Source organism: Panthera leo, chromosome B3 (genome assembly GCF_018350215.1).
Source record: "Panthera leo isolate Ple1 chromosome B3, P.leo_Ple1_pat1.1, whole genome shotgun sequence".
In the NCBI taxonomy this organism is placed as follows: Eukaryota; Metazoa; Chordata; class Mammalia; order Carnivora; family Felidae; genus Panthera; species Panthera leo.
This window is the reverse complement of record NC_056684.1, coordinates 101,330,597-101,402,685: the sequence shown is the minus strand read 5'-3', so window position 1 is coordinate 101,402,685 and position 72,089 is coordinate 101,330,597. Positions and strand designations below refer to the sequence as shown.

At 42.1% G+C, this 72,089-nt stretch overlaps 1 long non-coding RNA gene across 1 annotated transcript; it reads left to right on the top strand.

Moving 5' to 3' along the window:
• The first annotated feature begins 21,963 nt into the window (after positions 1-21,963).
• On the top strand, positions 21,964-50,030 carry LOC122222722. Its single transcript, XR_006203819.1, has 3 exons — positions 21,964-22,034; positions 23,763-23,801; positions 49,558-50,030. It is a non-coding gene; the product is annotated as an uncharacterized LOC122222722 (long non-coding RNA).
• Positions 50,031-72,089: the final 22,059 nt, after the last annotated feature.

The window sequence follows — 72,089 nt, the reverse complement described above, 5'->3', positions numbered from 1 at the left end:
TGGTCAAAACAATGTGGAATATTTATCCAAACTAGCAGTGGGAAAAGTGTTAACACGTGTTCACAGACAGATGAGTATTTTGAGAGATGCTCAAAGAGAAACGAAACATGGTTGCTATCAGTAGTTGCACTTGGATGTACGTTCTACAACTAGATCCATATTTTAAAAATATTTTAATATTAATACTAATGGATATGACCTGTGTGTTAGGGAAAGAACACTGGAACCTTAGAGTTGAATGCAACTTGAGGGAACATACTTCCTTATTCTTGACATACCAAGTTTAAGAATTTCTCTTATGGTGGTGACCATCAGATACAGCATATGACACGACAGTAAGCATATGTTGTTTCCCCATTGCTTTTCCCTTTGGAGAGTTGCCCCTTTTTCATTTCATGTGATCTTGTTAAGCATGTGATGGGACTGACTCATAAGTGTTCCCTGTTCTTTTGGTCACAGTTATTGGTCCAGGGAAGACAAATAATACAAACTGGAGCATCCTTTCTTGTTTTGTGTGCTTTGGTTGCTGGTGCTCTTCTTTCCTTTCTTTTTTAATGTTTATTTATTTTTGAGAGAAAGTGCGGGTGCGGGAGGGGCATTCAGAGAGGAGGAGAGACGATTTATATCCAAGTTAGTTAGCATATAGTGCAACAATGATTTCAGGGGCAGATTCCTTAATGCCTCTTACCCATTTAGCCCATCCCCCCTCCCACAAACCCTCCAGTAACCCTCTGTTTGTTCCCATATTTAAGAGATGTTTTGTCCCCCTCCCTGTTTTTATATTGTTTTTGCTTCCCTTCCCTTGTGTTCATCTGTTCTGTGTCTTAAAGTCCTTGTATAAGTGAAGTCATAAGATATTTGTCTTGCTCTGACACTAATTTTGCTTAGCATAATACCCTCTAGTTCCATCCACATAGTTGCTAATGGCAATATTTCATTCTTTTTGATTGCCGAGTAATACTCCATTGTATATATATACAATATCTTCTCTATCCATTCATCCATCGATGGACATTTGGGCTCTTTCCATACTTTGGCTATTGCAGATAGTGCTGCTATAAACATGGGGGTCCATGTGTCCCTTCGAAACAGCACACCTGTGTCCCTTGGATAAATGCCTAGTAGTGCAATTGCTGGGTCGTAGGGTAGTTCTAGTTTTCGTTTTTTGAGGAACCTCCATACTGTTTTCCAGAGTGGCTGCACCAGCTTGCATTCCCACCAGCAGTGCAAAAGAGATCCTCTTTCTCCGCATCCTCACCAGCATCTGTTGCTGCCTGAGTTGTTAATGTTAGCCATTCTGACAGGTGTGAGGTGGTATCTCATTGTGCTTTTGATTTGTATTTCCCTGATGATGAGTGATATTGAGCATTTTTTTCATGTGTCGTTTGGCCATCTGGATGGTAAAGACAATTTATTTATCCAATCCACTGTTGATAGACATTGGGTAGTTTCCAGGGCTGGACTGTTAAAAAAATGCTGCTATAAACATTCTTGTCCATGTCTTTTGGTAAACATATGTATACATTTTTGTTGGGCATATACTAGGAGTGGAAGTGCACTTGTTCATTCCTAGTCTATTGCCAAACAGTTTTCCAAAGAGGTTATACCTATTCCCACTCCCATTGATGCTGTGTCAGAATTCTAGCTCAATATCTTTGCCAGCATTTGGTATTGTCTGTCTTTTTCATTTTAGCCACTGTGTGAGTGAGTACTTTTATTTTAAAGCAGCATCTAATTTCAAATTGTCGAAAGGCTAACACTAATCAGTTGGATAACAGAATCAGTAGATGCCGTTCTTTAAGAGGTAGCAAAAGTTCCTAATTTTTAGGACTTTTAAGAAATTTTTTTCTGTATTATATGTTAATTACTATGTACATGTATTTTTCTGTATTATTTTAGAAATGTATGTATCATTGCAACATATATATTTTGAGGGTTTATGCCTGCTTTAGATCGTGGAGCTACTGATATGAACTGAGTGGCTCCAAATTAAGAAGGTTCTCAAATTGAGATAACATCGATGAGCACCTCACACTATGATGGAAGAAATAATAATTAAGTTCCCAAGGCATCGCCAGCTTGAGGCTAAAATGAAAGTCCCAGGAATCATCTTTTATGAAATAATATTCCTCTGGTTCTTCCTTTATCCACTATGTGAAACTGCAGCCTCTCTGTATTCCTCATGGTAGTTCAGTGAGTCCTCATGGATGGCCTTCCATATGGTCTGGGATACAAGAGCAAGGCACAGCCTTTGGCTGTCCTGCTCTCGCTCGCTGGGGTAATGTGTCTGGTCACTGCTCAAGCCTGGAGCAGCAGCCATGCTGACATCCACCAAAGGTGCTGTGACTATCCACTGCCGTCCCACCCATTTGTAGTGCCAATTGTACCTTCTCTGTCACTGATGAAATTCCTGGCACGGGATTTCGCTAACCCATGCACCTTCATGCCCTATGGAAATTTTAATGAAACAGCTCTTTTTAACTTCACTGGCTTTTTAAAGCTCTGGTCACAGGACGTTGGGTGTGGCCAACACTGGGCACAACTGGGAATCATCCCTCCCCTCTGGCCCTGTCTTGATGTCTTGGAGCCTAATTTGTGTGCTTTGATCTTCTTTTCCGTTTGGATGAGTTACTTCCAGGAGTTCTCTGGCCTCTCCTGTAAACAGTCCTGGCAAGATTATGTCACCCTCTGCCGGCTGTGCCCAGGCATGTCTGAGTTCTGAGTGCTTGGTCTCAAGCTGGGGTGACTGTACGTCTGGGTCGGCCTGGGTTAGTCCTGGTTTATGACTATTGCACTGGCATAGTTATTAACAGCTCTCTCTTTTACTTTCAAAAGTTTCTGCGTTTGGGTGTAAGTTAGTCACCCTCTCTAAACATCTTTAGGGAAGTCTTTCAGAGGTAAAGCAGAATCAACAGTACCTTTTAGAGCAGTCATGAAATAGAATATGTAGAAGAGGATTTTGAACTCTGAAGGCTGGTGTTGACGGTGCACTGACCTGCCTCCTGTTTTGCCCCTGTTCTTCCTGTTGGGCCTCCAGCTGGTAGCCGCTTGGCTCCACCTACAGGCTCCTCTCTGTTCTGATCCGGCTTCTTTCACGGAGCTGGAGTGGAGTGCTTGAAACTCAGTTGGAGGTTAATACTTGGAGTAGTGGGCCCACCTAGCACGCCCTTGTGCCCAGATTTCCTAATCTGGCTTCTGCTGTGTTCCCAAGAGTTCCTCCTTTTTCTGTACTTTAGTTCTGAATGGGGCCCTAATGATCTCTCGCCATTTACCCCATCCTGTGGCATGCCCTGGAACTGGACTCTGCCTCCTGACCCTCAGTCATATGGGTTCTGCGGTCCACTGCCAGGTTTTCCCACACAGCCTGTCCTACTCTGTGCCAGCCCTGATCCCTCAGTCAGTGCACTCTGCTCTCTGGAAGTTTTGTAACCTCTTATCACACTTGCATGCTAGGTTCCCACCAGGAAGGCAAGGTGCTCTAGAAGAAAGGGCAAGGCTGCTGAAGTCCAAAGACCTGGATGCAAGTCTTAGTTCTGTCACTAGCTGTGTGACCTTGGCAAACTGATTACCCAGTCACCTAACCTGATTTACCATCTCCTCATGTGTAGCATATGAAATGAAATTGCTACTTGAAAAGTGTACCTCTGGGCTCAGAGAATTTCCCAGAGAATTTGGTTTTTTTTGTATAAATCAGTTATGGGGTTGGGTCAATGTTTGGAAAAATCAGATTTGTGAACTTGAGGAATCAAGGCTCTACATAAAAAGAAGCTGGGGAAGAGAACCTGGTACGGCCAACTTGATATGCCATCTTCACATTAGGAGAAAGGTTAGCCAGCTGAGCTATTCACCTATCCCCAAATTGCTTCGAATCCAGAAAGGCCTTGAATGAGATGGCTTCTCACAGGCCAGTGCAACTAGAACCTTTCCCCCCATCCCATGTCATTGGTTTTGGAGAAACTACTTTGTGAAATTTGTCAGGAATGGAGAAGAGTCTGAGACTCTCAAATCTCTGCCTTTCAGTCACACTTAGGTTCATTTTCAATACAATCTAAAATAAGGAGAAAGCATTCTTTTCATCCCTTTATGCTGAAGTGAATTCGGAATGAGCTGGAAACATGTATGTTATAAGCATCCATATTAATGACCTAAAATATAAAACAGAGATTGGCAAGGCCAACCAGATAATAGTTCTGTTCTTCCTGGAATGGGAGATGGCAGTGGAGAAAAGTAGTTTCAGTAAACATCTCTCTCCTGTGCAGAAATCCCCAGTGTAGGACTGAGATCTGATTAAATGAGTCAGGCTTACATTTATTACGGTATATTACAAACATTTTTCAGCATTCAGAAGTGACTGGTGTCTCCGTGGATTTGGCCAGTTCCTGGCAATTATGCACTTGGCTGCTAGTATAAAGCAGCATGCCAAATGCCTGGAATGATGATCCATGTCTGAGCGGCTTTCAGTCTGGGAAGGATGTTGTTCAAACACCACGTTCCTTCCCAAGGTGGCCAAATCCTGGTTAAGTTCTGTCCTTTAAATCTATTTATCCTGAAACTTGACCAGAAAGGATATGGCCACATCCCTTGCCCCTTTCAGCTTCCGCAGCAAACACCTGGGGGAGCCTGCATGAGCTTTACAGCGTCTGTCTGCTGCTTATCCAGAAGTAGTTTCATGCCTCGTGCCTGAATCAGAAAATCACATTCAGAACATAATGTGTCAGATGGGTTATTAGAAAACACTAATTCTTTCAGAGACTGTTAAATCTGGAGGCCTGGCCGAATTCCAAACTAAGTAATGGCAATTCTTTTTTGAAATGTCCTTCCGGTTTTATTTGAATGAGTATTAACCCACCTGTCCTCAACTGTACCCGATTAACAGTTGTTCTTTGTGCTTCAGCCCTTTAGTAGAAAGAGAGGCTGTTGCTTGGCATTTCTGTATAGTAGTGGAAATTGGTGGAAGAAACCAAACGCTTTTCAGGGATGTGAGCAAGGACTATCCTGGCATGTTTGGAGAGGACTGGGATATGTGTTCTATGAGTCAGGAATTTTGTCTTTTTTGTTAATGACTGTTAATGCTTTCTTGATCCGCACCTGGCTCATAATAGGCACTCAGTAAATATTTGTTGAGAGAATAATGACTGAATAGATAATTATAAGCCCAACCTCTTAATTGCACAATAAATATCATCTTTTGTTTGGGCCTCCTTCTCTCTATTCCTTCCCCACAGACCAGACCCCACAGATCCCCACTGCCACAGATCAGACCTTATCAGTTCTCACCTGGACTATTGGAAGGGTTTCCCACCTGCCTGCTTCCTTCTGCTCCTATATTTCTTCAGTGCATTTTCCACATAAATCTTTTGATGATGTCAGAAGGATCATTTTAAGAGGCAAATCTGATCATGTTACTTCCCTATTGAATACCGTTTACTAGTTCTCCACTAGTAAATGAGGATGTAGTTCAAACCTTGAGCATCACATAAAATATTGTTTGTTAATTGCTCACCCACCCCCCACATAAACTATGCATGTTAGCTTTCTGGTTGGGGGGCTCAGATTCAAACGCCTACAGTGGAGGGAACGGTGGGGAACAGATGGGGGTGTTGTGAATTGGAGAGTTTATGACCCCATCTAAACGGGACATTCTGTGGCTCCAGCCTGTTGTTGCTTGGTGGGAATTTGGGCCCAGTGCAGCCAAATTAAAGATTTTTTTTTTCCATAAGAAGCTGGATTTTTATGTTACACTTTCTATTTATTAAATGTTGGAAACTAATTTTAAAAATTAAAAAACATTATGCGGTAGTTCATTATGAAAGTGAAAAAGGAAAACACATGATCTGTGGACTAAATGAAACACATCTGTGCAAGATTGTGCGAGATTGATGCCTGTGTCTAGAACTCCCCCTGAATTCTGCATCGTAGCCACATGGAACTGCTTCCAGTGCCCTAAGCATGTGGCGTGCCTCCTCACCTTTGTTTTTGCTGGCTTGCTCTGTTTGGAATGCCTTCCTTCCTTCTCACCCTCCTCCCACCCCACCCACCCTTCTCCCACATAAATGCTAAGGAATTTGGAGTTTATCCTAATTTGTCAAGTCCCTCCTCCTGAGTCCCTTCTCTCTGAAGCATTTCTTGACATTCCTTCACTCCACTTTATGGAGAACCAAGTCATTTTCCTTTGTCCTCCAACAGTTTCTGTGGAACTTCTTTTGTTTCTGTTCTTTATTTGTGTCCATAATGCGGTCTCTAGACTATAAGTTGCAAGGGGACAGTTTCCATGACAAGTTTATCCACATATCCGTAAGGCCTAGCACTGTGATTAGCACATAGTAGGCGCTTAATAAATATCTGTTGAATGAATAAACTAGATGTGCACTTTCTAAAACTGACACTCACTTTACTTTTTATCAAGAAATGCCAAAATGTTAGGGGTGCCTGGGTGGCTCAGTCAGTTAAGCGTCCAACTCTTGATCTCGGCTCAGGTCGTGATCTCACGGTTTGTGAGTTTTGAGCCCTGCTCTGTGCTGATGGTGCAGAGCTTGCTTGGGATTCTGTCTCTCCTACTCTCTGCCCTTCCTCTGCTTGTGCACACACGTGCTCTCTCTCTCTCTCTCTCTCTCTCTCTCAAAATAAATAAATAGACTTTAAGAAATAATAATAAAAAAGAAACACCAAAAATGTTATTTTATAGTTGAAAACCTAATATCATTCCAAAATCTTCATAACTGATACTATGATATTGTTGCCTCTTTGGGAAGCCAGTCCCAAAGGTGGCCACCCGTGAACATGCCTCCCAGTATTCATACCCTTGTGTAGTTCCCTCCCCTTGTATCTGGGCTGGCTCTGTGACTTGCTTTTTGACCAATAGAGTAAGGTGGAAGAGACACTGTATGACTTCCAAGGCTGGGTCAGAAGAGGTCTTACTGCTTCCATCTGAGTTTTTTAGAATGCTTGCTATTTTTCAGTCTCTCTGGTAACCCAGCTGCTCTGCTGTGTGGAGAGGCATGAAGAGGACACATGTAGGCCAGATATAGACTCCTTTGAAGCCTCAAGCCAATAGCTGGCATCCACTGCCAGCACGGAAATGGGGCATATTGGTCATCTAGCCCAACTGAGCCTTCATATTGAAGCCATAGCCAACTTTGCACTGTTAACTACCTGATGCCCCTCTGCAAGTGGGATCTGCCCAGCTGAGCCCATTCAACCCACAAAACTATGTGATAATGATAAAATTACATTTGAAGCCAATTAAGTTTTGGAGTGGTTTGTTAATACAGGGATGGATAGCCAGAACACCTTAGAAGCAAATAAAATGTGCTTGAAATTACTATGTCAAGAATAGTTTAGGGGCGCCTGGGTGGCTCAGTCAGTTAAGCATCCAATTTCGGCTCAGGTCATGATCTCACAGTCCGTGAGTTCGAGTGCCGCATCGGGCTCTGTGCTGACAGCTTGGAGCCTGGAGCCTGGAGCCTGCTTCAGATTCTGTGTCTCCCTCTCTCTCTGACCCTCCCCCGTTCATGCTCTGTCTTTCTCTGTCTCAAAAATAAATAAACATTAAAAAAAATTAAAAAAAAAAAAAGAATAGTTTAACCCGTTGTGTTACAATTGACCTTGGAGTTCTGTGCTACATTATTTCACAAATAACCTACTTGACTTCATGCTTCAGTGAGGTTTTTTAAAAAAAATTTTTTTCTGAAGTTTATGTATTTCAAGAGAGATAGAGTCAGAGTAGGGGCAGAGAGAGAGAGGGGAGAGAGAATCCCAAGCAGGCTCTGCACTGTCAGCACAGAGCCCAATGTGGGGCTTGAATTCATGAACTGTGAGATCATGATCTGAGCTGAGATCAAGAGTTGGATGCTAAACCGACTGATCCATCCAGGTGCCCCTTGGTAAGAGCTTTTAAATGTGCTGTTTCCTTCACTAAATTATGTACTACTGATACATTTATATATTCATCAAAAAATCTTAGTTTTCTAACAGGTTCATATCCACCAAATTCTCCCACAGTGACTGATGTGATGATGAGAAGTTGCCAGTATAAATTCCATCCTCTAGTAGCAAGTGTATTTTTCGTTTCATGACATGGAATTGTAGAAAGTATGGTCCTTTCTATGGAGCATTCTCTAGCAAAATTATCTATGACAGATTTTAGCCAACACATTTATTTATTTTCTAGATGTTGGAGAACTCTCTTTCCCCATTTTAAAATTAAGGTAATTTACATACAGTGATGCACACCCTTTCAGTACACAGCTCTGCACGCCTTGACAAATGTAGACAGCTGTGTGACCACCACAGGCTCAAGGTACAAGAACAGTTTGGTTGCCTCCTGAAATATCCCTGTGCCCCTTTGTAGTCAGGCCTCCCCCTTGACCACTGATCTTTTATTGTTTGTTTGTTTTTAAACCATTTATTGAGGTGAGATACACATAAAGTGGTATTAACTATTTTAATTCACTGGCACTTTACTATTCATAACATAGTGCAGCCACTACCTCTGTCTAGTTCCAAAACATTTCTATTACTCCAAAGCAAGACTCCTTACAGTTTTCTCTCCCATTCTCTTCCACCCCCAGCCCCTGGCACCCACCACTCTACATTATGTTTCTATGGATTCATCTATTCTGGATACTTAATATAAATGGAATCATACAACATATGACCTTTTGTGTCTGGCTTCTTTCAATTAGCATAATATTTTGGCTGTTCATGCTGTTCATAGCACATATCAATACTTCCTTTCTTTTTGTGGTCAAATAATATTCCATTTTATGGTTATGATTGTTTCTTTGTCTTTCTAGTTTTGCTTTTGCAAGGATGTCGTATAAATAAAATCATAACCTGTAGCCTTTCTAGTTCAATGAGATGTTTTGATCTTTGTTTTAGAGGGCATGGATGCCTTCCAAAGTCTCTATCGCTTGTTAAGCTTTTCTCCCAGTGGTTCTATGGGGGCATGGTATCTTGGGGTCATAACTTGTGTGCACCTTCCTCCCCTATGCTTCATTGAACTTCCTCATTTTTATATGGAGGCCCTGCCCAGAGCCAGGGGCATGCAACATTATTCACCATCACTTTAGAGAAAGGTTGTTGGTGTGAAAGTAGAGAACACAAGTGTCTGACCTTCACTGTAAATTAAACATTTTATGGTTATAAGTAAGATTTGTGAAGAGTACTTAAAGAGCTAGTTTTTTTTCCCACAAGCCACAGATGTGAAAAACTATGGCCTGGAGGGGGAGATAGAGGCAGAAGTAAAGGTATAGGATGCTGCTATGTTCCTGGGGAAAGGAACTCTGCTGTCCCCCACCCCCTCCTTGGAGAGCATGTGTTGGGGGAGGGGCAGCATAGCAGGACATTCAGCTGTGTAAGGGGATAGGAGGACAGAGGGACTGTGATTATGTTCAGAGTGGGCTCTGGGAAAGCAAGGCGGACTCCGGAGCTTCCCTACTGAACTGGTGAGATGTCCCCGAAGAAGTGTAGATAAGGCAGCGGAATGTGTCAACACAGACAGGGCCTCAATGGCCCGCCATGTTTCCTGGCGGAATGAGCTATGGGAGAGCAGGCACAGTTTCACATTGAAAAGGACTTGGAAGCTAGCCAAGAGCAGGTGGGCCTGAAGGGGTCTCTTGGTAGGGAGACCAGCCGTGGTGAGAATATACGTATTGTGTGGCTGGAGACCAGATGGGAATTCAGCCCCCTCAGCAAATGTGGGCCTGGAGGGTCATCCATCAGAGCCAAGGGCAGAACAGAGCTGAGCATCTCAGCAGAAGCCGGTGCAGGACAGATGATGGCAATGAGTGGCGAGAGGCCTTCTCCAGGTGTCGTGATGCTGCACGGGCCCCAGGAGCTTGGAGACCACTCAGGGTGAAAGGAAGGGGAGGAGGAACTCCAGAACTGATTTTAAACTTGAAATGGCCAGAAGTGTAATTTCTGCCAGCACCTGGAATGGGGGATCGAGATAGAGAATGTGAGTCTCTCTGTGCCTGTCTTTCCCTCTGGCAAAGAGAGGGGCAACCATGCCACCTCCTTCATGGGGCCTAATTTGAGGGTGTGTGCAGCATTTAGGATGGTGTCTGGCACCCGGCAAACAATAAATGTTCGTTCTCGTTATCTGCGAAATACATATGTACATACTACCACAAGGAAACAAATCGAGAAGCAGAGAGTGATAAGAAAATAAAGACATGGCGTGAAAACCATACCTGTTGTAGTTCTGTGCTGTTGTATGAGCGAGTGAGTAGGCCAGGGAGTCAGAGTTTCTGCCCTTTGAAGCTTTCGATTTAAGGCATCCTGAAACTTCCGTCAGTCCCTACAGTGGTGGCTGGAGCTGAATTATCCATACATGTTGACTGTGTGCTAAGTGAATTAAGATGACAACAATGGTTGTTTCAGGCATGACTTTTAGGGTCTTTGCATCTGGGGAGTCTCTTGGATCTTGCTCCCAAGTTTATGCCATTTACCCACAGTGTGTAGTTTTCCATGATGCTTCGTCTCTGTTTCTCTCTCTATATTACATGTAAAAATATTTTCTGTTTAAAAGGTGCATTGGTCATATTATAATAGAATACTATTATTATTATTATTAGTGTTATTGCTAGGAATCAGCAGCCAAAATATAATATCTGATGTAGTTTTCCTCGTGGCTCTCCTGCTCATTCTCACTTTGCCCATCCTAACATTTTTAGCATTGTTAACCATATTATTGCTTTCATTCCTCACAGTTCTGTCGTGATGGTTCAGAAACAGCTTCAAACGATTTCCAGGCAGCCTCTGTCCCCTTATTTTGTGTTCATTATGTGAAAGTTCAACACTTAGTCCCGTGAAAAGAGTGGAGTGCCTAGTCTGATTTTCCAGCGCCAAAACTAAGTCAGCAATTAACACAGAAAGTCCATTTAAAACAAAACAAAACAAAACAAAACAAAACAAAACAAAACAAAACATTACATTGGGGGAAAGCTTTTTCTTTGACATCAAGTCTTCTCCAGAAAATCACTAGGCCTGAGGGTCCTACAGAGCTCGTGTTCAATAATTAAGGTAGTATTTCATGGATTTGGGTAGTACCTTCAAGAGTTCAGAGGCCGCTTCTTTCTGTTTTAAGATGGGGGGAAGGATTGCCTTTTCTTCCAAACACTTATGTTTTTCTAACATTTGAAAATTCATTCATGACTAAATTGTTACTGTGAAGCACTTGGAAACCTTTTGACTCTGGAGAGTTCTGGGTACCAGCACATCCTATAGCGTGCATTGATACCAGGCTCCGAGGGAGAAGGATGAGCTGGGTAATGACCCAAACAGTGGGACTCTGGCAGGCTCTTTCAGCTCAGGCAGAAGCCAAAGCAAGGACACAAAAGGAGCCTTCCAAAGACCACAGCAGGTTGCTCTCTGGACAGGAGAATCAGTGATTTATTTTTAAGCAATCTATTAACCAGCCTCTATTGGATAGCCGTCTTTTCTTCCCCCTCCCCAGCTTTACTGAGATATATTTGTGCTTTCTCTTCGAAGCTATTTCTGAACCCCTCACCACTGTGCACTTGAAGTGTGGGCTGCAAACAATCCAGCCTCATAAGAAAGTGTATGTGAGACCCAGCGAGGAGAAATTAATGTGCTTTTTTAGTGCTTTTTCTCTCTTGGCTTCCCAAATTGCCTTCACTGAGGCGGGAGAGTCAGTGTGAGCAAGGTCCCTCCCATGGCTTGCTGGGCTGTGGAGTTCAAGGCCACGAATGCCTGAGCTGTGAACACACGGCGCTGTGCCGTCCGGCTGATGGGAAGCCCTGAACAGCTTGCTGAATTATTACTTCATTCTCTGCCGAAGCAGCAGGAGGCGAGATGATGAGTGAGTGAAAGAGCCCGTGGACTTCAATGTGGGCTGAGGGAACCAAAACAAACACAGAGAAGACAGGCCAATATTTAAATCTGTTTAAAGGATGGAGCACGCAGGAATGTTTGACTATATTTTGTCTAGTGAACAGATTTCATTTTTTAATGGCTGTGTTAGTCAGTGCAAAGCAGAGTTGCAGAATGGAATCTGTTTTTCTACCCCCTCCCCTGTGCCTCTTGTGGCTTTCAGGGACATTTCCCTATTCTTGGTACTTAAGGTGGCCTGGAAGTTTTAGAGGGAGACCAGGTCTGAACTCACATGCGGTGCCCAGATGCCTGGTACATCTCCCCTTCCCCAGTAGCCTTGCCTAAGAATACTGGGCACGAAGAGTCAACCATGCAGGCAGCAACAAGAGTACTTCACAAATTGTGCTTTCCCATTTTCCGAGCTGCTCAGCTCTGGTTGAAGAGCATCAACCCCCAGACATCCAGCTTTTCCTTATCCCCTTTCCCGCTGCTGCACTGGGTACCTCTATACGGATATTCTTCTTTTTTTTTGTTTTTGTTTTTGTTTTGTTTTTTTTAATCATCTCACACCAGATTTTCATATTTGCATGTATTTTTCTGCTTTTTCACTCAGGGCCACCCTTCTGGGTGTCCATTGCATTTTCAAACACGTCTGTACCATTGTTCAGCTGCTTGATTACAGTTCTTCCCCTGGCCTCCTGTCCCTGTCCAGGGAAAGCCAGCCCCTTACCTCGTTGCTCTATTGTTTTATGGCAAATAGTTTTCATTGACTTGAAACCAAGTATTTTGATGAACAAAGGAAGATCATTTAGACACACACACACACACACACACACACACACACACACTCCTTCCTTTTGGTCTATGGAGGGAGAACACATTACCCAAAAGAGCAGACAGATGAATCTGGGTTTACATTATAATTGCCCAAGAAAATTGCCGATTTCACTTCTTTTTTTATATTCGTCTCTAGTTTTCAGGACAGTGTTGGAGGATCTAGCTTGCCATGGGTGACATGGGCTTGGGGGAAGGTAATCTTTCAGTCACACGAGTTAAAAAAATGCCTTTTTCCGGGATTAGTTGTTTAGCAGTAAGGAGCAATCTAGGCTCATAGCTGTAGAGGGCGCGCGTGTCTTAATAATAGCACTGCCATCAGCAGTAGAAAAAGAAGCCAGGTTGTAGGGAGAGAATATCCTTTTATTGCTAGATATTTTATGGGGAAGGAAATAAGGTGCATTTTGGAATAGACACTAAATTGTCTATTTCTTGTGAATAAACTTATCTTCTAGTTTGCATCTTTTGATGATGGTTTTGTAAGAAGTGTGTAAGCCCTACCCAGTGAGAATGAGCCTTTTTAATGTTTTATACCTTGCGGCGGTCCTGCCCCTTGGTAACTGGTGCTGTGTGTGCAGGGAGATGTAACTCGTCTTTCAAAAATGGCAGTTGGAACAGGGCACCCCTCTGCATAAAAGCCTTCAGTGGTTTCTGATCTCATTTACAACAAACCCCACTTCTTACTGTGCCCACCAATGCCTTTTGTATAGAGCCTCTCCCCACCATCAACATTCTGTCTCTCCCTCACCTCCCTCCCTGCCTTCCAGGCTAAATCTGAAACAGTATGCCTAGCTGGTCCAAACTCAGTGCCCTCTGCATCTTCTCCTGCGTCTGCTCAGTGAGCCTGTCCACACGTCTTTCTGTGGCCAGCCCCTTCCCATTTCTCAGTCCCTTGCTTCATATCAATTCCTCAGAGAGGCTTTCTTCTTTGTGAGCCCTAGCTAAAATAGGCCTCTGCACATCTAGTTTTTTTAATTAGAAAAATTTAAGTTGTGTTATGATTCACATAACAATGTTTTACATAGCATAGAAGTCACCATTTTAAAGTGTACAATTCAGTAGGTTTTAGTATATTCAGAAGATTGTACAATTAATTATCACCACGATGTAACCTCAGAGCATTTCCATTACCCTTAAAAGAACCCCCACCATTATGAAGTCTCTCCCCACTCCCATTTCTCACAGTGCCTGGCATTCACTAATCTACCTCCTGTCTTTGGGGATTTGTCTATTCTGAATAATTCATACCCTCCTCTTTTGAACCATTAAAGCACCCTGTTTGTTTTCTTCCTGGCACATGTGCATTTGTTTGTTTACTTGCTTATTGTTTATTCTCATAGTCCATGACTAACTTGTAGAGTTTCTTTCCAATTCAGTCGGACTGGCCCTGAAGTGGGCTCAGCCTCGTATGGTGGGAGTGAATCAACGAGGGTTCTGCGTTGCTGGGCAGGATGACCTCTAAGAGCTGTTCCAATTCAAAGCTTCCACGTTTCTGTGCAACATCTTCCTATCCATTATATTTCCAGTAACAGTTCTTTGGTCTCCAGATCTTCCCCAAGTATTTTCTGTCCTTTACTTGCAACCCACAGTTGTGACTGATTTAATCCCATTCAACCAAGTGCTATGTTGGGCTTCTAGAAAACTCTTCAAGGGCTAGGATCATACCATGGCAATAATAATAGTAACATCCAGGGAACATGTGCCAAGCGTGGGGATGTGTGTGCTACTTACATCTTTTTCACTTATTACAACGGTCTTCTTACAACCTTGTGAGATAGGCACTACTATTATCATCCCATTTTGAAGACGGGAACAGTGAGGCTTAGGGAATGGACACATATTACTCAGCTGGTTTATGAGGGAGCAGAGACTCAAATCCTGGCAGTCAGCCTTTAGGGCTCACTTTCTTAACCAATTCTATTCAGCTTCTTAGGTGTCAGCCATGTGTTTGTTCAAGGTACTGGTGTCATGTTGGCATGTGATACATGAATTCATATTGTTGCGCTGTTAAGATTCTTCACAACGATGACATCATAAATAAAGATTTCTGCGGTTCTTAGCAGAGCACTAGAGCAGCAGTCTTTCTTATGGGATTCTCCGCTGTCCGTCCTTTGGGCTAGGGAAGTGACCAGCTAGTGTCCTTTGGCACCCCTAGGGGCTATGTAAGCACTGGTACATGGAAGGAGGGAAGAATTCCTGTCAGTGACAGCAGCTTGTGCTTCCACAGCAGCTGGCACTTGGAAGAGAGTGTTTTACTGCAGGAAGTTTGATCCCCAGGAGAAATGCCTCTAACAGCTTAGGTGGTGTATTAGGGTTCTCCAGAGAAACAGGACCAATAGGACACACAGACACACAGACACACAGACACACAGACACACACACACCCCATATATATATATGACAAGTTTTTTTTTTTTTTTTTAATAGAATCTGCAGGGTGGGTTGGAAGGCTGGAGATGCAGGCATGAGCCAATTCTGCAGTTCAAGTTTGAAAGCTATCTGTTGAAAAGTTCCCTCTTGCTCAGGGGAGGTAGGTCTTTTGGTCCAGTCAGGCCTTTGACTGATTGGATAAGGCCCACCCACATTAGGGAGGGAAATCTGCTTGGCTCAAAGTCCACCAGTTTAAATGTTAATCCCATCCCAAAACACCCTCCTAGAAAATCCAGAATAATGTTTGAGTCCAGCCAAGTTGGGTTTATAAGATTAACCATCAAAACTGGGTATTTGGTGCTTGGGTTCAACCTGCTCAGGGCCTGGGCTGGAATGCAGGGGGTGGGGGCAGTATTTGTGAACGTTCCATCTCCCACATAGTGAGGGGAATATAGCTCCTACGTGGTAAGGTATTACTATGGGTGGTCGTGATGGGTAAGGATATGTCTCAGCATTGTGAGATTTACCCAGAGAACCAGTACTTGCTTGAGACCCATCTTTGGGTTAGAGGGTCCATGAGCAGGTGGTTCCTACACTTTCTACCGGGTGGGCCTCCGGGACCTACTGATCACTCACCCAGAGAGAGCCTACTTGGTATTGACTTGAGCCACCTCTGGATCTTTTTTTTTTTAAATTGAAGTATAATTAACATACAGTGTTATGTTAATGGTTCAACAATTCTATACATTACTCAGTGAATGCCAATCACAATAAATGTACTCTTAATTCCCCTCTTCTACTTCACCCATCCTCCCACACACCTTTCCGCTGGCAACTACTAGTTTGTTCTCTATATTTAAGAGTCTATTGTTTTGTTTCTTTTTTTCTTTGTTCATTTATTTTGTTTCCAATGTTCCACATATGAGTGAGATTATCCGGTATCTGTCTTTGTCTGACTTACTTAACTTTATACCCTCTAGGTTTATCCACTGTGGTCACAAATGGCAATATCTCATTCTTTTTTATGGTTGAATAATATTCCATCGTGTGTGTACATGTGTGTAAATATATACATCTTTATATATATATTATGTATATACATTTATATTTAAATATAGAAATATATTTATTTATATATATACACGTAAATGTATACATACATATATACATTGTGTACATGTATATATATAAATAAAAATAAGGGACACCTGAGTGGCTCAGTTGGTTAAGTGTCTGACTTCAGCTCAGGTCATGATCTCCCGGTTAGTGGGTTCAAGCCCTGAGTTGGGCTTTGTGCTGACAGCTCAGAGCTTGGAGCCTGCTTTAGCTTTTGTGTCTCCCTCTCTCACTGCCCCTCCCCTGCTTGCTCTCTGTCTCTCTCTGTCTCTCAAAAACGAATAAACATTTAAAAAATTAAAAAATAAATAAAAATAATATGTAATATAGTATATATAAATAAAAAATATATAAATAGAAATATATAAAAAGATGTGATAGATGGATATCGCACATCTTTCTTTTCTTTTTTTTTTTTTTTTTTGTGACCACATCTTAATTCACTCATCTGTCAGTGGACATTTGGGTTGCTTCCATATCTTGGTTGTTGTAAATAATGCTGCAATAAACATAGGGGTGCATGTATCTTTTCAAATTAGTGTTCTCATTTTCTTTGGGTAAATGCCCAGTAGTGGAATTACTGGATCATATGGTAATTCTATTAAAAAATGTTTTTTAATGTTTATTTATTTTTGAGAGAGAGACAGAGGGCGAGTGGTGGAGGGGGCAGAGTGAGAGGGAGACACAGAATCCGAAGCAGGCTCCAGGCTCTGAGCTGTCAGCACAAAGCCCATTGTGGGCCTTGAACTCACAAACTGCGAGACCATGACCTGAGCTGAAGTCAGACGTGTAACCAACTGAGCCACCCAGGCACCCCTCTATTTTTTTTTTTAATTTTTTTTAACGTTTATTTATTTTTGAGACAGAGAGAGACAGAGCATGAACAGGGAGGGTCAGAGAGAGGGAGACACAGAACCTGACACAGGCTCCAGGCTCCGAGCTGTCAGCACAGAGCCCGACGTGGGGCTCGAACTCACAGACCGCGAGATCGTGACCTGAGCCGAAGTCGGCCACTCAACCGACTGAGCCACCCAGGCGCCCCTTTATTTTTAAGTTTCTGAAGAACCTCCGTACTGTTTTCCACAGTGGCTGTACCAGTTTGCATTCCCACCAAAAATGCATGAGGGTTCCTTTTTCTCCACATCCTCATCAACACTTGTTATTTCTTGTCTTTTTGATTCCAGCCATTCTGACAGGTGTAAGGTGATATCTCATTGTGGTTTTGATTTGCATTTCCCTGATGATTACTGATGAGTATCTTTTCATGTGTCTGTTAGCCAACTGTGTGTCTTCTTTGGGGAAATGTCTATTCAGGTCCTCTGACTATTTTTTAGTTAAGTTGTTTGGGTTTTTTGGTGTTCAGTTGTATAAGTTTGGATATTAACCCTTTGTTGGATATATCATTTGCAAGTATCTTCTCCCATTTCAGTAGGTTGCCTTCTCATTTTGTTGATGGTTTCCTTCACTGTCAAAGGAATTTTATCTTGATGTAGTCCCAATAGTTTAATTGTGCTTTTGTTTCCTTTGCCTCAGGAGACATCCCTAGGAAAAAATGTTTCTATGGCTGATGTCAGAGGAATTACTACCTATGTTCTCTTCCAGGAGTTTGATGGTTTCACATCTCACATTTAGGTCTTTTTTTTTTTTTGGATTTGAGGTACACAAATGTGTTGTCTTTTTTTTTATGATTTTTTAAATTTCTTGTTTTATTTTTTATTTTTTAAAAATTTACATCCAAATTAGTTAGCATATAGTGAAGCAATGATTTCAGGAGTAGATTCCTTAGTGCCCCTTACCCATTTAGCCCATCCCTCCTCCCACAACCCCTCCAGCAACCCTCAGTTTGTTCTCCATATTTATGGGTCTCTTCTGTTTTGTCTCCCTCCCTGTTTTTATATTATTTTTGTTTCTCTTCCATTATGTTCATCTGTTTTGTCTCTTAAAGTCCTCATATGAGTGAAGTCATATGATTTTTGTCCTTCTCTGACTGGCTAATTTCACTTAGCATAATACCCTCCAGTTCCATCCACATAGTTGCAAATGGCAAGATTTCATTCTTTTTGATTGCAGAGTAATACTTCATTGTGTGTGTGTGTGTGTGTGTGTGTGTGTGTGTATATATATATATATATATATATATATATGTGTATATATATATATACATGTATACATATATATGTATATGTATATGTGTGTATATATATATATATATATATATATACACACACACACACACACACACACACACCACATCTTCTTTATCCATTCATTCATCGATGGACATTTAGGCTCTTTGCATACTTTGGCTATTGTTGATAGTGTTGCTATAAACATGGGGGTGCATGTGTCCCTTCAAAACAGCATACCTGTATCCCTTGGATAAATGCCTTAGTAGTGCAATTGCTGTGTCGTAGGGCAGTTCTATTTTTAGTTTTTTGAGGAACCTCCAGACTGTTTTCCAGAGTGGCTGGACCAGCTTGCATTCCCATCACATTTAGGTCTTTAAACCATTTGGAATTTATTTTTGTGTATGGTGTGAGAAAGTGGTTCAGTTTCATTCTTTGTGCATGTAGCTGTCCAGTTTTCCCAGCACCATTTCTTGAAGAAACTGTCTTTTCCTTATTGTATATTCTTGCCTCCTTTGTTGTAGATTTAAAAAAAAAAAATTAAATGTTTATTAAATTTTTAAAAAGTGTTTGTTTTTGAGAGAGAGAGACAGAGACAGAGCATGAGCAGGGGAGGGGCAGAGAGAGAGGGAGACACAGAATTTGAAGCAGGTTCCAGGCACTGTCAGCACAGAGCCTAATGCGGGACTCGAACTCACTAACCGTGATATCATGACCTGAGCTGAAGTCAGTGCACCCAGGCGCCCCAAATGTTTATTTATTTTTGAGAGAGAGAGAGAGGGCGGAGAGAGAGGGAGATATAGAATATGAAGCAGGCTCCAGGTTCTGAGTGTCTGCACAGAGCCTGATGCAGGCCTCAAACCCACGAACTGTGGAGATGAGGACCTGAGCTGAAGTCACACGCTTAACTAACTGAGCCACCCAGTTGCCCCTCCTTTGTTGTAGATTAATTGACCATATAAGCATGAGTTTATTTCTGGACTCTCTATTCTGTTCCATTGATCTATGTGACTTCTGGATCCATTCATTCATTTAACAAACATTTGTTGAATGTCTATTATGTGCCAAGTTCTTTTCAACAACTGAGCATACAGTGGTGAATAAACACAGACAAAAATCGCTTTTCTCAAGAAATTTGCATTCTGGGAAGTGAAGAGAGACTGATAGTTAAAGAAAATAAGTAAAAAAATGTCAGATGGTGTAAGTGCCATGGAGAAAAATAAAGGCAAGAAGGGAAATAGGGAATACTGTGGTTGGCAGAGCAGGGGGGGTGGTGCTGGTGGTTTACATTATGAACTGGAGTGGCAAAGGAATGTCTCACTGGAAGAAACAGTGCTTTTTGAGTAAAGACATAGATTATATATATAGATCATATCCTATAGATAACAGGAGGAAGGAATTCTGGGCACAGGGGACAGCAAGTGCAAAGGCCCAGAGGAAGGAGTGTGCCTGGAATGAAGCGAGAGAGGGAGAGTGATGGGAGGTGCAATTAGAGAAGTAACAGTAGGCCAGAGGGATGGGGGCCTTGAAGACCACCGTGAGGGCTGCAGGTTCTACTCTGAGAGGGCTGGAAGCCACCATAGGGTTTGTGTAAAGGAGTGACATGATCTGGCTGCTCTCTTGAGAAAAGACTATAGGGTGTGTGTGTGCCTGGGTGTGGGGGACTGTCTTAGTCCATTTGGGCTAACAGAACAAAATACCATAGACTGGGTTGGCTGAGAAATTTCTGAGTTTTGGAGGCTGGGAAATCCAAGATCAAGGCGCTGGCAGATTTGGTGTCTGGTGAGGAGTGCTTTCTGGTTCATAGATGGCTGACTTCTTGCTGTGTTTTCACATAGTAGAAGGGGTGAAGGAACTCTCTGGAGTCTTTTTTACAAAGGCATTAATCCCTTCCTGAGGGCTCTGCTTTCATGACCTAACTACCTTCCAGAGAGCCCCACCTCCTAAGACCATCACCTTGGGGGTTAGCATTCCAACAAATGACTTTGGAGGGACATGAACATTCAGATCGTAGCAGGGAGTATGAGGCAGACGCAGGGAGGCCTGGCCAGGACTCAGAGGGGAGATGATGGCGCTGTGGACCAGATGGCAGTGAGAAGAGGCTAGGTTCTAGATGTGTTTTGAAAGCCAGGCCAACAGGATTTGCTGCCCGTAGCGAGGCCTCTGGGAAATGTATGCGGGAGGGAGTGTGCCATAATAGAGGTCCACCATTTACATTCCCATCCAGCGCTCTTTTGCACATTCACACTCAAGGTAGGAAGAAGATGACCTTTAGATTTTTAGGATTCTTGTCCTCAGCAAGAGTGTCTGAGGACTGCCTTCGGGGCTGTTTCAAGATGTGTGACCAGTTTGGTTTAATGGGAGAGTACCCCTTCTGTGGCCAGTCTCCATGGCTGAGAGTGGATTGCCCGACTGTCCATCTTCCTGGTCCTGCTGCTCAGTAGACATGCGTGGCCCCGTGGCCATTCAAAGGAAGTGACCTCATAAGCGTGCCTTTCAAGCCACACAGGATGGGTCCTTGTGCGACATTCAGCCGTCTCTCTGGTTTACACCAAATTCAACAACTTGTGGCCTGCAGATACTCAGTATAAATAGCTGGAAAAGCCTGACCTTGACAACCTCATTTCTCATTCCTTTCTTGTTACAGGTAATAGAGCTGAAAATGTGGTTTTAATTATAGCACTAATGAAAACTGAAAATCCAGACAGACACTTGACGAACTCTGCTGTGCTTTATATTACATTTGTGCTAACTACAAAGTGCCCAGCTGGGTGTAACATTATCCCCCTTTCCTCGAGCATCCGCCTGACTGAAGCTGTATAATTGATGTATACTTTGGCAGGAGGTCAGCTTAAAGGGTTTTTTTTTTTTTTTAAGATTTTTTTTTTTTTTTTTTGAAAACATCTTTAACGGTATTCGGGGGGAAAGAATACGTTTACTACCTGGGCTGGGAGAACATTTCTCTACATTGCCCGACACTCCCCACCCCCATTGCAAACTTCTTCTGGAGCATTCCACACATGTTCAGGAAATTCTGGGGCCACAAGTGACCTTAGAGAATTACCTTAACCTAGAGCCCTGTACCTTTGTCTTTGGCCACTGATGCTGCCACGGCAAAGCAATACCTTACCATACAAACCTGTTCAGCCCTCTGTTCTTTTCAGTCAGAAGGGCGTATTCAGTGTCCATGAAAGGGAGAGTGATGGTGGCCATATCCACATCTGTGTAGGCACATCTGTCCTCACCTGCTAGCCCATGGCTGCCACGTGGCCTCTAAGGGAGTTACTTAGAGGTAGGGTTTTCAAATAAAATATGGGCCACCCAGTTAAATTTGAATTTCAGGTAAATAGTAAATAATTAAAAATTAAAAAGTCTTAAAAATATTCTTAATTTTTAATTATTCATTGTTTATCTGAAATTCAAATTTTAGCTGGGTGTTCTATAGTTTTATTTGTGAATTTGGTAATCCTACTTATAGGGTTTCTGAGACTGGACAAGGTTTCTGCAAGGACTTCTAAAGAATCCTCACCTATGATGTAAAGGAAATATAAATCCTCATTTGGAGACAATGTAAAGTTAGCTTTGCTGTAGCTCTCCAAAGATTTCTCTTCACATCCCATCTGAATTGTGACCTCATTCTCTCATCCTGCTCCTTACATCACACAGAATGCCAAGGTTCTAGAATGAATTCATGAAATTCATGGCATTGCCTACCTCAAAGATATTGAAAGTTTCTACAGAGACCCACTGATGGTAAAGGCATCTTATCTTTACTGACTTGGTTGGTGACTCTGGTTAAGCTACATAAAATTTTTTCTGTTTAATTTATAGTATTTTTGTTTTTATTTGAATTCTTGAATAGGTAATCTATTTATTTTACATGTACAGATTTCAACAAAATATGAAAGGTATATAGGAAGAAGTTTCCCTTTCCCTTCCAATGTCCAGCCATCCAGTGCCCTTCCCCATGAGCAATGACTACTATTGATTTCTTTTTTATTCTTCCAGTCATATTTATGCACATATATATAAATAGGCATATGTTTCCCTCCTTTTCTATATAATTGTTAGCATACTGTACCCACTATACTTATTATACTAAAAGCATCTTTTTTCCTTTACTAGCTCTTAGAGATCTAGTCATATCACAATATAAAGAAGTCTCATTCATTTTTTATGGCTGCATAATATTACATTGCATAAGTGTATTATATTATTTAATCAGCCTCTCTTTGATGGATATGTACATGGGTTCCAAATGTTTGTTGTGACAAACAATGTGGGACATGCATCATTTTGTGTGTATGTGAATATATCTTTAGCTAAATTTCTAGATGTGGAGTCATTGGGCCAAAGAGTACATGCATTTATAATTTTCCAAATTGCTCTATTAGCTTCCTATTGCTGCTGTAACAAATTACCACAAGTGTGGTGGCTTAAAACAACACAAAATTATTATCTTATAGTTTTGTAGGCCAGAAGTCTTAAGATCATGGTGCTGATAGGGGCTGTGTTCCTTCTGGAGGCACAATAGCAGAATCTATCTCCTTGCCCTTTCTGGCTTCTAGAGACTGCTTGCATTCCTTGGCTCATGGCCTCCTCCTCCATCTTTTTTTTTTTTTAAGTTTTTACTCATTTATTTTTGAGAGAGAGAGAGAGAGCAGGGAAGGGGCAGAGAGAGAGGGAGAGAGAGAGAATCCATAGCAGGCTCTATATTGTCAGTGTGGAGCTCGATGAGGGGCTGGAACCAATGAATGTTGAGATCATATCCTGAGCCAAAGTCACTTCACTGACTAAGCAACCAAGGCACCCCTTCCGTCCTCCATGTTTAAGGCCAGAAGTGTGGTATCTTCAAATCTCCTTTTTTCTGACCCTTGCTTTCATCATCACATCGTCTCTGACTCTGACTCTCCAGCCCCTCTTTTATAAGGATTCTTGTGTTTATATTGGGCCCACCTGGATAACTCAGGATAATCTGTCCATTTCAAGATCCATAACCTTAATCATACCTACAAAGTCCCTTTTTCCATGTAAGGTGACATAGTCACAGGTTCTGGGTTAGCATGTGGGCATCTTTGTGGGGTCATGATTCAGACTACTTAGTACTTACAGAATTTGTACCAGTTTAAATGTCCACCACAGCCTCACTCACAATGTGCATTCAAAATTTTTGAAACTTTATCAGTTTGGTAGGTTAAATACATTTTAAATTGCCTTTCTCTTATTGTGAGTGGGGGGGGTGGGAAGCTATCTAAGAGCCATTTCTTCTTTTCTTTTTGAACTGTCCAAACCATTACTTACCAGGTTGTCAGTTGGGAAATGTTTCTACTAGAGTAGGTGATGTTTCTGAGAAGCAAATTGCAAATTTTTTCTTACCAGTTGGTCATTTGTATTTCAACTTTGCTTATGAAAGCTTCTTGCCATGCCATGCAAAAGCTATTATTTTTATGTAAATTTATCAAATTTCTTTATGGCTTCTAGGTCTTATGACATGGTTACAAAGATCTTCTCCACTTCAAGGTAATGAAAGAAACATAATTTCTTCTTAAATTTGAATAAGTAAAAAACAACACAGGCCACTACTTGGTCTTTGTCAAAAAAGTAGACCGTAAAGATCAATAAGAGAAAAATAGAAGTCACTTAAAACCTACATTCTATTGTTTATTGTCTGCAAGGGTGGCCTACAGATTACAGTGTTTGCAGGTAGGGGCTGGGCGGTGGTGCTGGAGCTGGTTGGCGTGGGTTTCTGAGGGAGGTTGAGCCTATTGTGAGCGTCTCTATCCAATACTGCATTTAGTAACATCAAGTTGGTAGTTTTATATTTTTTTCTATTTTTATTTTTTTTCAAGTTCATCCATTTATTAGAGAGAGAGAGAGAGAAAACATGACTGTGGGGCGGGGGTGTGGTGGGCAGAGAAAGAGAGAGAGAGAGGAGAGAGAGAGAGAGAGAGAGAGAGAGAGAGAGAAAATCCCAAGCAGTCTCCATGCTGTCAGTTCTTAAGCCCGACCAGGGGCTCGATCCCACAACCGAGAGATCATGAGCCCCATCAAGTTGGTAGTTTTAAACTGATCACGTTGAGGAGTGCCTGGGTGGCTCAGTTGGTTAAGCACCCGACTCCTCATTTTGCCTCAGGTCATGATCTTATGGTGGTGAGATGGAGCCCCTGTGTTGGATGCTCATGGCAGAGCCTCCTTGGGCCCTCCCCAACTCACACTCTCTCTTAAAAGAAAACAAAACTGATCATGTTGAGAGTATTTATACCATGGAAATTGACAATTTCAACTGCCAAAAATCAGATCTTTCCCCCCGAAGAACAAGTTGTTTAACATTTACCAGTATACCACTAGAGACCTTGTCTCTAGGCTTTCTAGCCTTTAAAAAAATCCAAGAAATGATTTTACTTGGATTTTTTTTTTTTAATTTGGGAGTATCTGATGTGAAGGAGGGCTCATAGGAAGTGTATGTGGGTAGCTTTAGATTATGGTGCCTCTGTACACACACACACACACGCACACACTTTCTAAAACATATTGTATATTTAAACTGGTGACCTTTTTTTTTGTCTCCTTAATGGGATATTATTGCCATCTTTCGATCTCAGTAAACATTTATCCAAATCATTATTTTAATGGTTGCATAGTATGCCACAGAATGATTTACTGCATTTGACTAATCCCTGGTTCTGAGACATTTGTAAAACTTCTGTTTGTCTTCGTTGCTAGCTCCAGCTGGTATGATATTAGGCTGCTCAGCTCTCAAGGATGTTGGGATTATCAGGGAGAAAACTTTCAAGAAGTGCTTTCAGATATATGAGGCCTTTACAGTGTTGGCATCACTATTCTAATTATCCGCAGCCAGGCAGGCCTTTTGGGAAATGTCCTGGTTTCTTTTGGTATAATTACTCAGATTCCTTAGAAACATAAATTCTGGAGATGTTTACGTGGTAACAGCAGCTCAGGAAGAAAGAATGTGGGCACTAGAGTTGTGGATTCCAAGAGACAGAAGCCCTGCCATGAGACAGACAGGGAAGGTGACAATTAGGCCATAGATAAAAATAAAGGGGATAAATCCCATCAACTCCCTGAGAGATTTCAGACAGGCTAGCAGGACTGGAGGACACAGAATGGAGGGTAATTAGAGAAGATATTTTTGGGCTAAGACAGAGTAAGAGTGGTGTTTCCTTGTTAGCATAGGCTTTTAAAAAGTGAAACACCATAATTATTTCTCAAGGATAAGAATATCATTAATACTGTGTTAGGTGTTTTGGAGAACTTAAATGTAAGAAAGGAATGGGTAGACTGGTTTTAATCAGGGAAAAATTAGAATTTTCGTAAGTTCACAAGCAGCTTTGAACAACCACTTTGCAAAACATTGGTTTGATTTTGCTATGTCTGGAATCACTGGCTACTGAGCATGCTTTTGATGATGGGATACAGGATTGCCACACTTGAGTCAGTTCAGAGTTCTTCTGTGACGTTATTTGAACAACATAATTGCTTTGAGTGGGATTCCCATCCACAAAAGGGAGGTAGGTGCTTTGAATTTTTTCAACAAGTACTAAGAAAGAGTATTACTAATAGTGGAATTTTAATTAGTGCCTATACCAAAGCTTTGAAAATAATCTTTTGGTGTTTCCTTGAGCCCCAGGGCACACAGGTACTACGTAGTCAAAATACTGTATATACTGTGTGGTTTTTGATTTTTAAAACATATTGCTGCCACTGGAAGGCAGTGTTGCCTAGTCACTGTGTTCAGCCAAGCCAATGGGCAGATCTGAAGACTTGGTCCGAATTTTCAGGGAATCCAAATGAGCCCAAAGAAGTGCTTTTATCTTTGCCTCTTTTCTGAATCTGGCCGAGATCCTGGGCTGCCCATAGACGTGCCATCCCTGTTGGACATTTCCTGGCATCAGGTGTGCTGGCATTAATTATGTGAGATCCACCTGTTTGTATTAAAGTGATGAGACTTGATTCCCTTTGGTCTCAACATTTCTCAAATGTACAGCAGGACCATCAGCCCTTGCAATCTCATGGCAAATGGTGGGATTTCCCTACAATTGGATAAGAGCAACCTAATCAATGACTTAAACAGGTAGCCTTTCAGAAATCTTGCTTTGACTATTAACTTTCATTAGACCAAATTATTTCATGATTATCCTAGATAATTTTTTTTCTATCACCTAATGCACCTAGTAAAATTCTAGGTCAACCATGAGTTCTCAAAGGAGATTGGTTCAACAATGAAATACTCTTTCTGTATTTTTTTTCTTCTTATCAACAGATATTCAGGTAATGTTTTGATTTAGGAGCACTCTTCAGGATTTAAGTTAGGGAATATTCTGTTGACATTCTAATTGTAGACATCTCTTTAGACTATTAATAATGATCCCTTATCTTTGTGCAGTGCTTTAAAAATGTAAAGTCTTTGTATATGCTTTCTCCTTGGATTCTCAGAACAGTCTGGTAAACTTGGTAAAGGAGGAATCATGATTTCCGTTTTGATGTTTAGGAAATAAAGTCAGATTGAGTCATGCTCCCAGAGTCACCTAAGCACCTTCTGGTTCTGAATTGTGCTTTTGCCTTCCTTATACATGCTGCCTATAAACAAAGGCCCCTTCATCTTACAGGCCATGATAGTAAGGCTGGAATTGGAGCCTTTTATCCACGGTGTTTTTTTGTCCTATCTTTCCTCCCTTGGTTCATAGAGAAACATACCTCTTTTTGGTTATGTCAATAAATGGTCAGCACAGCATGATTTTTCATGGACTTAGGGTGAATAAGAGCCTCTATACATTAAAGGCCTTTTTGCTTCTTAGGAGGCTTTATTCTAAAGAGTGTTTCTGTAGAAACATTTTTTACTTGAAAGACTATGGATCACTTTTCAAACGCGGAATTGTCTTATCTGAAATACATTCCTACCTGTGCTGAAAGACACAGGTATAATCAATGCCTTGATCATATGGACAATCTTTATCAAAAGTGCCTTAGATCCTGAAGAGCCTGAGGGGATGAGACACACACACACACACACACACACACACACACACACACACAGAGAGAGAGAGAGAGAGAGAGAGAGAGAGAGAGGGAGAGGGAGGGAGGGAGAGAGAGAAGTGCCTTACTAGTATCTGAGCCCCCCTCATGGACCAGGCAAAAAGGAAGTTTTCAGCAAACTGCCTCTGAATCCCTCTAATCCTTTCCATGGTTTCAGCATCAGATAATTAACATATTTCTAGATGCAGGCCACTTTAGTTCTACTGAAGCCTTTATGTTCTGCAATATCTTAGGTTTAGTCTCATTTTGAAAATTGAAAGCTAGAATGTACTAGGCAGTAAATTAGTTAATGAGAATTCTTTTATTATAGTGGCTATCAAAATGGATTGAGAATTAAATTCGCCTGCCTCACTGCCCTGCAGCAAAATTCATCAATGAGGAATAGTCCTTTAGAGGCTGATTGGAAAAATCCAGGTCAGATTTACCAGTGGTATTCAGACACAGTCTAGAAGTACCATAAGGTAGGATCCTTGTATTCCTGAATAATTCAGTTCTGTTTAAGGTGTGTTTTTGAGGAGTCTAGAGAGATCATAGTTGGTGCTCTTCCTTTTATGTTAACGTTGTGCATGATAGTGGAGTCTCCCACATTGTGTCCATACCATTTAATAATATATTGCAAACATATAACTTTTAATTTAAAATATAAATTTTTGGGGGCGCCTGGGTGGCTCAGTCGGTGAAGCGTCTGACTTTGGCTCAGGTCATGATCTCGCGGTTCATGAGTTCGAGCCCCGCATCGGGCTCTGTGTTGACAGCTCGGAGCCTGGAGCCTGCTTCAGATTCTGTGTCTCCCTCTCTCTCTGCCCCTCCCATGCTCATGCTCTGTCTCTCTCTGTCTCAAAAATAAAAACATTAAAAAAATTTTTTTTTAATTTTAAAAAATACAAATTTTTTAAAATTTTTGAACATTTTTACTGAAATAATTGTAGATTCACATGCGGTCATAAGAAATAGCAGAAAGAGCCAGCATACACTTAGCCCAGTTTCCCCCAGGGGTAACATTTTGTAAAACCCTAGTATATGTCATAGTCAGAATATTGACATTGATACAATCCACTGATCTTGTTCAGATTTCTTAAGTTTTACTTTGTACGCGTTCCCATGCACGTGTGTGTATACAGCTTAGTCCTGTACAGTTTTCTCACTTATATAGGTTGACATATCCACCACCACAATCAAGACGCTGAATGCTTCCATCACCACCAGGATCTCTTGTCTTGCTCTTTATTATTAGCCACTCCCCTCCCAATTCCCTAGCTCCTGGCAACCATTAATTGGTCCCCTATTTTTAAAATTCTATCATTTCAAAAATGTTATGTACATGGCATCATATAGTGTGTAACCTTTTATCACTGCTGTCCCTCCCTCTGCCCCTCAGTGTTATTCCCTGGAGAAGAATTTCCTTGGAGATTCATCCAAGTTGTTTGTATCAATAGTTTCTTCCTTTCTATTGCCAATCATATTCCATGGTATTGATGAGCCACAATTTGTTTAACAGTTCACTTGTTGAAGGACATCTGTGCTATTTCCAGTTTTGGATTATTATGAATAAAGAAAGCATCTGTGAACATTTGTATATGGATTTTGTGTAAACATTGTTTTTCATATCTCTGGAATAAATGCCCAACACATAAACCATTTTTAAGGGTAACAGGAGTAGAATTTTCATGCTGCCTTCTAGGAGGTATATTCTTCTAAAAGATGATCCATTTCAGCTTGTATAGTGACTCTGGAACTGTAAACAGGTCTTGTAGATATGTATATTATTTTTGTCTTGTCCCAGTGAATAGAGTTTTGATGCATGAAAATAATTTGTATTTCAATTCATTATATGGGGAGTTGGGGCTTAAATCTTTTGAAAAAAGGTGTATAGGCAGTTATCACTTCCTGCTTTGCCTTCCCACCTCTAAACTCTCCAGTCATTTAAGTATCTCTGTTGTTGCCATGTAATCATGTGTTCACACACCAGACTCCCCACCCTGGTGGTCTCTCAATTCCTTGAGAGCTGGGCTCCTGTCTTAATCATCTCAGTAACAGATATTCTCAAGGTAGATATTTAATCAATATTTCTTAAAGAATGCATATCTTTTTTGCATAGGACAGTTTATAAGTCATCATAATATGTTTAAGTTTCATAAAGCCAATTTGATAAAAAGAATGTACCTTAATATCTTATGATCTTATACAGTGAAGAAACTCCTGATCATGACCATGCTTTGGAGAATATTGGAGAGTGGTTTAATGTTTGTTAGGATAAAAGGAATTTACCAAGGACAAAAGTGATATAATCCAGTATTTCACATGAATGAGCAAATAGATTAAGAATACAACTCTTCCCTGGGTAATGTCAAAAAATGACATAATCTAACATTAAGCCCAGACCTGAATTTTGTAGTGGGATTAGTGTGTGTGTGACATTTTAAAACACTCTACATTTTGACAGTTGGAAGATATTTAATGTTATTTTAATTCAGTTTTATATGAGGTGTGATTTCAGCAACACTCTTTGGAGACTGAGACTATAGCCATCATGGCAGAAAAAGTATCAGAAGTCTAGGATAATTTTATTTTACCATTTGAGTTTGATATTTTCTTTTAAACTTCATGATAAATATTGCATTTCTGATATTAACACCATAGCCTTTGTATATTACATTGCTTTGGTCCTCACTCAAGATGGTAATGGCCAATGGTCCTAGAGCCCAGAGTCTAGATTTATTTATAGAAATAAATTTAATATTAAAATATCTATATCATAAGAAAAATATTAACACAGATCAGTGAAATGTACAAATAATTATTCAATTATATTAAAACAATAAATATGAATTTTCTCATAACTCTTATGGGGATTCCTTTTTTTCCAAATTAAAATAATGTTTTTTTTTTAATTTGAGAGAGAGTGTGAACGGGGGAGAGGGGCAGAGTGGCAGAGGGAAAGAAAGAGAATCTTAAGTAGGCTCCGTGCTCAGCCCAGAGCCCGATGCAGGGCTTGATCCCGTGACCCTGGGATCATAACCTGAGCTGAAAGCAAGAGTCGGATGCTCAACAGACTGAGCCACCCAGGCACCTCTCTTATGGGGATGTCTAAAAGCAACAACAGTTAATAACTGTCTTATGATCTCTCCTTTTGCTACTGCTACTAGGCATACATACTTATTTGTAAAGCTGCCAAATGACAGAACAATTAGAAAAATGAGGTTTTGGGGTGCCTGGCTGGCTCAGGCAGAAGAATGTGCGACTTTTGGTCTTGAGGTCGTGAGTTTGAGCACCACGTTGGGTGTTTGGATTACTTAAAAAAATAAAAAGTAGGGGCACCTAGGTGGCTCAGGCGGTTAAGCGTCCAACTTCGGCTCAGGTCATGATCTCACGGTTTGTGGGTTTGAGCCCCCTGTCGGGCTCTGTGCTGACAGCTCAGAGCCGGGAGCCTGCTTGAGATTCTGTGTCTCCCTTTCTCTCTGCCCCTCCCCTGCTCACGGTCTGTCTCTCTCTCTCAAAAATAAAAAAAAAAACATTAAAAAAAATAAATAAAAATTAGTTTTCGAATAATATAAAAATTTAATTATCTGAAATCGTCCATACACATCTACGTGATCTGATATGAAATGTTCTTTTCTATTAAATTTGACAAAGTTTATATCAAGGAGATTATAGATCTTCTTGTGTGAAAATTAGAGAAAAAAGATAAACTCTGTCATTCTTGACATTTTCCTTATTATATTTTGGAGAGTTTAGTAGTAGGCTAATATGTAATATTGTTTTAGAAGCAGCAGCAATTTATAGTTTGGTTGAAGCAAGTTCTTGTAATAATGACAGGCACGGTTCAGCACTAATCCGTGGGGATCTACGCAACATGGCAAACAATACACTTTCCGAGACGTGTTTGAATTATGAATCCAAAGGTGGGCGGTCTCTAAGTTCTGTGCAGAATAGCTTTGGTGTGAGTTGATGGAGCATTTTGTACCTGGGATTCAGAACTTTTATGAAGGCCACTACCCTGAAACTCATTCAAGCAATAAATTCACTTGTCTTTGAGTTTACAAGGCAATAAACAGTGAAGGCCTTTGACCTTAACATTTACTGAATACATTTGCAGCAGTTGTGTTTATTGACAACTATTTATAGGGAAGCGTTGGGTACTGAATTTGTTGAGGGGAGGGGAAGAGCAATTTTGCAGGTCTTTTTTTTTTTTAAATAAAACTTATGAATTTAATTTTTGGCTATTAGATTTTCAGTTTTGGAGTTGAGATTCGATTCTTTCTGTGTACAAATCATGCTTTGGGAATTTCTTTCCTTATGATAAAACTTAAAGAAGACTTAGGAGAGAGGACTAATACCAGAGTAATTGCTTGCCCGTTCAATTCAATGGGTATCCCACACTTTGAAAGGAGGACAGAAGAAAATGCTGAAGATATTTTTATTAAAAATTTTTTTCCCCATAGATTCATTGTATGTTATGGAGTAAGTAACTTCTTTTCTGTATAAAGGAACAGTTATATGGAACAATTGTACTGTGTCTCCCAAAGATGTTGGGGGGGAATTTATTAATCCCAAGTCATATGATGCATTCTGTTTCATGAGTTAAAACCATGAGAGTAATAGAGGAATCCTTACCACTGAAATAATGACTCTGTCACAGGGCAGCCTGCGGTTCTTTATTCCTGAGTTGGGAGCAGTTACCATTGTTCCACATTGCAGGTGGGGAACTTGGGTGTAAGGCAATCAAGAGTTTTGCTTTAGTTAGAGGGTGAGTCCGTGGTGTTGGCTGAATCAGAAAAGATGCTGCAAGCACCTGGGGCTTGGGGCAAGAAGGTCACTGTTATGCCAGGAGGTCCCTCTGAGTTCAGTGTTCATTGCAGATTCTTACCACAGTTACTTCTTTTTTTTTTTTTTTTAAATTTTTTAAATGTTTATTTATTTTTGAGAGATAGAGAGTACGAGTAGGGGAAGGGCAGAGGGAGAGGGAGACCCAGAAGCCAAAGCAGGCTCCAGGCTCCAAGCTGTCAGCACAGAGCCCGACGTGGGGCTCGAACCCACAAACTGTGAGATCATGACCTGAGCCAAAGTCAGATGCTTAACCGACTGAGCCAGCCAGGTGCCCTAAGACCACAGTTACTTCTTACCGTGAGGAAGCATGAGTCTATAATGGCCCAGAAAATCAGGGAGTCCCTTCTGACCATGCTATTTGAATGTGTTTGAAACAGGGAGAAATCCCTTGCTGATTTTGGTGGGACTCATGCCTTGGAGAACAAGATGTGCTGATCATTATCTTAACATCTGGTGATGGTGGGAGTACTTGAGGGGGCAGTTAACAGAATCCATCCCTTCTAGATTCCACGGTAACACTGACACCACACTCGCAGAAGAATTCTGCAATAACAGCATTTGGAAGCCTTGCAGTTAACTTAAAAAAAAAAACAACAACAAAAAAACCCCACCTCAGTTCAGAAATTCTTAGCAAGCTTTCTTCTCACTGAAGGAGCAAATGGCAAAGTAAACAAAAGAAGTATGTGTTCTTTGGGTCATGTTGTTAATTTTTATTAGACAGTGTATCTGTGGACCCACTCCATTGAGGCCCAGACTATATTTTTGTCCACTGGCTTGAATGCGGGCTTGCTTATGTGTCTGTTTTAACAGGTTGTGAAAGAAAACTATGTTTCATCTGCTTGTTGAGGGGAGTGGGGTGGGGTCTATTTGGATTGGTTTAGCTAAGTAACTCTGGTGTTATGGTATCAGGGGTTAATGGTTCTAGTTAGCTCTGTCTAGGGAAAAAGACATGTTTCGATTGCACAGGCTACCCTCTGACAAATGTGGTCATTGTCCTGGGGAGTGGAGGAACGGTGTGAGTGACTCAGGACAATTCATTCATTAAGACCAGAAAGGTAATTCCCAGAGCAGGTGCTACTGTTAGAATTCCGGTGGTGAGGTTGCAGACCAATAACTGGAATCACTTGTTACGTCATTAGAACACAGAGTTTTTCATTACCCTTTTCATAATTATCCCATATTTGATTTGGTAAGTGTTTAATTACACCAACTATATGGTCATACTCAGAATAACATTTCAATACGAGTATGTCCCATTCCACGGTAAGTCACGGTGTTGTGCAATAATATTAGTTGGGCAAAGCCAGTAGCTGCTTTCCAAGGTTATCATGTGTAATTCCTTTTTCCAGTTCAAGAACATATCTTGTTTTAAACAACTTTTTGAAAGGCAGCCAAAGAAAAGGTTGGCTCAGATATGCCCTTACCAGCCCTGTTTATGGGATACAGTGTTCCACGTCTTGGAGGAAGATGATAAAGCCAAGCTGGCTTTGGGAGGTGTGCAGGAGTACATGTTCTTGTGTTTAAATTCCATGTGTAAGAGCAAAGCCCCAAGGGAAGAATAAGAGGACTGTTGATTACCATCTTATATTCAGTTACAGTTACCAAGGTAAGAGTGAAGTTCTAATAGTTGTTAGTGAGAAGTGTACATTAGTAAGAGCTATCTAACAGAAGACTAAGTGGCATTACTTTTGATGGATTGAAGTTGGGGTGAGAGCGTGAAAAATGGCATGAAGAAGATTTGGAGGACTTCTGTTTTCTTTTCTGTTCGCTCTTATCAAATACACAGGCAAGCCATAAACTTTTCTTTGAAAGCCAGTTTCTCCAGGGGGCAGAATTGTTTTTATGATTCAACCGATCACCTATTGACTTCAGGGAACTCACTTCGAAAAACGGGAAGCTGAGCTCCCTGAAAAAACTAGGAACTCCCTGAAACAACTAGAAACTTCCCAGAAAGCGGTGCCCTCAGCCTTGTGTTGGAAACAAACAGAAAACAAATCTGAAGGCTGCGGAAACCTGTTTGTTAAGCAGCGAGGGGAAATGCCCTCAGCCAGACAGTCTAAACACAGGAATGCTGGGCAGGAGATCAGATCCACAATCGGAAGGGGAGAAGAGGCTGATAAGGCTGCAAAGAAAGCAGCGTCAGTCACCAAAATTGGTTTCAGAGGTAAAGGGAGGAGGGCCAGGATGTTTGTGATACGATCACATTGTGCCGCTAAATCCTGGCACGCACCATAGGAGCTGTGACTAAGAGGCACCATTTCAGTAACCCAGCACGTGTAACTCTGGAGCCTACCGAGTTGTGCTGAGCTGTGAAATGAGATACATCTCGTTTACTGTGAAGTAGTCATCCTCGCTGTCAACAGGGTGCCTCGGTTCTCTAGTCAGTTAGAGTTAGAACTAGGGTTATGGACGATCCATATCTTGATCTCAAGAGTCAAGACCCACGAGGCTCATTTCCAGGTGTTCATGGTGAGATCTTTTTTTGTGAAATGGGGACTTTCTGGGGCCTTACTTACCCTTTCATCCAACATAGGTGTACTTCAGTTAGCTTCAAGATAAGACATTTTCATGCTTCTCTTTCTCCTTTTGGTTTCTTGGGAATGTAATCTTTCTGGGGAAGGTGGCAGCTTTGAACATTTCGTGTGCATTTCTGAGTATCTAGGATCTCAGCTTATGGCCCCACAATGACAAGGGGTGAAAACTGGAGAGTCCCCAGATGTGCCTGAGGCAGTCTTGTGTGAGCAGACCTCATCACACTGCGTGGTTGGACGTTTGGAACTCGCTTTGGCATTTCTGATTCTGCCCACTGAGGGCAGAGAAATGAAAAACCACCTGCTGGGGATTCAAACGAAGCTAAAATGTATTTTAAGGTGTTCCGAAGCTTGTTTTCGGACACTCTAAGCACAGTGTTGCTGACAGGGAAGTGTTCAGGTGTCCATATGTGGAAGCCTAACATCGCTGCTGAGTGGGAATTGTCAGTAAGTGGAAATCAGTGGCAGAATACCTTAGCCTTTCTTCTTGTTCAACATTAATCTCGGGACTACGTTTATAGGCTGATTCCAGATGTGCTTGACTCTAAGGCTGAAGTTTCGGAGGTGACAGGTGGTGTGTTTACTTCAGCATAAAGAAGGTCAAATTGTATTATAGATCTCAGGGCAAATGTCTGCCTATCCCCGGGGAGTGCCTGACGGATCATTTGGCTGCAATCTGGCCCAGGAGCTGGAAAAGAGCGTGCTCACCCCTGGGAGGAGTGAAGAGATGTTGTTCTCAAGGGCTCCGATAGAGGGTGCAGCTTGAAAGGAAAGTGCTAAGTAAGGGAAGTGAAATATGAGCTTTTAACTTGGTATCCCCTGGGGTCATTCCTCTCCGTGCCCCACTCTAAGCTGCTGGCTGGCTCTTGGTGGTGTTATTCTGCAGCCATGGTATTTGGTGAGCTCTGTTTTTAGGAACACTTAATTGGTTTGACCTGCCCCACTGCTTCTTACATGAAGGGGAGCATTCCAGGAATAGAGCCCGAGACTCCTGCCTCTCAAACTTGAGAAATGTACAGACCTCTTTTAAAGGGACAACATTGTCTTCATGTATTCCTGGTGTTAGCTTACATCCTTTTTACTATTTTACTGTATCTATGCGTCAAGTTGGACATATATTCCTAATGCTTACAAAACAAATGCTATTCAAAATAACAACATCCATCAAATAGAGTAGATGATGTCATTTTGCTCAGTCCAAATCCCTGATTCATAGCAGAAGCACAAACCTGAGATCCAGTCCTGTGTTTAATTTGTATTTTTAACTTCGGTGATGCTAGTTCAGAGATTTTCTGTACATGCAAGTGAAATTGTAGGAAAAAGATTAGTCCGTCCAAGGCATTGTTTGTGAGTTTAGGAAAGTCAGATCTCATATTAACCTAAGATTTGCTGAAAATAAAATTTTCAAGTGCCAGTTTGAATGAGGCATCAGTTAATTGTGTGAAGGTATCTTCTGAAATAGAAGGTGAGATTAGCATCGCAATGCATTGAAATCTGCATCAAATGGGTGTATGGTTCAAAGATGGTTGGGATTGGGATTAGAAATATTCTTTTTGGATTATTTGCTATTTTATGCAGGTAAAACTGCAAATAACTGGTGCAGATAATGATATACAAAGACAGGGGCCACCCAATGCATTAGCACACATTGTAAATGGAATACAAACTGTTAGGACAATGGTTCTTTTGAGCACTGTATGCCCATATGTGCCTTGTGATGACTCAGTTTCGCCACAATGTTCTTAAATGTGAAGTACTATGAGACTGTCCTGTGTGGATCACATACTGTGGAAAGGCAGAAGCAGGCTTGGTCATCCCAGAGAAGGACTCACGTGTGCGGCACCAGCAAGGTGATTCTGAATTTGCTTATATTACCTATTTGAGATTATTAACAGGTGACAAAAATAAACTAAAAAATTCCAACCAAAAGATGGCAACAGCCCACAAGTCGAAGAGATGAATGGCTAGAAAAAATGTGGTATATTCGTACTACAGAATATTATTCAGCCTTGAAGAAGAAGGAAGTTCTGACACTGCTGCAGCATGGACAGTCCTTGGAGACATTATGCTCGCTGACATCAGCTAGTGACAAAAAGACAAATGTTATATGATTCCACTATAGGAAGTACGTAGAGTGGTCAGATTCATACAGACGCAAAGCAGAAAGATGGCTGCCAGGGGCAGCAGACTGGGGAATTCTTATTTAACGGGTTTGCAGTTTCAGCTTGGGAAGATGAAAAAGTTCCTAGGAGATGGATGGCGACGATGGTTGCACAACAATAGGCATGTACTTAATGCCACCCAGCTGTGCACTTAAACGCGGTTAAAGTGGTAAATTTTATGTTACATATATTTTTTCCACAATAAGAAACTTGAATGCAGCAAGTTCGGTCAGCCAGGAACACTGCAGTCTCTGGTATGTAGTGTCCAACATGAGTTGGGGCACTGGAGCGCGTCCGCCATCTTTGGTGAACTATAGAGAAGACAGGCTAATGTACCACGGTTTCATGAAGCCAATTGTATCAATTTAAAAGGTTTTCATTTATTCTAGGCTTATGTTTATGCCACTCCTTTTTTTTTTTTTTGAGGAAGGGATGCTTAAAAATCTTTCTCTTGCCAAATGAAAAGAGTTAGCAGTTGGTAACGATTGTTATTCTTTAGTGCACCTACTTGGCAAAATAAGTCGTTGGGAATACCATGTTTCTACCCCCAATTAAAAGTTTCTTTTAAAAGCCGAACAGTAAAATCTGAAAGTCTTAGAACTGCTGCTTTTTAAAACTGGCATGTGGTCCTGTTATTCCTTCCCATTTTGATGGCTATACTTACTCAAGGTGCACTGAACAAGAGAAAAATTATAGCTGAGCATTCTAGAGCCAGATTCCACCATCTCCCTCAGTGGCCTTTGCAAAACATAAGGACCTATACAGATGTATGCTGTTGTTAACTCTCTTTCCATATTTATTGAACACCTATGGTAGGCCTGGGGAAACAAAGATGAATAAGGTTTGGTCCCTGCCCTGGAGGAGCCCGTGGCTCAGCAGGGGAGGCAGTGACATAACCAACTATAACATAGCCTGATAAATTCTGTCACAAGAAACGGACAGTGTGCTATGGGAGCACAAAGGAGGGGGTAGTAAACGGTAACATTATCCCAATGTTTTACAACTTTTATAGTAAGGAAATATATTGTGCAAGGCTTGAAGTCAAACCCTTCTGGCTGAGGCATGGGCCCATTTCCCCTCATGTTGACCCCAGGTTAGAAAACAAATCATCCCACCAGGACGTGGGCAGCAGTGGATTGTGAATTCAGGGTGAGGATCTATGACGGAAGGCAAGTTTGGGGGACACGGCGTTTATCAAGGCTTGAGCATGTCACAGGGAAGAGTTGGGGGCTCATGAGTTGGGCGGATCAGACAGGGACCGGGGTGGGCCAGACCCCAGAGAACAGAAGGAGGCAGGTGGGCTACAAGTCAAGCCCACACAAGGGCCCCAAGTGACAAGGGAACAGGAGGACAGCTGTGGTGCAATATTAAGAACTGAGTTGATGACTCTAATGAAGGGAATGGTTCCATTGACAGTGCAGTTGAACGACACGGGTTTGAACTACACAGGTCCGCTTATATAGTATTTTTTACAGTACAGTACTGTAAATGTGTTTTCTCTTCCTTATGATTTTCTTAATAACATTTCTTTTCTTTAAGTTTATTATGAGAATACGGTATATAATACATATAACACAACTGTATAAAATACATATATCATATAGTTAACCGACTGTTTCTGTTATCAGTAAGGCTTCCGGTCAACAAGAGGCTATTAGTAGTTAAGTTCTTGGGGAATCAAAAGCCATACATGAATTTTTAACTCTGTGGGGGGGAGATCAGTGCCCCAACCTCCGAGTTGTTCAAGGGTCGACTGTATTTATTGAAGGCTTGCTGTCTTCTAGGCGCTGTGCTAACACCTATTCTTTTATTTAATCTTCACAAGGATGCTTGGGATATTAATACCATTGTTATCCCCATTTTACAGATGAGATAACTGAGATCTAGAAAGGTTACTAACTTGCTTCAAATCACACAAGTAGGACACGCTAGAGGCAGAGTCAGGGCTTGACCCTGGGCCTGCAGGGCATCCTCTCCAATCCAACCTCTCACACAAGTGCCAGCACTCACCCACCTTCCAACTGAGTGTCTCCAGCTGGATATTCCACCAGCACCTCAAGATTTTAATGTATGAAAGTAAAATTCATGCCTCTTCTGTCTGTTCCAGTTAGCATCCTGTTCCTCTTTTCTTAGGCCTCTCTCGGAACCTCAGCTTGTTCTTTCTTCTTCCCACTTCTTGCTTGCCACATCAAGAAGGTTGCCTGGTTTTGCTGGCGTTCGTCTCCCACTTTCCATTCCTGGTGCCACGGCTGCTATCCAGTGTCACCTGCTAATTTGTCCTGGGCTGCTAGTCTCCACCATCTCCAGTTAATAAGAACGCTGCTGCTAGATAAAGCTGCTTCTTCTTTTTTTTTTTTAAGTTTATTTATTTACGTTGAGAGAGAGAGAGAGAGAGAGAGAGAGAGAACACATGTGCGCACAAGCAAAAGAGGGGCAGAGACAGGGAGAGAGAATCCCAAGAAGGCTCCCCACTCTTAGAGGAACCTGATGTGGGACTTGAACTCATGAACCATGTGAGATTATGACCTAAGCCTAAATCAAGAGTTGGACACTTAACTGACTGAGCCACCCAGGCACCCCAGATAGAGCTTCTCTTAAAGCCCAGCTCTGATTATATCACTCTCTGCTCAAAGTTTAATAGATGAGTAATGACAGTGGGTTACTTCCTATGGACTCAAGAGAATGTCCAGCCTCCTTACTCATTTAAGGCCTCCAATGATAGTCTTCAGGCAGACTTTCCAATGTTAAATTACATGAAGTTATCTTCATATCCATTGTTTCCCCTCACATCCTTTTATTCTAAGCCGCCTCTTCCCAATGCCATATGCTTTGCTTCTGTGTCTTTATTTATGTGTTACTGTTGCCTGCATTGTGCTCTCTGTCACCTCTACCTGCTGACATCCTAACTGTTGTCCCAGGTGCTACTTCTTCCCTGAGACTCCCCTGTCACCCTGTTGGAAGTGACCTGTCTCTCCTTGGGATGCTGGTGGCATTTTATACAGTGTAAGGGAGTAGTCCCATGCCGCCCTACCTTGTCCCTTAGATTTCGACTTCTGGAAGTCAGGCATCTTGTCTTATTCATATTTCAGTTCTCCTCAGGGCCTAGTCCAGGAACTCAAATATTCACTGAGGACAAGAATGGGGTTGGAAGAGGTTGGCAGATGAAGGATGAGAGAGCTGAGAGAAAACTGGATTCTAGGCACATAACCAATACTTTAGATGTCTCCTGAATTTCTCTGAAGAAGTAACTCCAACTTCATCCATATTTTTGTCTTAGGCTTCTCTGCTGCTATCGTGTCACATTGTCTTTGTCTTTCCCCTTCCCCTTCTCCTTCTTCTTCAGATTATTTTCTTTTCACTCTCTTTTGCTCTGCCAGAAACTTCCACCTTTTAGGATTAAATCAACTCTCTTCAGTCACCTCAGAAATTCATTTGTACTTATTTCAAGGATTTGTGTTTTACATTTTCTAAAAATATTCTTATAGCCTCTGTCATTTACATTTTGGGAAGTTTAAATTTGTGGTTATTTGCCCTTGTCCTCTATTCCCCAGTCACCTGTTTACCAAGGGCAGGGCCTTAGTTATCTGTTTGCTGAGGGCAGGGCCATTGTGTGGCACAACATCAGGGCCCCACCATCAGTACCCTGTAGGAATGGCATTTTCTGTAGTTAGCAGTGCTCAGTCCCTTCAACAGTATGGGGCAGCCCGATTGTGGACTCACAAAGGTCAAGTGCATGTTTGGCTGGCTTCTGATCATTTTGTAAGTTGTCATGGGCTCATCTGGACCCTGGCTATCTCCAGATGTATTGAATGAGAAGCCAACTGTGTGCTGGTTTCTTCAGTCGCTCATAGAGTTTCAGGAAAGCAGGCTCCTGTTTGGACATCCAGCCCTTGTCTGTTCTGTTATTGCACATACAGAGACTCCACAGACTATCGATGTGAGAGCTGGGGCCTGAGAAACCACTTGCAGGTGCTAAATGTCACGTTTGGGTATTGAGATTGGCACCAAGAGGAGAAAATACTTGGAATCCAACAGGATTGCCAATTATGAGAAGTTAGTTGTGGTCTTTTGTGTCAAAATTATGTGCTTGTTTAAGCCTTGGGTACTATGGCGATTGGTCCTGTGGAAACACAAAGACAAATAATGCTTTATGGTAGTCTACCACCTGTGCCTGTCAAGTTTCCTAATTGCCCCTTCCTAAACCTACTTCTTGCGGAATAAATGTACCGGGTAGTGTAATGAGATGTTTCCCCTTCAAGTGTTAGGACTGCTTACTCCCCCACTTGGGATGCCAGGCCCTCTGAATGCCACAGCAACTAGGGACAGGGGCTTTCCTTCAGGGGAGTCATAGTGTGCAATTTTCTTGGAACTCATTGTGAGTTGAAGGGAAAAATGACCCAGAGGAGGACAAGCAAGAGACAGCCCATTAGCAGCGAAACCATATGACAAAGTAAAAAGCAACTTCAGAGCTGTCAGCACAACAGCTGGGGGAACATGCCAAGAAGCCAGATGCTGCTGCTGAAAGACTATTTTCCACAAAGCTTGGGCCTGTGATGTTCATCTCAGCCCCATGTGTGGCCCTGGGCACGGGGCTTTATTGCTGGATAAAATAACAAAGGCAAGGAGAGGGGGGAATTGCATGCATGCCTGGGGGCTGACTTACAAAGTTAAGGCAGACACTAAGAAGTGGAAATCCTGTTCATATAACCTACCAACATTATTAGGAATTAGAACTCTGTGCTTACCTCTCCAGAAGGGGTTTATTTGGAAGGCTACCTAACACGTGGCATATTTTAATTTGAAGCTGGATATTAGGTTGGTGTCAGACTAGCTCATTCTATCAGACTTTCTAGCTTCTTTTTTGTGGGCCCCAGCATATTCATATATGTGAAGTCTTCTGCTATTGATCTTTGTTCCAGATAAGTGGAATTTCTTCTCATTTTACAGATGAATGGACTGAAAAGAATCTCAACCGACTTAAAGGAATGTGGAGTGGTTTGCTTAAAGTTATTCCATTTGACATCTCCAGGAATAGAGCTTCCTGAGTGCTGAAGTCTGGTCTTCAGTGCCTTACCCCTGGACTGTACCCACCCTGCTTTCTTCTTCTACATGTCTACTCTTCGGGTTTACCTGTTTCTATCACCTGTTCTCTCCTCTTCCCCCTCCACCCTGGACTACAGATGCAGGAAACCAATATATTTCCTTTCAGACTCAAAAGACTACTAGGGGAGTCATTTCTTGATTTCCTGGGAAAGCAAAGCATTTTCTTTTTTTTAAAGATGATTTGTCAGGGCACCTGGGTGGCTCAGTTGGTTGAGCGTCCAACTCTTGATTTCAGCTCAAGTTGTGATCTTACTTACAGTCATGAGATCGAGCCCTGTATCAGGCTCCATGCTGAGTGTGGAATTTGCTTAAGATTCTCTCTCCCCCTCTCTCTCTCCCCCTCCCCCCAGCTCACACACGTGTGCAGTCTCTCTCTCTTAAAAAAAAAAAAAGATGATTTGTACCGGGAAAAATTTCTGGAAACAAGCTGGATAATTAGCAAAAATCTTGAGGTGTGAGGAAATGATTCTTTATGCATCAGGCAAATAGAACAGTCTGAAGATAAATTGTAGAAATCAAGCTTTGTGCATTTCTTCAAGTCTTTGGGGGGTGAGAGAACTTTCCCATCATATTTCTTGGGTGTCCAGTCTTGGTTTATTCATTTCCCCACTGAAAGAGAACAGATGTAGAACAAATGTAAAGTACTGAGTCATCTAAAGCTCAGATACCTTGTAGCTGGTATTGTAGTGTGGTTCTGCCTGGACATATTTTTATGGGGTTGGGGGAAGTTTGAAGATCTTGGGGTTTGCTGGCCAGGCCATTGAGACCTGGGGGATGAATTTCAAACAGGCATAAAAAGGAGGTGTTTTCCTCATTGTTTTTTTCTCTGTTTTCTGAGCTTTTCTTATGTTTTTGAGCAATTAAGAAGTTCTCATTACCTTAGCTTGGGCTTTCTCCAGAAAGCAAAGCTGGAGAGAAGGGCTTGTGTGCAATCCGAAGGGAATGAGAGAGAGAGAGAGAGACAGAGAGAGACAGAGAGAGAGAATGAGAAAGGAGGGTTGGGAATAGTGACCTGGAAAGAGGGAAAGCCAAGACAAGGTTCATCACTGAGCTGGTCACCACCTTGGGCAACTGGGACTCAGTTCACTGGGAATCGTGTGAGGAGTCATAGAGAATGCACCTCAGGATTCTCTGCCTAAGCGACAGAAGAGGGCAACACTTTGTCCACTGGTACCCATGCTCCATAGGTCAAGGTTTGTCCCATGGGCTTACCTTCCTTGAACTTCCAGGTTTATGAAATGTGAATGACAAGATGTCCCGTGCTGCCATGTAAGAGGAGCCTCCCAGACAAAACATGAGAGATTGTGGGTGCAGCTGAGGCCAAGTTGCTGCTGGCTGTACCTGTGTGCAGCTGATTGCTACAGCAATGGCTTGAGAGGATCTACAGGGGAACCAGAGGTATCTGAAGGTCATGGGTCCATCTAGCTGTGGCCCTGGCATGATAGGGCGGCCTTGAGATATAGGGCCAAGCACAGTTCTTGGGCAGGTATTAGGTCCTCTACAAGATTGTGTTGAATTCCATCTGTGTCATTGATTTTTCTCTGAAGTTTTCTTTTGGACTACAGCTATAGGATGCCCTGTTTTCCCACCATTGGCCTTAGACACAGGATGAAACGAGAACATGACTTGGTGTTCAGTAATCATTTTCTGCATTGCCTGATGAATGAGTCAGGGCCCCAGTAGAAACCAATGGCATATCAAGAGAGCAAGCCAAGAAAAGGGTTTAATGATAAAGGTTTGGGTACAGTCAAGGAAAACCAGGAATATTGGAAAGCCTTACCACCATTAGACTGCAGGAGCGAGAGGAGGGCACAGTTACTGAGCCCTGAGAATGGTAGTTGTGGCTGGACTGGAAGATTGCAGGAGAGGAGCTGTGGCCTTCAGGAGAAAGACATGTCCAATCCATAGAGACCCAGCAGGGAAGGAGCTGGGGGAATAAATACCCTGATCTCACTCTCCTCTTGCCCTCTGATCTCTTGACGGTGCCTTCCATTGGTGGACCTCAACTAGAAGGCAGAGGGATGGGAGCCCAAGACGAAGTCCATGTGGATCAGCCTTCCTGGGCACAGAGCAGAGTGGAGAAGGGTAGGGGGTAGATCTGGAGGGGCAAGTGGAAGACATCCAGCTAAGCTGGTGTTCAGTGTATACTGGCAGTTTATGGTCCGGCTCTGACTTATTGGGTTTTGGGTGCTATTCACACCCACTTGGAACTGGCTTGCTTTAGTACAAATAAAGATTCTTTAGACCTAAAAAATGACTGGCTCAGTACAGATCTAACTGGGGGGATGTGGCTCAGAGTGTGGCTAGATGGATCACTGTGGGATTTTAATATATTCAGTTACTTGGAAAACATTTTTTAACAATGAGATTAGAGAGACATTTATTTACTATGTAAAAATTGTGTTGGCCCATGGACAAAGAATAGAAGGGGGAAGATGAGATTAAAAGCAAGTTCATGGTTTGTGGTGAAAGTGGGGGAAATTTTCTCTCTTCTAATTTCCTTTGTTGCTATTTTAGTGCCTTTTTTGCAATAAATGAAAAATAAAGAAAAGCCACTAGTCACCTCGATGAGCTTGTTTAGGCTTCTGGACAACCATGCTGGCTATACCAAACATCTTGGACGAGGAAGGCTTTAAACATGAAAATTTCTTGCCTGAGTCTTGGAAACTTAAACTAGAATCCATGTGAGGTTCATTTTAATAGAGCCCTCTAGGTTTTTAAGCATTTTTTCCCATAATTACTTCTGTTTTCTTTATAAGCAGTTTTATGGGGAGTGGAGGGGAGGTATTTTCCTTTACCCCTTCAAGTGGCTTCATGCCCAGTTCCCAGGTCACTGCGGATGCACAGAGCGAGATCCAGTCTCTTACACAACTTGGGATAAGTGGGACATCCAGGGTTCTGAGGCCTGTCCATTCTTTTGGGAGTCACAGGGAGAAACGGTGTGATTATTGGGTGCAGTGCAAGGGGGTGTGGGGAGCCAGGCTTTACAGAGCACTGTGGAGAGGGGCGCCTGGGTAGCTCAGTTGGTTAAGTGTCTAACTCTTGATTTTGGCTCAGGTCATGATCTCATGGTTCATGAGTTTGAGCCCTGCATTGGGCTCTGCACTGACAGTGGGAAGCCTGCTGGGGATTCTCTGGCTCACTGTCTGTCTTTCATTCTCTCAAAAATAAATAAATAAACATTTAAAAATAACAGCAGCAGCTTCCCCATCTCACCTCTCTCTGATGGGGGGACTGCACTGCTTGCCAGCCAAAGCTGGTGTCGCTAATGTTTACCAGTGAACACAGACTGAATGCCAGACACGGCTTCTGGCACGTGACCCCAAGAGCTGGAGACAGGCAATACTTCTCTTTCTAATTTTTTTTTTTTACATTTATTTATTTTTGAGATACAGAGTGAGACAGAGCGTGAGTGGGGGAGGAGCAGAGAGAGAAGGAGACACAGAATCTGAAGCAGGCTCCAGGCTCTGAGCAAGTGTTCAGCACAGAGTCCAACGTGGGGCTTGAACCCACGAACCCTGATATCATAACCTGAGCTGAAGCCGGACGCTCAACTGACTGAGCCACACAGGCGCCCCAATACTTCTCTTTCTAACTGCAAGTGCAAACCTGAGTCCAGTATCTTTGGACTGTCATGAGAATTTACCCTGAGAAAAATGTTTTAGTTGAAAGGTATTGTTTCTGATCTCATGGACTATGACCGGTTGACAGGTTATCTGAGCTGAACTGGATCAGGGGCCTGGCTTCCAGATGTGAACTGGTAGTTTGGTTTTCCATTCTCCTATCACCCCTATCTGCCCAACAAGGATGAAAAAGAAAGAAAAATGTGTGTGTGTGTGTGTGTGTGTGTGTGTGTGTGTGTGTGTGTTGAGGAGAAAGAAGTAGCTGGCTGGTTCCTGGCATGTATCTGATGGCTTCAGGTTGGGACTGCATCATTTAAAAAGAATTTTGTTTGAATGAAATAGAGATAATACTATTCTATCTGTGGCAAGATAGTTGCCTGTCTTAATTCATTGCAAGGAGCCACTGTGGACTTATGGCAGAATTTACCAGCAGCTGATCATGGCCTCTAGATTTGTAGCAAAATTAAAAACTTAAAAAGACAAGCTGGTAAGGTTTCTGTGCCTCAATGTGGTTGCTTGGTATTCTTCTTCTTGGTAAGGAATTTATTTTGAGTTGTCTGAGATGTCTTGAATGTCAACTTTGTGTTTGAGATGGAGTTTCATAAGACAAAGGATAGGACTATCATCTGTGAGAAGAGTGAAGGGAAATTGAATCAGGAGGGCTGGGCTTAAGACCTACTTTTTCATGGGTTCTGGAGACACATTCACAGTCTGTGGACAAGTCCCTTCTGCTTCCGTGCTGATTTCCTGCCCTTTGTAAAACTGGAATTTTGTCTGTGTGCCTGCACTTCAAGGAGCAGAGGATGTGTCACAGCAGAGATCTTACCAGCTTTGGGGCTGGACAGCTTGGGCTCACAGCTTTACCTGGAAGCCCTCCAGCCCACTAAAGGCAAGATAGTGGACTTTTCTGTGCTTCCTTTTCTTAATGTACAAAAGAGAATACTAATTGCTTACCCTGTGGGATTCTTGTGGTGCTTAAATGAAACAACATGTCTAGTTATCTTACGGTAAGGTTGTTCTTATTTAAATTATCTATCTTAAACTAGATCTTTTCATGCCTCACTCTTGTCTGACTTCCTGAGCCCTCAAATACCAAAAAAAAAAAAAAAAAAAAAAGTGCAATATGGGAGAGAAGGCGCTATACCCCAAACAGAGAGTGTGTGGCTGATGATTAGGAAATCCACATGACTCAACATCCCGAGGGGTGGGAGATGGACAGTGTTAGCCATGTGTGCAAAACGTCCCTCAGCCAGCACAGACAGACAGAGCTCCGAGCTGTTTTTAAGGAGCAACCTAAACCTGCATGTCAGAGGTGGAAGTCCCGATTTTCCAGAGGGTTTCAATCCACCTCCAGGCCGGAGCCACTGGACAAGTGATTTTCAGACCCTGCCTGTTCTCAGGCCCCGAGTCTCTGACCGAGAACTCTCTCTGGCTCTGCTTTGTAACTGTAGCCGCACCGCACACGCGAGACCCAGTGCAAGTGCAAGGACAAGACAAAAACATTAGGAATTGTTTCAAAGGCAGAGACAAATGTAAAACTAATATAAAAATAATAGCACTCTCTTGACCCCGTATCTTTGAGGTTTGTGGGGCCTCGGAGCTCTCTAACATATTGTTTCATGGTTTAATCTGCTCTGCATTTCTCTGAGTTTAGTGATGCTGGGAAAGCAGGGTACAGGACTCTAGGAACAGAAACAAAGAACAGAAAAACAGGGAGGGCTTGGAACATTAAATTTTTTAAAATATTTTTTGTTTTCTTCTCAGAATGCATCCCCTCATATTCTTGAAAAAGAAATCCATACAGAAAGTTTTTTTGAACAAATCAGTATGTGTGTGTGTGTATGTATATATATATGTACATATACATATATATATACATATATATATATATGGTTGATCTCTACTCATTTATATTCATCACTGATAGATTTTGCTTGTTACATTAGAATAATAAAAAAAATGAGTAAAGAACAATAGGGGACTTTAGTGCTTTCTTCCCTCCCTCTCTCTTTCTTTGAAGATTTCTAAAATAAATTGGCAAGATAAAATTCAGGGATGTCAAAAAAAAACCCAAACGAACATGCTTTAACAGCTAATGTTTAGCAATTTGGAAATGAGATATTTATTTGTTGTAACTTTAAAATTAAATTTGTTGTGTTTATCAAGCACCTACTAAGTGCTCAGGAAAAAATAAGTACACAACTCAGTTCTTTTTTTTTTTTTATTTTTAAAAATGTTTACTTATTTTTAAGAGAGAGAGAGAGAATCAGAGAGAGAGGGAGACACAGAATCTGAAACAGGCTCCAGGCTCTGAGCTGTCAGCACAGAGCCTGATGCGGAGCTTAAACTCACGAACCTCAGATCATGACCTGAGCCGAAGTCAGATGCTTAATTGACTGAGCCACCCAGGAGCCCCACAACTCAGTTCTTATCCCTGAGAAGCTTATAGTCCTGTCAGAGGTAGTTGGAGTCAGGGTGGGTGGAGGGCCTGGACATGTAGGAAATAGGGTTATAGTAACCCAAATGCATGCGTTCAAATGCTCAAGAAACTTGGAGGCGGTGGGGGAAAAAGTGACCAGTGAGGGCTGGAGGGCTAGGAATGCCAGAGGGAGGAGCTGGACCATTTGGGGCTTTTGAGCGATTTTCTTCTTCTTACAAAAGGGCCTCAATAAAGCAATTGTTTGTGGCCCCTTCTAACCTTGGCACTTATGGAGGCCAAAGAGTGAAGCAAAGGATTTGGGCTATGTTTCCTTTGTCCCCTGAGTAGAGGGCATAAGCACCTGGAAAGCCCTTGTCGCTTTGCTCCAGGGATCAGCAGACCTAACTGATTTTCAGTGAGCACGTGGTCAGGCCAGATCTGCTGGAAACAATGACCAGATCTCTGGCTTCCGAGCCTGGGCAGTTCTAGAAGACCATAAGCTCTGTGACTCGGACCTGTTGTTTAGTCTCCCTGGACACCAGCATGGGGCTTTGGTGCTTCACGGCCTGAGCCTGGTTGAATTGTAGTAGTTCTGATGCTACATTTTTAATTTGAGGTCCCTGGGATCCTTCCAGTCTTTCCATTTACATGCCATCACTTAGGGAGGTCTGTCTGGATTGCCCTAGCGAACGTGGTCACAACCTCTATTATTCTTCAGCCCAGCATCCTGTTTATTTTGCTCAGGCACTAGTCACAAACTAATTATTCTGTTTATTGGTTTCGATGAGGAGAGTGGTCCCTCCATACCAAGACAACATTCTGTGTCAGTAGTTGTAGATAAAGAAAGGTTAAAGTCTTTTTTTTTTTAAGTTTATTTATTTATTTATTTTGACAGAGAGAGAGAGAGAGAGAGAGAGAGAGCGCAGGAGAGGGGCAGAGAGAGAGGGAGAGAGACAATCCCAAGCAGGCTCTGCACTGCCAGCACAGCCTGATGTGGGGCTCGAACTCACAAACTGTGAGATCATGACAGCTGAAACCAAGAGTCAGGTGCTTAACTGACTGAGTCACCCGGGCACCCCAAGGTTAAAGTATCAATAGGGTTTTAACTCTCCTTTCAAATAGCCTTCTGGAAGTTTATGGATGGCCATAGGTCTGCGTCCCTTCCCTTGCTGAGTATCGCAAGGTTTTCTCTTTCCCACCTGAGTGTCATGAGCCCAAGAGCTTCCTCGGCGAGGTGCTCAGGCCCCTCTGGAGTAATTTCAATGTGGCCAGACCACTGGGAGTGGTGCGCCTGGTCTCTAGGTCATTGGCATCATGTCTATCCCTGCAATGCACTTCTGATCAATGCCAAAAACATATTTCAAGTTCTAAGTCTAGGGTAGCTTTCTTTCCCCTCCACCATTTGGTATTGAATGTTTGTCTTCCCTCGTGTCATACCACGAGGAGAAGGAACACGTATGTCTTGTTCTTTCTTATGTTCCCAGGGTATAGCAGAGTGTCTGACCCATACTAAGTTCTCAGTCAAGATTAATCTTTGCTTCTTCCCATCCACTCCAGCCACCTTTTTCTTCTGACATGGCCCCCATCTCCCAGCACCTGTGTAGCCCATCCCGGCCACCGAAACCCGAAGGGTGAAGAGGAGGGAGAGGAGGGAGAGGTAGAACAATCGCTTCTGGTTCTTCCACTAATTGGTAACAAGATGTCTTCTGGGAGGTTTGGGGAAGGGATGGAAGAATACAAAGACTCCCCAGAAATCACCCCCTACTTCCCTGTGTCCCTCACTCTCCAACCCAACTTTTCAGTTCAGCCTGGTGGCTATTTGTTTTTCATTGGCCTCTCCTCTCCTCTTGCAGTCTCTCTGCCCAGCTCCCTATGTGGGCCGTTCTTGTTCTTGGATGCTTGGATCGCTCTTTATCTCCTCGCCATCTGTGTAAGGGGATCCTGCCAAGATGATCAGATGTGAACTCAGTGCCAGAAACATTTTAATTAATTTATGGTGATAAAATGCGAAAAGAAAACCAATGAGGAAAGTCTGGGCCAAAGAAAATTAAACATAAGAGGAAACAAAGAAACTGGAGCCATGTGGCCTTGGAAGGAAGGGCCTGGTTGGCAAAGGAGCCAGCAAACACTCTCTCTCTTGCCCTCTTCTCTTTTTTAATAACACCCAAGTGGAAAAGCCACAGAGGACCCAGGGACTGGAGGGGGCAAGCGAGAAAATTGAGTAGCTTGCTCTTGGCCTTGGCTTCTGGATTAGGTTAAGTGAACATGGGTGTGTAGAAGACAGAGAGCAAGGCTGTAGGATTGCCGACCCCTGTTGTAATAGGGGTGGTCGGTGTTTCTCAGGTAAGCAGAAGAGGGAAGAGTCTTAAGCTCCAGCTCTGGAAAAACCTTCAGCAGATGCTTAAATAAGTCAATATTTAATGTAAGGATGGCTTCCTTGCAGCCTGACAAATACTACTTGGATGGGGGTAATGCCTCTATTGGGAAAACACTGAAGAAAACCAGTATTAGCTAGCTTTTTCCCAGCTGAGACAAAAACAGGTTAGCAATACTGGCTACCAGGTCATTTGACTTATTTGCAAGGTTGATTTGATTTAGTTTTTCTTCCTTTTCCCTCTTTTTAATGTGAAATACTTACCAAGTGCTGAATAAAGACAAATTTTGCAGTGACTCTTTCTAACTGAAAACTCAAGACCAGAGGAAAAGGGGGAAATACTTGTGGACCAGCACATAGGAATTTTACCAAAATAAGAAGTTATTTTGTTTCTAATTTATTTGGGTATTTTATTTTTACAGATATTATGGTCTTAATCCAACTGGTGTAATTCAAGGAAAAGAATAGACTCTTAAAAGCAACTGGGAGACGGATATAGCAGTGAAAGGAAAAATGGGGACACATTAGTTGAAGACAAGGAAAGAAATGAGACCAATTTCTCAGTGATATTAAGGAATCTAGAGCACATATTGCCTATTTTTCCTAATGAAGAAGGAACTATATAAAACTGAGTAAATAAATTTATGTTGAACTTAGTAATGGATCGTTTATACAGCTGATTTAATAGAATAATAGAATTTTAGAGCTGTAAAGTGACTTCATACTATGGATCTGAATCAGAACTGCCCAGAGAGGTTTTCTTTTTCTTTTTAAAATTTATATGATTGGGCTTCATGCACCAGGGCTTATGGGGTGAGACATTGGCGTGTACATGTGAAAAACCCTGCAAGAGGTTCTGATATGTAGTCTCATGCATTTATTCATTTATCCAGCACTTATTAGGTATCTATTATGGGCCAGACACTATGGTAGGTGCTAGGAATGCTACAGTTAGGAGAAAAAGACACAGTCCCTGCCCTCATGGAAGAATGGTCTGTGGGTAATATACAACCCTTTCATTTTCAGTTAAAGACACTATTACTCTGACAGCTTAAGTGACTTCTCCTGGGTCACCCAATTAGTAGTGGTGAACTAGAATGGAAGGTTAAACCTGGATCTCCCAATTTTTTACTTCCATGTTCTTTCCATTAGCTACCCTTGCTGATTTTCTGACTATCTTTTATTTAGGCTAATACTAAAATGTTTAAGACTCCACTTGTATCGGAAAGCACCGAGATTTGGATCTTGGTTGATATTCTTGCTCTCCTGTGTGTTAGCTTTATGACAGTAGGCAAGTGTATAACCTCCAGCAACCTCCAATCCTCTCACCTGTAATATGGAATTGTACCCACCACACTGAGATGGAGGGAATAGGTGTGACTATTCAGCAAGTCAATACAAATGGAAAAGTCTGTCCAGAGCCTACCATTTTGGAAGATCTGTCCAGTTCTACACAGGAGGCCCTCAACCTTACTGGGTGTTGCCGGGGGTGGGATGTGTGGGGAGTCAGCCTGAGAACTGGCAGAGTGACCAAGTCTCCCTCACCCTCTGGAATGTGCCAAGTCAGTGTTGGGCCCATTGGCATTAGGTGAATCCTGCCATCTGAGCAACAGTGGTTGCCTGTGGTTGGTCTCTGACGCTCATGACAAAACACTCGCAGTCTTTCCAGAGAAAATCAGAGATTCAGAGTTGGCACAAAGAGGGTCTGAAATCAGAGGGAACAGTGAGCCCTGGAGATAGAGACTGGAGTGTAGTGGCAGTGATTTCGGAAGCCCCCAAAGAATGGCTTCTTGGTTTTCTCTGCAAACCTGTCATCTTTGCCCCAGGGCATGTTGTGGTTACTTCCCAGGCTGCCTGCTGCTGACCAGCTCAGCAACCTTGGCTATGGCCTGAGTCTTTTTATTTTTACTTTTTTCTCCACAGAACTCTTTCTATTTATTTAACTGTGTATGAGCATTCAGTCAATGCTCCACTGCTTTGTTCTGTAGGTCATGGCCTGAGTCTTGAGTGAATTTCCCTGACAGGACAGAAGTTACCACCACCCAAACTTGCTCCAGGTACCAGAACCAGATCATGACACAAAATTGGAAAGGAAGATATGAGAAGAAATTGGTTGGGTCAAGGTAGATCCATATGTACCACCAGCAACAAAAATCCGATTTATAATATACTTCTCAAAGCCTTGTATTTTATAATTTTTTTTAAGTTTATGTATTTATTTTTGAGAGAGAGAGAGAAGGGAAGCAACAGAGAGAGAGAGAGAGAGAGAGAGAGAGAGAGAGAGAGAACCCCAAGCAGGCTCCTTGCCATCAGCACAGAGCGTGATGCAAGCCTTGAGCCCAAGAATACTGAGATCATGACCTGTACCGAAATCAAGATGCTTAACCAACTGAGCCACCCAGGCACCCCCATCAAAGCCTTTTTAGATCTTTATTATTTAAGAGAACATATCACTCCTCTTGGGTATATGGCCAAGAGAAATGCATCTACGTGTTCACCAGAAGACATGTAAAAGAATGTCCATAGCAGCATTTTATATAACAGCCCCCAACTGGACACTACTCAAATGCTCATCAACAGTAAAATGGAGCCTGCTTAGGATTCTCTCTCTCTTTCTCTCTCTCTCCCTCCCCTGATTGTGCTCTCTCTCTCTCTCTCCCTCTCAAAATAAGTAAACATGAAAAAAAAAAGAAAGAATTCAGGACAGTGACTACCTTTGGTGGAGGGCCACTGACTGGAAGGACATGTAAAGTCAGTTTCTGAGGTACTATGATGATGTGCTGTTTCTGGATTTGAGTGTTGGTTGTGTGAGAGTGTTGAGTTTGTGAAAATTCATCCAGCTGCATACTTATAAAATTTGTGCCTCAGTATCTGTATACTGAGTTTTAGTGAAAAGGTTATGAAAAAGAAGAATGTGTTATTATCTGTGCACCATTGGCATCATAGATTGCTGCCTGGACTGGAAATCTGCATTGTGGTTTTTCTACCAGTAAAATAATAAGGTAATACTCAATGTTTTCTTATGTCTGGCACAGAGTAGGCACTCAAAAATATTTATTGAATAAATGAAGAATGGGTCATAGCTTTTCTGTGGGACAGGTAAGCTATTAAGTAACAGTGCCAGGGAATTAAGTAAGAGCACTTGAGGAAATTTCTATTATCAGAGATTTTCATTATCTAAACCACTGTGTCAGACATTTAGGAAGGGAATCTCACACCTCCTGTGTGCCATCTGGCTTAAATTGGCATGTGCAAATGCATGGTACTCTTCTGTGGCAGCGGAGAGCAGCCCACGCTTAGGGTGACCTCCCTGTAAGAAGCTTTCCTCTGTTCCATAGCACCCGGAGCCCTTCATTAGGCCCAGTTCAGCTGGATCTTTGATGTCATATAATGCTACCCGATCATTTTCTCTTGGTCTTTGATGAGTAAAATGTGAGTGGGAGATATTTGACCTTGGGGCATGGCTTGTGGCAAGGCAGGAAATGCCTCATCTTGTTGGGGTACAAGAAGGGAAATTAAAAGGTACCATGAACTGGTACACACGGGCTGACTCTCAGGTCTGCCAAACATCTTCCCAGAAGTGTGGTGGGGCATGAACACAGATTTGCAAACAAGGACACATCGGAGGTAGCAGACACCCAGGTCACCTAACTCCAGCCCGGGTAGAATCTCTTTCAGTACAGTGCACCCTCTAGTCAAACTTTTTAGGAAGCCAAAGGTATCAGGTTTTGAGAACTGGTTTAAACCACAGAAAAGTCTTGTTGAAGTCATTTTCCACTAGAAGATTGTGGGTGGTAAACATGCAAATATGCATTCACACACATAGACCCAATCCTGTCCATAAAGCCTGGTTTTTGCTTCCTTTTCAAAGGCTCAAACAAATATACTATGCAACTTAAACCCAACAAACAGCCCAATATCAAGAATTGTGTGCCTTTTGAAACCGGGTTTCCAAAGACATCATTCCTTTGTCTTTAAAGATAGCTGCCCTTCTGTTGTCTCTGGTGGGACAGACCAGGAAGTCTTGTTTTCAGATTGCAAACTGGGTTCTTTACATCATGTGGAATGGTGGTGAGCTAACATTCTACTAGCGGTCTTTCAGAGATTTGCTTCTTTTTTTTTTTTTTTTTAATTTTTTAATGTTTATTTTTGTGTGAGAGAGAGAGAGCATGTGAGCAAGGGAGGGAGGGCAGAGAGAGGGAGGCACAGAATCTGAAGCAGGCTCCAGGCTCTGAGCTGTCAGTAAAGGGCCTGACTCAGGGCTCAAACCCATGAACCGTGAGATCATGACCTGAGCTGAAGTCAGATGCTTAACCAACTGAGCCACCCCGGTGCCCCAGAGGTTTGCTTCTTTCTATTGATGAAGTTGCTTAACCAGCTTGTGTAACATGAGTATCTTTGTGTTGCCAAATGTCAAATAATGATGGCACTTGCATAGAGATGAAGTCAAAGGTTGAAGCCTGTCTTCCAAGGGTGGTCTGGTTCACAGGGTCTGGTGGAGCCCATCAAAGGGGACTAGACACCCAAGCTCTCAGGTCTCTCTTGGCCCCAGACATTATCCTTGGGGAAAAGCCATCAATAGGGTAACCATGGTGGCCTCTCCCTCTGCCAAGGGCTAGGGCAACCAAATAATAGAAGAGGCAGATGCAGCAGCTGGGGAGAAGAGTAAAGAGAGCTGGGTAGTATAAGCTTTGAAATACCAGAATATACCAAAAAACTGAGGGTGTTGAGAGACAAGCCAACAAACATACAGTTAGCATTAAGCCCTGGGTTTGTTACCAATAATCCTTCTCTTTCTGCTTCTAACACTGCCACCCCTAGATCCATTTTGGGGGTGACAAAAGGGCTTCCCTTTCATTCATTTGAGAGAGACAACAAGAGAGCAAGATTGACTGATTGTAAAGATCCCTTCATTTCTGGTCATGTGAACAGGGGAAGGTCTGCGGTCATGTGTCCCCCTTGGCCCTTTGTTTTTTTCTCTGCTGTAGGGCAAGGATATTGGACTTTCTGATCTCAAAGGTCCCTTTTAGCATGAATGTCTGTGTTCCATAGTATCTTCCAAACAGCTTTCTAGGGAGGTGCTACCCCCAGAGGCTTCAGTTAAAATCCAAAAGTGTTTCCTGTGAAGGATAACGTTGTAAGCCTCATTAACACGAATACCTCAGGTCAAATGCACTTGCCAAATATACTTGATACTGGGATTCAGGACACAGGCTTGGTTCATTTATATTGGAAGAGAAGGAAGGAACATTCTGGAGAAAGGGGAGCTGACCAAAGAGCTCGGTATTGAGTTCTATGGAGGGTGTTCTGCCCACTATCTTACATGTAAGGTTACTTGAGGCAATTGGCAGGATTCAGTTTCAAAAAAGAGGCAGGATTTCTTTACCCTCATAACTGGCATCTGGAATCTGGAGCCCTTCAGGATAACAGAAGGCAGCCAGACTTTGAATGATGCTTACTTCCTGGTATTCACATTCCTGGGTAATCTTTTCTCATTGGGTATGGGCTAGACCTGGAATCTTATACCTAGTTCATGCAAGGGTGGGGAGGGTCTATAACATATTTGTCATCAATACATGCATACTGAATAATTCTAATTTCACCAATGAAAACCTATTTCTATCCATCATGATCCTAGTAAACAGACCACTACTTTTCTTTAAAAACAACAACCCATTTCTGACATTGAGTAGGTTAAACTTGTGAGCCTTGAGTTGAATAAGAGACGTTTGTAGTAGCTGCCTCTGGAATATAGGTTTCCTGAAGAGAACTCTTGCCAACTACTGCAGGTCTGTGCATTCTTGAGTAGAATGCTTTCTTGAGCCTGGGCAGCTCAAGCCCCAGACTTATAGCTTAAACCAAGTCATACACAGTGTCCCTCTGCACATTATAGACCAGTGGTAAATAAGGGTAGATTTGCAGAAGGGTTTTAATTTCTTGTTCATGTTGACGACCAAACCCTTAGTCTCCTATTTTCCTTTACATGTATTTATTTCTTGCTCTCTCACCCTCCATCTAGTGCTCTGGGGTCTTTCTGACACCTGATGGGAATAAAAGAGATTGTTCTTTGGCCAAAGATTTCAGTTTCTTACCACTCCAAGTGGGGTTCAGATAAAGAGGTGAGGCTTGGTGGGAGGGGTTGAGGTGACAGACTTGCTCTAACCACTTTTGGATCATCCAGGACTCTGGGTCCATGGTTGTGGGAGGCTGTGCAGGTGTAGCAGTCATGGTTCAGATTTGGTGGGTGTCCCAAGGCTCCATCTGTGCTAGGCATCCGGCCATCAGGCCTCCCTTTTTGTGGAAATACATTTGGACTGGGCTGCCTGGCATATCATGAATGACCAGATATTCTGACCCTGGGCTGCCCAGACTCAAGATCCCATCAATGTTTTAAAAACATATAGCTCATGGGGCATCTGGGTGGCTCAGTTGGTTGAATGTCTGACTCTTGATTTTGGCTCAGGTCCTGATCTCATAGTCCATGGGTTAGAGCCACATGTCAGCCTCTCTGCTGGCAGTGTGGAGCCTGCTTGGGATTCTCTCTCTCTCTCTCTCTCTCTCTCTCTCTCTGCCCTCTCTCCTGCTTTTGTGTGTACTCTCTTGAAATAAATAAACTTACAAAAAAATAAAAAAATAAAAACACAGAGCTCACAACTAAATAGAGGAATGGTACCTACATTCCAAGCACTATCCTTTTAGGTGCTCTGTCCAACACCTTTTGAGATGCATCAGCCCATTTTAAAGATCTGCAGGCTTCCAGGTTTCTGAGGGCAGTTGGGTGACCCAAGGCAGCAAGCCTTCTTACTAGTTGGAGTTTTGGGATTCAAGGCCCCAGGGAAGGTATATCCTCCCCTTATAAAACATTCCTAACCTAGTAAATAATGGAAATGAAACAGATTAGATCAAGTTTTGCAAAATAAAAAATAAATTGACCATAAAGCTACTTCCTATTTTCAGAATACAGTAAAACCTTGGTTTGAGAGCGTAATTTGTTCTGGAAACAAGCCTGTAATCTAAAGCACTTGTATATCAAAACGAATTTCAAGAACTGTTGGCTCAGTTGTGATCATGTGACATTTTGTATCATGTACTACTCATATTGCAAGACGTCGCTCATTTATAAAGTTAAAATTTATCAGAAATGTTTGCTCATCATACAGAACACTCACAGAACAGGTTACTCGCAATCCAAGGTTTTACTGTAATTTCTATTTCCTTTGAAGGAAGTAACTGGTAGTAGGCAATGGCTGAAACCTGGCTCCTCTAAGTTATTCATCCACCCTATCTCCATGGACTTCAGCCATTCATTAGTACCGTGCCTTTGCCTATGATTACTTATTCCCCTTCCTCAGCAGATCAGAGTTTTAACAGTAAGCCCAAATCAATTGAGGAATTGACTTTCAGCACACGCACGCACAGTTTTGGTGGATGTGGGTGACATGGGTGCAGAGCAGCGGTTCGTGTACTTGTGAGAGAGTGCCAACACCCATTAAATATGATCTGTCCAACGAGTGGAAACAGCAAAGCCCCCTGGGAGCCCCCCAGCCTTTGGTCTCTAGGCTGGTCGGGACCACTTGGATTGTGCCCACAGAAACACATGCTCCTACTGGCTCCTCTCCTCTGGGCTGAGTTGCGCTGACCAAGCTCCAGTTGTGTTTTGCTTTCTAGCCCGCCTCGGTGGGTGAGAAAGGAGCAGGTTTCTTTTGGGTGGGGAGGAACATTCCTTTCTTCCTGTGGGGAAGGTGGTATTTATGTTTCTCAGAAAAGAGGTTCCTGGAGAATAACAGATTGCTATATGCTTTGGCTGTTTGGGATAAAAAGAGAACAATTTAAGCAATCTATTTCTCCTCTGAAGTGCTGTCAGAAGGGTCAAGAGGGAGTACAACCTAGGAGAGCCCTTCTTCAGATTTAGTGTGTGAAGAAAGCAGCGGTGCTGAACTCTGCTTACAATCACCTTGGAGCTTTTTAAAACAACACCGATGCTGAGTTCCACCCCAGACCGATTAAGTCTGACTCTCTGGGCGGTGAGGCCTGAGTCTTGGTATTTTTTAAATGCTCCCCAGGTGATTTTCATGTGTGGCCAAGGTTGAGAGTCACGGCAGTAGGGTATTGTATAGCTTATATTAAGAGTGTGAGGGAGACTGAATCGCGATTCCCTGGTGTTAACGGAAATAAAATAAAATGCCTTCTCTGTGTCAGGCATCGTGCTGGGCACTTGCCTTATAGTATCCCATGATCTCCATAGCACGTGCAAGGTAGCTGATGTGTTTGGTCTCTCCATCTTTCCCAATGCTTAGAGAGATGAGCTGATCTGTACAAGGTAGAGCTAGAATTTGAGGTGAGATCTAGGTGATTCCAAAGCCACTAAACCATGTGTTCCTGTAAAGGACCTACCTAGGGGCCAATGGGGAGGAACGACCACAGGCTTTGGAGAGCAGCGGGGGGGGGGGGGGGGGGGGGGATGGTGTGTTTGTGGTGATGGTGATGGGCCAGTCAATAAAGACAGGCAATTTCAGGACAGTTTAAGGGCGAATTCCAAGTGTTCATCTGCTGTGTAGCTTTCATTGGCCCTTCCCACATTTCCTGCTGCTGTTATTTTCCTTTTCCCCTCCCATTCATTCCTGCTTCTTCTGGCTTTCCAGAAGGTAGGCTGGGCCAGAATATAGTACATGTCAAAAACAGAATTCATTGTCTTTCTGTCCAAACCAGTCTCTTCCCCTGTGAGCTGTGTTCTGCAGAGGTGTACCTCCATCTCACCCGACCCTCTAGCCTGAAAACTGAGACTAGTCCTCAACTCTCTCTGCATCCTTATCCCCCCTCCCCTCCCGTGTTGATGACAGAGCTTGGTCTAGAGCCAGCTCCTAACTATGTGACATCCTCCTCCTCCCTGCTCCCTATTGCCATTGGACCGACCATTGCATGATCCTTCTCTTTTTCCTCCTCCATCATTTGATAATGTCACCATAGTAGGAAAATGCTACTTATTTAAAAACAGGAATAATACACAGTGCAAATTTCTCTGAGTATGGCTTTTCATATAATTTTGACTTTTGAAAGCATTCTCTGCGTATTCAAACAACGAAATAAAATCGGCAATGATGGAAGGTAAGAAAACATCCTGAAACTGGAGGAAAACAAAAGAAAATGAGCCCGGCTATATTTCATATGAATAACATTACCATTATGAAGGGGAAAAATAACTGATCGAAGTAATTTATGAACACAGTATGACTATATACACATGGTCTTGGGCAGGCTTTGGAGATGAGAAGAAGAACAAAAAGTCCTGAACTGTTTGTTGTAGGTTTGCTTTTGGGAGAAGTCCTTTTGAAGCTCTTTTAGATGTATTATAGGATTGAGTGTTGCGTAAATTAGTTCATGTTGTTGGGAGCGAGGGTTGTCACTATGGAATAAGAGGTACAAATGTGGATTGGGAAGTCAAGAAAGAACCCCGTGGGAATGGAATAAAATTAGAGGCACTGGCATAGATTTAGATGTGTGTGTGTGTGTGTGTGTGTGTGTGTGTGTGTGTCTTGTGTATGGATACGTTTCTATGTATATTTCCCAGCTTTGTCCACTAAAAAGGCCAAGAGGCAATGATATCTCAGTAGCAATGAGCACATTTAATGTTCAGATCTTGTTGTCTAATGACATTCCCCCATGAAAGGAACTAGGGCTCCTTGGAGAAATGGTTGATGGAGAAATGGATGATTCCAGGGCTGAAGCAGGGCAACTATAAGAGGTACAAGATAAACCTGGATATCTTGTTTTGTTAGAAAGTGAGAAAGTAGGGGTGCCTGGGTGGCTCAGTCGGTTAAGCGTCCGACTTCAGCTCAGGTCATGATCTCATGGTTCGTGAGTTCAAGCCCCACATCATGCTCGGTGCTGACTGCTCAGAGCCTGGAGCCTGCTTCAGATTCTGTGTCTCCCTCTTTCTCTGCCCCTTCCCCACTCACGCTCTGTGTCTCTCTGTCTCTCAAAAATAAACATTAAAAAAAAATAAAAAAAAAAGAAAGTGAGAAAGTATGAAGAAAGAAACCAACAACAAACAGCCGATGAGATATATCACTAGAACACAGGAGCCAGTTTGAAGGGATTCCCGGTGGTCAAATCAGAGATAATTTGAACACTAAAAGTAAAGACAGTAATGAACTGTAAAACGCTAAAGAAGAAAGGAATCCATGAGTCCATACTGATCATACAGAGATGAATAAAGAAATGAGTGGAGGAGAAGGGAGGTCTCTTTCTCATAATGGAGTGCCAATACCTATGGGTAAATGTGGAAGGGTGCTAATGTGAGAAAGTCATCATTTTGCACCCATCATAGTAAAATTGCCTCAGGTAAAAATCATCAATAGATGCTTAATCTACGAGACAAACTTTGATTAGGAACAGGGTATTTTTGTGATCTTAAAGTGTCTCCCCTCAACTTGCTTATTAATAGCAAAGCAAAAAATAATAACTGTACATAGAATGGGGAAATCAAACACACTTTGACTGGAGATCAAAATTAATATCACAAATGAGAGACAGAAGTACTGTCCCTCACACAGAGGACTGTGTACCTATAGGACACATCACTCATATGCCATCTCTCCTGGGAATACATCTGAATCTAATTAATAGGGAGCATCAGACAACTCAAAACGAGCAACATTTTATTAAGTGTAAAGTGGGGAGGAGATTATTATTCAAAAATGTCAATGTTATGAAAGACAAAGGCTGAGGAAATGGTCCAGATTAAAGGTGACTAGAGAGACATTATGACTAAATACAATATGTGGTCTGACACTGGGTCCTGTAAGTGGGGGGGTGGTTTCTGCTAAATGACAGTATGGGGATAATTGACAAAATTGGTATTAGGGTGGAAGGGTGAGGTTTTACATAAATGTTCAATGTACTGGAACTGATAACTATACTGTGGTTATAGGAAAGAATATTTCTACTTTAAGTATATACATTGAGAGGTTTAGGGGTAAATAGCCATGATATATGTACCTTACTCTCAAATGGTTCAGAAAAACAAGCATACACAAATACACACACACAAACACACACACACACACACACACACACACACTCACACACACATTTTTTTAAAAGAACAAGAGCAAGAAAATAAATGTTAAAACAAACAAGGCAAAGTGTTAACATTAGGTGAATCTGAGTAAAAGTATATATAGGTGTGCTTTACACTATGCGTGCAACTCTAAGTTTGAAATTATTTCAGAAAAAAAAATCATTTAAGAACAAGCAATATGAACTTTCTCAAATATATTATGCACCAAATTTTAACACTCAGGACACCACTAGTTCATGAACTCATGTGCTCATCAAATGTAACACAGTCACTTTATTTTTAATACAAGGAGTATGAACTAACAACACAAGAAGTTCATTTGTTTTTTTTAAAAAGTATTTATTTATTTTGAGAGAGAGAGAGCATGCATGTGAGCAGGGGAGGAGCAGAGAGAAAGTGAATCCCAAGCAGGCTCTACGCTCAGTGCAGAGCTCAACACAGTGCTTGATCTCACGACCCCTGGGATCATGATGTGAGCCGAAATCAAGAGTTAACCCTCAACCAACTGAGCTACTGAGGTGCCCCAACAAGTTTGTTGTGTAAATAGAGATCATACTTAACATTTCATAGTAAAATGGTTCCCCCTACTAAAAACAGGTTGAAGACACTGGTTGATAGGATCAAATCCAAATTCCTTAGAAGGTGTCCCAAGACCTCATGACTCATTCCAGAGTTCCTCTGCCCTCATTCCCCAGCTCCCTTGTGTCTCTCAGCTTCTTGTACCTTCCTTCCAGCCATTCACAAAGTCCCTTCACCCCCTTTCCATTGCATTCCTGTGGCTCTTTGCACATGCCCTTCCCCCACCACACTTCTAAATCTGGTGAACATATTCTCAACTGTAAAGGCATCTTTTCTGTAAAGCCTCCTCTGAGAGCCCAACTCCAGCCCAGATGGAGGGGATCACCCCCACCTTTGGGCCATCTTTGTATCTTGTGTTTGTCTGTATTATAGCAACTACAGCATATGTTATAATTATTTAGTTCCTTCTCTGTCTCCTCTGAAATATTCTTTGAAATCAGGGACTAGGTACAATTCAGTATTTTGTAGGTGCATCTAGAGGGGTATGCAATATAGTGTAGACACGGAGGCAGGGTCACACCTCCTTGCACCTGCTCTGCCAGGCTCAGGAGAGTCTTCTGTGCACATCTCTTCCCTACTCCTCAGGGCAGAGTGACCTCAGGCTGGCAGCTTGAAACTGGGCAGGGTGGGAGCATTCACACCATGAAAATTTGCACCACTTCCTGGAACCATTGGAAAAGAGGTTTTATTTTCCCTCTCTGCTGTCCAAGTGGTCAAGATATGAATCTGGAGGTGCCAGGGTTGTGTTTTCTGGAAAACAGTCTGAGAGAATGATGCTGGCACACAGAGAGAAGCACTTGAGTGCTTGAGCATTTCATTCCTTTGTCCCTAGGGCTAGATACACACTTGCCCCATAGTTCAGTCAGGTGAGCCAGTAAGTTCCCACCTCCCTCCACACTTTTTCTGTGTTGGGGTTGAGCAGGATCAGGTTACTTTTCCCTCACTTGTACCCAGCAGAGACCAACTGTATCCTTAATTGTTTTGAAGGCTTTAAGAGCAGAGACAGTCACACGTATTTCCCATGGCAACTAACGCTGTCCTGGGCACACAGGTGCTCAGTAAATCCATCAGATCCTCTTATGGAACATCCACAGTGGCCTGGGCACGTGGCCTGGCTGGCTAAATCTGCTTATATTTGTTATTCCCTGGAACCCATCAATTGGCGTGTCATAATACTTATATTGCATTTGTTTGATATTGCAACGACCAGCCCTTTTTACCCTACTGACAGCTACAGTGAACATATTTTCTGAACCCCAAATCCAGACGCATGAATAGATGGGAAGCAACTTAAGAGACAGGATTTAGAAGCTGAAATTGCGACGTTTCCGGGATATTTTTCTTGCTTATAGGGATAATTAACTCAGGGATAGCCGTGTGTATTATGTTTCTTTAAAAGTTTGTTTTAAGAATATTTTTAGGAATTTCACAACATCATTGGGTTAGATGCTCCCCAAACAGGGCTGGAAACTAGAGGCACCAAAGGTGATGTCTCTGAGTCAGACACCCATCAAAACTTTCTCTCTTAACATTCGTGCCATAAAAACCAGCATAGTTTAGTTCCAAAGTTCTATTTTAGATTTGGTTGCTCAATTATGTTAAACCTTAAAATAGAAGTGTACCAAGCAGACACCTCATTTTTCAGTATAGAATTAAGTTCTGCCTGATAACGGATGGATACTTTCCACATTAATGTAAAATGTGAGTATGCATTGTGAGATAGTGTAATGCACTCCAGGAACAGGCCGTGATATATTTAGATACTGATTAGAAGTAAAACTGATACATCATTCCTTATAATGTACATGAATAGTACCAGTGCATAACAGTGCCTCTTGGGACTGAGGTCATTTATTTTTCCTCCTGGATATATTGTTTATATCATGTTCTCTCCCTCATGTTATATATTAAATTGTTTAATGTAAGCCATAAGAGAGCAAATGTCACTAAAGGTCTTCCCCCACACCCCCTTAAAATCTGAAGAATCAAATCTTCTAAAGCAGGTGATCTGTCAGTTTTCATTCCTGAATGTCATTGGTACGTACAGCTTTTCTTATCAGTTCATTTCACATTCCCAAATCAAATGACTATTAATCTACAACATCTGAGCCGAAAAACCAGGGCTTCCTGACTTTTATGCAGGCTACTTTCTGGGTTCCAAACGTGTGTCCACAGGAATGAAAGCTTCTTTGAAGTTACTAGGAAAATTAATTTATTATTAGAAAGTTTCCTAGGAGGTGAAGACCATTTAAAGTCAAATTGATAATAACTACCATGATTATTTTCAGAAAAGTGTGTGTGTGTGTGTGTGTATAGCGTAAGTAAAGTAACCACGTGTCTTGGAAAATTGGATGGTCAAAAATTAAACTGCTGTGCTGTGTTATCATAAGCACCTCTTCAATCTAGAACTACAACAATAATAATCACCATTATTGAGGCTTATGGTGTGTCTGGCCATGTGAAAGAACTTTCATATACATCATCTTATTTAATCTGCACCCACATAAATCCACGGTGAGGTAGTTATGATTATTCCACATCCAATCCATCAGCAAATCTCGTTGTCTCTGCCTTCAAAATATCTTCTGCATCTGTTTCCTAACACCTCTCCTGTGACTGCCTGGTCTAAGCTGTTCTCATCTCTTGCCTGGATTACTGTAAAAGCTTCTTAATTGGTCTCTCTGCTTCCCTCTGGTCTCTGTGGTATTACTTAGTGCTGTTCACCCAATATCCCATCTTGCAGGCACATGGTAGGATTGTACTTTCCCACTGCCTTTGAAGTTAGATATGGTCCAACGATCTGCTTTAGCCAATGAAATATGAGTGGAAGTGATGCATGTCACTTCCAGGTTGATGTTTCAGAGCCCATGCATGAGTCACCACGCTCCCCTTTCCCTCTGTCATGGTGATCTGCAGTGATTCAAATGGAGGCTGCTCCATCCCGGCTCCCAGAATGAGGAGAGGTAGAGCAGACCCCAACTAATTTACAATGGACATAAAGGATGAGTGAGAAGTAACCTTTGCTTTTATAAACCACTACAATTTTGTGGTTATTACCTTCTCATTTTATAGATTTAGAGAAACTGAGGCCAAGGGAGTTGATTCTTGTGGTAATGATTATGTCCACTTGCAACAATGAAAGATGACATAACCTACTCTGATTGATGCACCCTGACCCCCACCCCCCAGTCTCATCTTCAAACAGCAGCTGGAACATGCATCAGTCTATGCTGCTCAGAAGTTCTAATGGCCCCTCATCAACATAGAATGAGACCCAAATTGCTCACTTTCAGGCCCTTTACATTTTGGCAACCTCCTTGACCTCATTTCTTATCACTGTCCTCCTTACTCCCTTTCCTTAACCCACACTTGCCTCCTTGATGTCATTTGACCATTCCTCAAATGCTGCTGCCTCAGGGCCTTTGCACCTACACTTTGATTCTGCCTGCATGGCTTTTGCTCAGATTTTATGAGGCTCTGCCCTCATTTTCTTCTGGCCTCTGTTGAAATATTCCTTCCTCAGAGAGACCTTCCCTGACCACGGGAGCTAAAATAGCAATTTATTACTCTAACTCATCCCACTATATTTTTCATCATACTGTGTATTAATTTACTACTACCTGATGCTGCAGTTTCTATTTCTTTTTCTCTTTGTTGTGTTCCTCCTGAGGCCTGGGACTTTTGCCTGTTTCACCCACTGTTTGAGCTTATTATGTAAGCTTATTATATATTCCTGGTCCACTCTAGGCACTCAGTAAATATTTGTTGACCAACTATGAGCCCCAGTTTATACATAAGGAAACGGAAGCTCAGAGAAGTGAAGTAGCTTGGCCAAGGTCACATAAGCAGTTAGTAAGGGAGTTGTGATCAAGCCTTGGTCCCTGACTTTGACATGCTCCATGAGATGGAGTCTTCTGCACACAGCACCCTGTAAATTCCATCAGCACACATGAGCCCTGGGCCTCTGGGCCATACCAGCCACGCACTTTCTCTGGTTTTCATCGGTGAGACTTGAGGTTAGGGTGAGTGGTTTTGAAAAGTTTCACACTCCGTTGTGGTTCATTTGTCATGTGGGTCGTAATCTGTTTTCTAACCACATCCCAGCAACATTCTCTCATTGTACTAATGGAGACTTGTCATATGATTAAAAAAAAAAAAAATCATGGGTGATCTCAAAGTCACTACTTGCCTTTAAAATGAATGGTTTCTTTACTTACCCTTGAAAATACAGTGCCTGCTGTTTTGGGAACTCATTTTGAACACAAGAGGGATGTAACATTTTGAAGAGCCCACTGTCTCTGAGGCTGGCCGGAGCCCACGGGCTGGGGTGGGCTGGGCTGGAGTGATGGGCTCAGTTCTTGGTGGGCAGGGGTACCACCCGCATCCTGCTCAGCCTTACCGCCCCTCCTCCCCCCCCCCCCCCACACTGGGCTTGCTGGTTCACAAAATAGTTCACAAAATAGTTCATCTCCACAGGGAGTGGAGATGCCAATGAGGCAGAGCTGGATGCAGATAGGTCAATTAATGTAAGATGTGCCCAGATGATCAGCTAATATCTCACTAGGTTTTTATAGGGTCACAGACTATTGGAAGAAGAACTGGAATAGGAATACCTTGGAGTTCATCAGACCGGTATTCTCAGAGCATGGTCCACGGACCGTCTGCTTTAGACCCATCAATGGTTAAGTTGAAAATGGAATATTCCTCATTCCCATTTCAACACTAGTGAATCAAGTCTGCCCCGAGTGGAACTTGGGACTCTGTACACTGAAGTAGCTCCCTAGGTGTTTCTTGTGAATGTTCAACTTTGGGTCTATTTCAACCTTTTCCTTTTTTATAGGTTTAGAGAAACTGAGTCCTAGGGATTTGATTCATGTGGAGATGTTTATGACAGATTGTAACAAGGAAAGGTGAAAGTAATTTTGGGGGTAAAATAAAAACAAGAGCCATCATTCGTCTTTTTTTGTTGTTGTTGGCACCAGTCCCCTTCACAAAACAACATAAACAGGAAACCCATGTTCATCTATGAAGCATGTGGTAAATATAGGTTTTCTCTAATATTCCTCGAAGTCAGTTTTCAGATTCTCTGCACACCCTGTTCTAGAGCTCTTGACTCTTTTCTGAAGCAAAAACCTTCCATGAATTTGCTCCTGTGTTTACCTGCAGAATCAAGTCTACTAGTAGTTAGCCAGCATCTGGAGAGAGAGAAAAAAGTGAGGGATTGGAGAAGGCAAAGAAGAATGAGTCACACCCCAGACGATTCATCCAAATAAATGCTGTGAAGAGCTTTTTTAGAGGCTCTTGCTACTTAGGCAAGGGAATAAATGTAGAACACATTACAGAAGACAGTGTATCTATGTGAACCAGCTAATTTGTTTTTTTTCCACCGATGTGAAATAAGGCCAAGGACCTATCAATCAGCCCAGGAATGACTAATTATTGGAGAACAGAAGATTCTCTGTAGTTTATTCTTTGTATCAATACATGAAAAAAAAATCCGCAGAATTTTGTGGTCAAATGTGGCTTTAAGTGAATAGATAAGAGCCCAAGTAAATGGAAGCACTCTCCATTCCTAAGGGAAGTTGGTGAACTGCCCACATAATTTGCTGATAAAGGCCCATCTGTTAAAACAAAGTAGAGTTGCATTGGCAATACATTTCAGCCAGAGACCGTAAGTGGTTATTTTTTCTTGACAGCCTTGTTGGCTTTTTTTTTTTTTTAAGCCCAGAAAACTCCTTGAGAGTGAAATATAGATTATGATATTGGCTTTAAGTTAATGTTACACTTTCTGCTTGGAGAGAGAAAAACCCATCGGCACAAGGTTCCCTGGTAAACACTGTTGCGTGATAAATTGTTATGAGAATAAAGTCATAAGGAAAACTCAGCTTTGCAAATGACACACGTAGAAAAACAGCAGATGTCTGATGAAGTAAAGAACCGACTTATTGCCAAGACCTTGAAAAACAAAATTAATTTCCTTTCGTCTTTGATAATGATGATGTAATGTAGTTAATAGGAAGAGGCTGCCATGCTCAAGTAGTTATAAAAGGAGAAACGTTCACCAGGCACTGGGTCAGAATCGTTGGTTTTAGTTGCTGTTACTCTTGACACGTTGGTTGCTAGATGAGGCGAGTCAAAGAAACAAGGAACTTGTTTCGTGTTGTTTGGAATGTAAATGGGCTTGGGCTCCATTAATATTTTTAAGCAGCTATTTCATGAAGAGGAAAAAAAGCAGTTAAATCAGAGTTTTCCCTTTGACAGTGATTTCAAATATTTGAAGCCTTTGAAAATTATTGTTGGTGAAAAAGATACTGCAGAAGAAAAAAAGTCATATTTTACAAAATAATTAAATTTCCGTAAGGAGGAGCATGCTTGGTTTTTAGGTAAATAAGGCACATGGCTGGTGTCCTTTTCCATACAGACGTAATTTTAAAGTACACACCAGGGAGAGATTTATCGACTACTTAAGCCACGAACAATCCATAGGTGGGTCCAACTGTCTCTTTTCAGCTCCATCTAAAAATAATCAACATGAAAGCTTATTTTAAGGAACATCTGACCATTGTTGGCATCTTGTGTTTCAGGATGTATAAGCTGCTGAGTTTTCTGGTCCCAATAAACTAAGTTTTAAATAGGCAAAGTGCCAGCAGCCTAACTCTGGTCTCAGCATCAGAATTGGCCCCGTTCTGCGGCACATCTGAATTTGTTTTGTCTGCCTGAACCGCATGCCTTGTGAGCAACCTTTCAGTGAGGTTACTCTGAATCTCAGAAAGGGAGATATCCCTCTTATGACAGCTGGTGGCCAGAAGGTCAGAGGATCAGCCATTAGAAATACCAGCTTGGTGGGGTTGATGAAATTTGCCCCCCTTCCAGTGTATTCCCTGGAAAGCATACACATGTATATCTGGGAGTCCCTCTTTCAACGGCTCCACCAGCAGAAACTCTGCGGACGGGTCGACACTCCTGACCCACTGCCCCTGACTGCTACCTCAATACGAAGGCCAGAGTTTGAAACTTTGTCTTTTGGTATTTTGAGGCCAGTCATTATCTCTCTTTGGGGGAAGATCCTTCTCCCTTGAGAAAAGAACTTTGAGGAAATAATGGATGAGTCTTTTCCAAATCCATGGTAGTTTATGTTGAAATCTAAGAGATGCAAAAGCTTTATCTGTTTTGTCTGCCCTTTTCCTTTTATTTTCTCTTTTCTGCTTCTAGACCATTTATATTGGAAACACATTTAAAAGGTCCTTTGTTTATTATTTTTCTTCTTTTCCACTTAATTCATCTGGTATAAATTAGGGTTATCTAGGAGGGAAACCTGACAATATACCTGTTGGCATAAACTCCTTTGCTATCGTGAGAAGCTGCCTGGGTTGTGATGTTATAGCAAATAAAAACAATAATGATAGGAACCAGTTATCAAGCATGGTATAAGAGTATTAAGTTGTTTTTGTTTTTTTTTTTTTTTTTTTTGTACTATCTTGTTAAATTGTGACTATCTTGTCATGGCAAAATGACAGATTACATACTATGAATAGCTCCCTTTTACAAATGAGGTAACTCAAGGCTCAGAGAAGTTAATTAATTTACCCAAGATCACACAAATCGTTTTGTGCCAAAACGGGGATTTCAAGGCCTTTACTCTTAACCCCCAGGCCATACAACTTTCTTCTTCTCTCCAACATTGTATTTTCTCTGCCTTTTGGTTTTTTGACCTGTAACCAGGATGGGAAGACATCCTATGGCATGAACATTTGCTGTTCTGAACTGGCCTGAGAGAGAAGGTCCATGTGTCCCAGTCTCTCCCTATTGTGGAAAGGTTCTTATTAAATTCAGTCATTCAGTTAATACATTTTGGAGGCTGCTGAAAGTGCCCTTCTAGAAAGGTGGGTCAGGCTGTGGAGGTCCTTTCCCACCATAATGTAACAAGTTTGAAAGCTGTTGCTTTTTGGGTTGAACTGGGAGATTTGGATATGTCTTCAAAGATATGTCTTTGCTATTTCAGCTGGGGGATTTTTAGCTCAGTAGTCAAGCCCTAGAAGAGATGGAAAGAGAGCCTGCTAAGCAGAGTTGTAAATCTCAAACACTTGCATTTTCATACGAAGTCAAGCAGAAGGGAGTAAGAACTTGGAAGCTCATCTCACAGAAGAAAAAAAATTAAGGGAGGAGCTGGTAAACTTCATGTAGAAGTTTGCGGGGGTGGAGGGAAATCAAAAGGTCGGTGGAAGGCACGAGAGCTTACTAGGTAGACACTCTTGTGATGAGGCCTAGGAAGGAAGAAAGGAAAAGAATGAGACTCAGAATGAGCCGTATGATGAACAGATTGAGAAAGAAAACTCAGGTATCAGAATAAAAGAGAAATAACCATCTGAAAGTTTGAAGAGTAAGTCGTTTCCTTCTCTGTTTTTCTCTGAAATATTAGCCTAATATTTGTTTATTTTGAGAGAGAGAGAGAGAGCTAGTGAGCAAGGGAGCACAAGTGGGGAAGGGGCAGAGAGAGGGAGAGACAGAATCCCAAGCAGGCTCTGCACCATCATCACAGAGCCTGATGCGGGACTCGAACTCATAAACTGTGAGATCATGACTTGAGCCAAGATAAAGATTCATATGCTTAACTGACTGTGCCTATCCTAATGGCTTTTATAGCTTTGTTTGAGCAGTGTTAAAGATGATATAGCTGTTATTTTAGAAAAATTAGGCATTATGAACTTCTGTAGAAAGTTTTACTCTTGGGAAGATTTTTTTTTTTTTTTTTTAGCTTTACACATTACTTTTGGTAGAAGCTTACTACTAAATAAGGAGGAACTCAGTTTATATACTTCATGAATAGAAGATGTTTGTCACTTGGAACAAAGAGCAGCAGTTTCTACAGGTGCTAAACCTCAAATAATTCTGCTTTCTTGGAGTTAATGGAAGGAGTATTTGAAAACCCAGAAAAACTCACAAAACATCTGAAGTAGTTGCACTTCTGTCTTGCAAATAAGCTCTTGTCTAGAATGGCTATGAGAAACTATTGGAAAACCATTGCTATAAACAAGGTTACACAAATACCTTCAAACCTTGCAAGGGTATCATATATGTGTGCAGCACAAGCTGATTTTCTTCACTGTATTGATGTTTTGGCTCCTCAAAACAAAGAAGTGGTTAAAAGCATGAGCCTTCAAGATGGATGAGACAGACAAGGTTCACATACCAGCTCTAATACTTATTTGTTCCATGTGTTTGCAAATCGCTTGAGACTCAATCTCCTCATCTGTGAAGTAGGGATAATATCCCTGCCTCATCCTGTTGTTCTGCAGACTAATAAGAGAATGTGTTACACACATTCCTGGCAGGGAAGGTACTCACTAAATGGTAACTATTATCATTATCTAGTTGCTAAATATAGCTAAGCATTTTAATATGTAGGCTATTTTGTGTTTGGAAACTAGAGGAAACCCTTAAAGTCAGGCAGGTTCTCCTAATACCTGGACACTAAGCAGAGTGTCAGGGTGTTTGAAGTTGTTAATGTCTCAAACTCCCTACATTACAAGCCAGATATTTGTTAGTTTCTCTGGAGAAGCTCTGCCTTTCCATTGAGGAACACTGGACAATTCATTCATTCATTCATTCATTCATTCATCCATTCATCCATTTCTTTAGCTTCTGCTATCTGCCATGCATTGCCTAGGTGCTGGGTGTTTGAGAGTGCAAAAAACTGAGGAAGTTTCCCCTTCCTGCAACTTATATTCTAGAGGGAGGAGAGAGTCAACCATGAATAAATAAATACACACAGAAGATTTTTTGACGAGCATAAGTACTCCAAAGAAAAGTCTTAGGGAGGTATAATGGACAGTAACCAGATGGAGGTGGAGGACTGATTCAGCTGGGGAGGTCACGGAAGTGCCTTGGAACCGGTGGGTATTGAGGTAAGAAATGAAAGGTGAGAAGGACACAGGGAGGAGTCTTCCAGGTAACTTGAACAAGCAAATATAAGCACCTGTGGGCAGGAAGGAGCTTGGTGTGTTAGAAAAAGAAGGCCATCCTGTGAAGAATGTGGTGAAGGAAAGGGAGAGTGGT